The sequence below is a fragment of the Dromiciops gliroides genome, chromosome 2 (assembly GCF_019393635.1).
Source record: "Dromiciops gliroides isolate mDroGli1 chromosome 2, mDroGli1.pri, whole genome shotgun sequence".
NCBI classification, from domain to species: Eukaryota; Metazoa; Chordata; class Mammalia; order Microbiotheria; family Microbiotheriidae; genus Dromiciops; species Dromiciops gliroides.
In genome coordinates this window covers 67,913,513-67,985,601 of record NC_057862.1, presented here as the reverse complement: position 1 = coordinate 67,985,601, position 72,089 = coordinate 67,913,513, and the positions used below count along the sequence as shown (strand labels likewise).

Below are 72,089 nucleotides of genomic sequence, written 5' to 3'. Positions count from 1 at the left end.
CTATTCCTAGGACCAAATCAGAGGCTCCTATTAGTTTTCTATTATGTGTCTTGTCAGCTGGTAGATGGTACTCTATTAAATGTTTTTCTTGCCGTACAAGAGACTTTCTTTTCTGTAACTTTGAAAAAAGAAAGAAGCATTGTGAGAGACTTGTAGAGGTTTTAGTGGCTCCCCAAACACCCCTTCACTACTGAACTCGGTGGTGTCAGCTTTCTCCACAGCAGGTAATAGATTTCAATCAGGATATGGGGTGATGCATCACTTTGCTCCCTGATGGCAGTAGAAGTCTCCTGGATCACAAAATGACTCAGTACTTTCTCTGTGTTAAGCAGCCTTGTTCTTCCAGCTGTCCCTGCTTTAGCCAGTATTCTTTAATTTTTAAAGAAGGAAAATTCACAGGCTGTCAAATGACTGTTTATAGTATTGTGTTGTTCATGAAACCATTCCTCTTGCGAGGCAGAATTATTTTGGTTTGTATATTAAACACACATACATATATGCACATTTACATTGTCAAGACCTATAGCAGATATATAGAAAGGCTGGAAAGATGGTCCCCTTTCTTTCATTGGGCTGATTGATGTTAGATTGTACTGTTTGATTCTCATATGCCAGTTTAATAAGATTTAGATGTTTGTCAGTGATCCATTTCTCTGTAGCAAACATGCCTGAAATAAGGAGGTAAGAATTCAGTAACAAGTTTCAGAGATGCAGTAGATAGACTAATTCCCCTGGTTCCTCTGCCCAAATTCCTATATTGTTTGCCTCCCAGGGACCAGGAAGACAAGATGGATGGCACATCTATAACCACATTCCTCATGGAACACAGTCATGAAGTATGCACTGCCTGGAGAGTCTCTCTAGGGATGCTGTGGAGTGTCTCTGTGAACTTAGAATGAAGGACCCCAAGGACTTCTCTGACCATTCCAATTTACCTACCTCAGAGATTCCTTTCCACTTTCTCATGCTTACTCTATCATCACTTAGTTCTATAGACTTACATGGGACAATCTAAACAACACGAACAATTTACCACTGGAATGCCTATCTTTAGATAACCCCTAGACTGACTTGCCAAAGTGTTACTTCTTAAAGATTTTGCCTATCCCAAACTCCCTTACAAAACTATGGCTTTAAGGTCTAATACTTCTGCTCTCAGCCTAAAGCTGGGCAGTGTTGCAGTTAGAAGTGTAGGGAAACGAGGGCAGAATCTAAAGTTGATCGTTGCCATTTTGGATTAGTATCCCAGGTGTAAGGCCAAAGCACTTCTTTACTTTTAGTACCTGATGATCAGGATGTTTTGTTGACTGATTTGTGCCTTCCAGGCCTCCAAAAAGTTAAGGGTATTTTATTTGAAGTGCCTTTTCAGTAATAAGAATTCATGTGTAGTTGTTAATGAGATGTAATTCAAGAACTAGTCCATCTGCAAATGGCTGCCACTTAACAATCAAAATTCTTTTGATTTAATTTTAGGTGAACAAAATGAACCAATCCCTGCCCTGGGAATTAGATCTGCTGCCTTTCTCTTCTTCAAAGGTAAGTCTTACAAATGTTCTGAAATATTTTTTTCTTTTTTGGGGGGAGGGGTGAATAGAATAGGGGAAAGAGGATGTCTATTGCCTTTCTCTTAATAGAGAGGCTTCATGATGCAGTAGATAGAGTGCTCATCTTAGATCTGGGTTCAAGTCTGACACATACTAGCTGTGTGATCATAAACAAATCCCTTAACTTTTCATTGCTCCCTAGAAATTCTCAAACACAAAAAGTTATAGGAAATTGCTGTTCTCTATTGATTGGGAAAATTTCCTTAGTAGGGAGTTCCCCACATTGATAAATCTGGACACACAAAAAAGTGCTAGACACAAGGACTTTAGATTTATAGTACAAATAGCAAGACCTCTTCCAAAGCTTGTCAGTTATTTTAGAAAAAACTATTTCTGTTAAGTAGAATTATGAATATATATATACTCATATGTACACATACATACACATATATATGTACATATAAATTTAATGAATTATCAACAAAATTGCTTTAATTCTCTCCCTTTTTAAGACTTATTTTGGTGTTCTTCCTTGTAGTTTTGTAATGTTATTGTAATGTTTATCTCCCCAGGAGTCTTCTCTGTAACTAAAAAATCTAATCTGGCAACAATAAGCAATACATTGGTTATATTGGAAAAATGCATGTCTCATTCTGTCTGTCAGTGTTTTTTTTGGGGGGGGGCAATGATGGTGAAGTGACTTGCCCAGGGTCACACAGCTTATTAAGTGTCAAGTGTCTGAAGCTGGATTTGAACTCAGGTCCTCCTAAATTCAGGGCCAGTGCTTTATCCACTACACCACCTAGCTGCCCCTATCAATGGCTTTTAAAGAACCCTTATTCCACCCTACCTCCATTTCCACAACCTCTGGCACTCAGGAATGATCAATGATAAATATGTCTATCTTTAAATGGGGAAGTTTCACATATGTCCGTAGTTATTTATATTTTCTCTCCCTCATCAGAATATACATTCCTTGAGGGCAAGAGCTATATTTGCCTTTCTTTTCTCTCTAGTTCTTATCAAAATGCCTAACATATAGCAAATGCTTAATCACTCCTTATTAACTATCTTATTGACCTATGGTTCACAAACCATGTGAATATATCAGAGGGAGTGGATGATGAATGCAGGCAGCAGTGGTATTACCTTCCTACTTCTGTGGTGATAATGAATACATCCACTGAGCCCTTGAAAGATACAACCAGACTAGCTGTCCTCAGGTCCCAGGTTGGCTTGTTTCCTTTTGATGACCCAGAGGGGATGGTTCTGACATAATAACCAGGGATATGGAGGAAGCTATTTCCAGCTCTGAAGGGCAGAATGAGGGAATTTGTTCCCTACCTAGAAGAGAGGACTTTGGGACCTTGGAATTTGTGGCTGGCATTGATGTTTCTCATTCTGTTAGAATTGGTGCTAAGCAGCAGTGGTTGGGGACCCCATACTGATATATACCAGATAGTGCTGAATCAAGGGACTTCCACAGGCAACCACCAATGGCTCTTGCTTTTAAAGCTCAGGCCTCTACTATCATTCTTTAATATCTGGGAGCCAAGAAGAGAGGCAGCTGTCAGCATCAGCCTGATGCTGATGAGCACACAATCTCTGCCTTCCTTCAAATTACTGACAAAAAGATAAAGTAGTACAGGGTTAAGGGGTCAAGTACAAATCCCTGAATGACTCCACTAGAGACCTCCTGCTTGCTTAGACATTCAGAATCCATATAATTTTATTGTCATGCTACAAAGAGTAGCATGAGCTGTGTTATCAAACACTGTGCTAAAATCCAGGTCAGTTACTCTCCTTACCTAAAAGTTTGGTTTTCCAAAAAAATCAGATGAGGTTATTCTGGTACTCCCTGTTCTTTATGAAGCAATACTTGTTCTTTGTAATCATGGCTTTCTTTTCTTTAAAGACATGCCAACCACCTTTTTAATGATCCTTTCTAGAAATGTCCCAGCAATTGAAACCAAGTTCATTGGACTATAGTTTGCAGGTTGTATTCCCTTTCCTTTTTCTGATGAAATTTGCTTTCTCCCCCCCCCCAATGTTGTGGAACCTCTCTACTTTTCAATATTCTTCCAAAAATCAGTGCTAATGGCTCAGCCATCTCATCTATCAGTTCTTTCAGAAATTGCAGATGTATTTCATCTAAGACAAGTGATGAGCGCATCAAGGGCAACCACATACTCTCTTTGCTTTTCTTTGGTATTAACTTCTTGTTAGGTTTTTTTTTTTTTTTTGGTTCATTCATTTCTAGGGCAAAGGTCATTATCTATTGGCAGAGAAAACTGAAGCAAAATGAGAATTGAGCAAGTCTGAATTCTCTTTTTTGTCAGTTATCATTATCCTATCCACCCCAGAGAAAAGTCATATCCCTTTCTTGAGCCCTCTTTTCCTTCGAATATTGCTAAAAACTCTCATCAGATTTGGAGATGAAATAAAGCAAGTATGGATAACTAATTCAGTGGATGAGAGAGACAGGATCCTAAAAGATCAAGCTTGAGAGGCCAGAGCATTGGGCTAAATCTAATAAGATAAAACTTAGTAGAGATAGTTTGAAGTATTGCACCTGAGCACAGATAATTACACTTCACAAGAATCAGGTGAGGGAAGCATGGGTAAACAGTAGTGGTTCTGGAAAAAAAAGATCTTTTGGTTTTAGTGAGTTACTGGTGCAATTTGCTGACCAAAATGCTAATGTAATCTTGGGGCATATTAAGAAAGGCAAAGCTTTTCAGGAACAGAGATTTCCATGATGGTATCTCCAATTGTGTACTGTAATAGTCAGACTTCCTTTGGAGTATTGTGTTCAGTTCTGGGTCCCCCAATTTAAGGAGGACATTTATAAGCTGGGGAGTGTCAGAAGAGAGCAACCAGGATGATGAAGGGCCTTGAATCTATGTCATATGAAGACATAAAAATTGAGGATGCTTAGAAGATAAGACCAAAAAAGGACATGATAATTGGTTTCAAATATATCAATGGCTATCACATAGAAGAGATATTAGACTTGTTCTGTTTTACCCCAGAAGGCAAAGGATCAATAACTGGCTGAAAATTTCAAAAGGAAATTTAAGTTAAATGTCATGAAAAGCTTCTTCAAATTAGCTGTTCAGAAATGTAATGGGCTGCCTTAAGAGGCAGTGAGTTTTTCTTTCTTGGAGTCTTTAAATAGAGATGGGATGACTGTTAGGCATATTATGGTGGGGATTTTTTCCATGTATAGGTTGGATTACATGGCCTCTAATATCCTTTCTAATTCTCAGATTATATGATATGAATAGGATGAGCTCACCATTAAACTGAAGGATAATGGAAGAATAATTTAGAAAGGAAAATTCAATTGTTCGGTGTCTAAAATAGCCACAATCAAAACATAGATATAGAGTTAAAATGAAGATATGAGATAAAACATGTTATTTTTTAGCTAATCAAAAAAAGGGCAGGGAATGGTAATCATGACTTCCATCAAAGATACCAACAAAGACAAAGTACACTGTCATAGCATGAAAGGTCAAGAATCTCCAGAGAAATAAGTTTTAAGATGTAAGAAGAATCAGAAATAGATGTTATCATATATATATACTATAAAGCAGTGATTATAAAAAAATACTATGGGGCAGCTAGGTGGCACAGTGGATAAAGCACTGGCTCTGGATTCAGGAAGACCTGCGTTCAAATCTGGCTTAGACATTTAACACTTACTAGCTGTGTGACTCTGGGCAAGTCATTTAACCCTCATTGCCCCGCCAAAAAAAATTACTATCACATATTGTATAACAAATATAAAAGTAGATTAGCAGAATAAACTAAGGAAGACTGTGAAAGACGTGTTCATGGAAGCTTAGAATTCAAGCAATTCTTATAAATGATATATTTCAAGTAGATGGGAAGATGGAATACCACAACTTTCACAGTTTTCCCTTGTGGATGTACAAAAAATTAATTATTAATAACTATTCTAACCAGGAAAATTATATAATTGGATTTATGAAAAATTGAGTATGAAAAATGATAAGTTTAGAGAAATTATAATTGGGCTGTAAGTCCTACCGCAGTCACCATTCAAATGTAAAAATATTTTTGACTTGACTAGCCTAATTTGGGGGGGCTAATCTGACTGGAGGACTAATCTGGGGACTTTTGACTATTTGGCTATCTGACTATGTTTAATTTTAACATGGGCCGTTTATAAAGTTCCACCACACTGCTCCACTCCCAAATTGATAAGCACAGGATTAAGAAGCCTCTTAACTAAATAATCCAAGCAGAGTTTATTTATGAGATACTATTGAAAATTAAGAATACAGGAAAATAAAATGTACAATCTGACTGCTTTCCTGTGGTCTCTTTCCAAGGCCTCTCTTTCCCACCTGCTGCACCTCGCCTCAACTTCTTGAATACAAGGGCCTTAGCCGCCTCCAGCCTCAGGGCACATTACACTTTCCCTGGTTTGTATTAAGGCCTGTAACCTTGTCAGCCCTGTCTCTCCTTTTCCGAACCGAATTCTCCTCTGTCCTTGTCCGTGCTCCCCTCTAGTCTTTCTAGTCTGTCCTCCTCTAGTCAGCCCCCCCTCCTTAATCTTGTCTCTCTATCTAGTCTGTCCTCGATCCTTCTTTTTTTTCGTCTGAACCCCCAAGTCTTGTCTATCTAGCCTGTCCTCTAGTCCGTCTCCCCCCTCCTGTCTCACTCCCAGGTCTATATATACCTTTTCTTCTCTCCACTCAAATCTCAGGGCTTCCTTCGCCCCCACAGACCAAGCTAATCCGCCAGCCAGGCTGCAGCTGGTTGGGGGGGGGGGGTGCACTGCCACTTCACGTGTCTCAGCACAGGCTATCCGGGATCTTTCCAGATAGCTCCGCTCAGGTCGGAGGGAGCTGGGGGCTTTTTTTCCCCCAGCTGTCTGACCTGGTGTCTTGTATAGCCCATTGGGCTTTTTCTGCTCAGCTGAAGCTGAGGAGGAGAGGGAGAGACCCTGAGGGCCTAAGGCTTTGTAATCTCAGCCTAAAGGTAGGGTCCCCAAATCAAAATAAATTTCCACATGGACATGAGAAAAATCAGCCACAATATAGGATAAAAGAGATCATTAAAACAAAAGAGACCATCTAAGTTGCAAAAAATTAAAATATTTTCATATAATTGAAACTGACAGAGCAAAGATAAGAAAAGAGATATGAATTTGGAGAAAAATCTTTGCATTAAATAATGGCAATTATAAGCTCTAGGAAACTGTCACAAACATATAAGAAGCCATTTTCATCTGAGTGGTCAAAAGATGTGAAATATTTTCAAAAGAGGAAATTCAGTTTATTAATAACCACCTGAAAAACTTTTCACTTTCACTTACAATCAGACATGAGCTAAAGCAATGGTGGTGTCATTTCCACCTATCAAATTATGAAAGAGACTAACACATGGGAAAACATTGCAGGGTCTGTAGGAAGGTAAGCATTCTAATTCATTGTTAGCAGACCTGTGAGTTGGGTCAACTGTTTAGAAAACCAAAGGGAATTATCCAAGGAAAGTTATCAAACTGTTCATGTCATCTAACCTAGAGTCTACAACTGAGCCTACAACCTCAAGAGAGTATTTACAGCAAGTTAAGACCCATACCTACAAAAATATTCAGAGTAGTATTGCTTGTACTAACAAAAAGCAGAAAAAAAAGTGCATCCAGTGATTGGGGAATGGCTCAACAAATTACAGTATAGAAATTTAATGGAATATTTCTGAACCATAAAGAATGCCAAGTGTGAAGAATTCAGAGAAGCAAAGTGAAGCAAGTAGAGCCAAAAGAGCAATGTGATACAAGGACACAAACTATATAAACAATCAAGATGGAGAGGCAACACATCTCAAATCAATCTTAATAGTCAGCATTAGCATTATGCTATTAAAATTAAAGGATGGATTCTTATTTTTTAAACCATGATTAAAGCAACTGTTGGTAGGGGCAGCTAGGTGGCACAGTGGATAGAGCACTGGCCCTGGATTCAGGAGTACCTGAGTTCAAATCCGGTCTCAGATATTTGATACTAGCTGTGTGACCCTGGGCAAGTCACTTAACCCCAATTGCCTCACCAAAAAAAAAAAAAAAAAAAAGCAACTGTTGGTTTCCCTGTCACGAATCTCTTCCTACTACCCAGTCCACCCTCCACTCAGCTGTCAAAGAGATTTTCCTGAAGCTCACATCTGGGTATGTCATCTTCCCAACTCAGTAAATTCTAGTGTCTTCCTCTTACTTCCAGGATCAAATCTAAAATTCTCTGGCATTCAGTCTGCTTTCTATCCCGTATTTCCAATGTTTTGTACCTTAGACATTTTCCATTTGCCCCACCAGTGACATAGATCTCCTTGCTGTTCCTTGAACAAGATAATCCATCTTATGACTCCTATGCCTGGAATGTTCTCCCCGCCTCATATTTACCTGCTGTCTTCTCTGGTTTCATTCAAGTTTCAACTAAAATGCAATTCAAATTTCAACTTCTATAGGAAGCCATTTATAATCCTGCTCAATTCAAGTACCTTCCCTCTGTTGATTATTTCCAGTTTATCTTGTATATAGCTTATTTGTACATAATTGTTTGCATGTTGTCTATGCTTTAGATTGAGAACCTCTTGAGAGCGTGGATTGTCTTTTGCCTTTCTTTGTATCTCTTGTGGTAAGCACAGAACTTGGCACATAGTAGGCACTTCAAAATATTTGTTGACTATTTTCAGGGAATGTACTGTGAAAGTGATTCATTTGGATATTTATGGGGAAGTAACTGCTGTGTCAAAACAAAATATATGATAATAAATCTCAAGATTTAGTGTAAGTATAGAGATAACATATGAAAGCTCTCTTGTACAAGTAGTACATGTATAAATGATGTGTAGTTATTTTCATTGTTGGTGTGTATGCACACACATATAGCTAACAGTTACATAGAACTTTAAAATGTGAAAAATACTTTTCATATATCCTCATTTGAACCTCACAAGAGTCCTGCAAGGTACATACTATTATGATCCCCATTTACATATAAGGAAACTGAAGCTGAGAGGTTCAAGTGGCTTGCCCTGGGTCATAAAGGTGGTATTTGAGGAAGGATTTGAATTCATGTCTTCTTGACTCCAAGTACAGAACTCATTCCTCTATGCCTCTTAGCTGCTTCTTGGTCTGACCCAGTCAGTGAAAAATGAACTGGGCCCAGAATTGAATAGGAGAACAGTACATATTCCCTTTAGGAAATTATGTAATGTTTTAAAAAAATACTAAGATTTTCCTTGAACCAAAGGTCCATCTTTTTAACCCCAATATTTTTTCCCAGTGATGTTGTTTGATAGTGAGTCATATAATACCATAGTCTTCAGAGAATGAAAGTTTTGAGTCATTCAAAAGGGGATAGAGAGATTTTTGGTGAGTATGAGTAGGATACAGTCTATTACCAATAAAGAAATACTCATTACAAGTGGTGGTATTAACACCACAACATAATCAGAGAGACATAGAAATAGGAAAGCAGGTGAGCCACTCGTATAGTGAGAGTGAGGGATAACCTATAACTAGTATGCTTCACACAGTGGTCAAGAAATATGGAAGAAATTCCTTAACATATTGGCTAGACTCCTTTTCAATCAATTTACAGGAGAACATGGCTAATAGTTATACAAAATGAGAAACCTCAGGCAGATTGCAATCTATATCATTGCAAGGAGGTGCCATATTGGTGCAATCAAAGATTCAGTGAAGTATTAGCGAATACTAGTAGTAGTTGGTATAGTGATAAGCAGAGATGCCTTTCAAGTAGTTGAATATCACTAAATTCCATGTGAACAGAATGCCACAGATTATTTAAGGAGACAGTATGGTGTAATGGGAGGAGATTAGACTAAGGTTTTCAGTTCTAGATATCTTGTTCCCCCAGATCCCAACCAGGAAGTAGGATTGACCAAGAGCCTTACACAAAAGGGACTAGTGTGTGGATTGGCTGGCCTTGGACTGGGTAGAACATAATCCTCACTGGTAACATTTCCATTCATGAAGAACTAGAAACAAAAAAGTGCTATATTCAGAATAAAAGGCAATTATCTGAGTAGTCAGCACAAGGTATCAAGCAAAGAGGGGAAGGAGCTGAGTGGTGTGTCTGGAGACTAAACAAACAGCTTGACAATGTGACAGTGATGGGAGTAGGAATGACTAGGAACACATGGTCCAAGAAATGAAATGTTCACTCAAGCTTGAGTTTGTACAGAGAGTTCAAATACAATTTATCTCACTCAATGTGGTGAGCCTACCAGCATATTTCTGGTTTATAATAACCATCTCTAATGATCTACAAGAGCTATGGACAGCTTCTGGCCACTTCCTGAACTTCCTGGCATTTCCTTCATGGGAAACACCTCTTCCTTTGTAGGAATACATGGTGCCTCTACTGTTTACCAGGTCTGTGGCCTCAGTAGAGTTATTTAACCTCTCTGGGTTTTTGTGTCCTCATCTGTAAAATGAGAGTTAGAACCAATGACCTCTAAAGTTACTTCTAACTAAAATTATATGAATTTTTAAAACTCTATCCAACTTTTTCTCAGTCATTTTTTGGACGACAGACAGCATGATATAATGTAAAGACTTATGGCTTTGGTACTAGAAGACCTGTTTTTGAATTTTAATGCTGCCACTTACCATGTATGTGACTTTGGTGGGCAAATCATTTCTCTCTATGCTTTGGTGTATTAATCTGTAAAATGTGGAAGTTGACTAGATGGCTCTAATGGAACTTTCTGGCTCTGGATATTCTCAAATTATAAGCTTTTCTAGGTATGTTTCTCACTCAGTATTCTAGCCTTTGGGGCTGTAAAATGAATAGGGTGTGAAAATATTATCTCTGTTCTTGACCTGTTCACTTCAGAAAAAAGTGAGCTAGTAAGAGTAACCTTGAGTACCTACCTCTTTCGGGTATGTAATATGATCATGCTAGCCATGGTCTGTTTAGCATTAAAAAAAGGACTACACTAAGGTGTGAGTGACTCAGTATGTGACCCCTTCCAAGAGTATTAGCATTTTAAAAGGGACCACATGGAGAGAACAATTCTGTACTCAAAAGAAAAATGAATAACTAAAAGTGGAATTTTAGGTAATGTGGCTTTAGGTACTGTGTTATTTGCCCTGCCCCTTGCAAACATCCCCTTTTCAGATAAAAATTTTCAGGCACTGAGCAAATGAATGATGGAATATTATGATGAGCTGAATCCCATTTGATAAAATGAATGTGACTTTCCTCACTGTGTGTGTGTGTGTGTGTGTGTGTGTGTGTGTGTGTAGCAGCTTGTTTGATTTTTCCTTATATCTTTCTTTGTATTTCCACAAATAATCAGGTCAGGTATTCCAACTTATTAAAGTTAGACTGCTCCTTATCTCCCTTTGAGAGTTGGAGGTAAAATCACACTCATCTACATCTGGAGGACTTTAAAGGGCTTTTAAAATGTAGGGATTTGGGGGTAGGGCAAGGTCCAGTTCAATAGAAACATGTAAATCCATTCAAATGCCATATAAATTGAGAATATAATATTTAATAATTAAAAAAAGGATATAGACATACAAACATTCCCTCTAAGAGGAAATCATATACATGTCTTAAGGGCTTATTGGGTTTCCCTGACATGAGGTCTTTTGAGTGGGAGGGGCGATAGGGGGAGATAACCAGAGGGAGAGAAAGAGAGATGTAGTGGTGGCTGGATTACTGTTTTATCAGAAAAGAGAGAAATTTAAGAAACAAGAAAGTCTTGTATCAGTGTTCTCTAAAACCTTCCCACCATTTCTGATCTAGTTAAACCTCTACATTCTTATACAAGATGCTGTAGCCTGTTCTTTAACTCATCCTGAGGGTTGTTGACAAAGTAATATCTTGTGCAGTCCAAACTCTATGCCTTTTTTTATTTTTGAGGGATGCCATTGCTTTTTTTTCCTTTGCTTTTCTTTTTGTGAGGCAATTGGGGTTAAGTGACTTGCCCAGGGTCACACATCTAGTAAGTGTAAAGTGTCTGAGACTGGATTTGAACTCAGGTCCTCCTGAATCCAGGGCCAGTGTTCTATCCACTGTGCCACCTAGCTGCCCCTGATGCCATTGCTTTTTAAGGGGTAGATCAATTTTGAAAGAATACTTTTCTGCCCACTAATCACAAAAATATACCATTATAATCCATCTATTTGATCCATTACTGTCCCCTTTCTAAACACCCATTTTTCAGGCTTTTAGTCTAGAATGAATATTTTCAGTCTGGAATGCACTCTTGATAGCTAGAAAGTAATATGTTGTCTATCAGTAGTTGTGACATTAGAAGATTCCTAACAGCAGAGTTAGAATAGCTTAGGAATCATCTCAGTGACCCTCAATTAGTACTATAGTATGTAAGCAATTGATCAAAAGATATAAGTTGAGTGTTGACTCTATATTTTGTAACAAGCCAATTCTACCTTCAGGACCTGGGGATACAGAGCCATCCATTCCTTCTTCCAATAATGAGGGAGTGTCTCATTTTGAAATAATGGCAAATGGAATGTAAATGTTTACCATAGGAAAGAAACATGCTAGAAGGAAGAAAAAGAAAAAGGGAGAAAGGAAAGGGAAACAAAAAGAATGAATTGTTTTTTTTTCTTTTTACTTTAATATGAATGGCAACAAGAACAACATTAAATGCCACTGGACTAAAATTAATTGCAATGAGTAATCTTGTTTCTGGAGAAAAGTGTTAGAAACATGCCTCCTGCCTCTCAGTAGAAAGGAGTGACTTACAAGTGTGAAATGGGACATATGCTATCAGGCATGATTGCTTTGTCATTTGCTTTTTGCTTTTTTTCCCCTTTGTTTCATGGAAGTGTTTAATAGGTAGTATATTGGGAAATGATTCCCAATACATGGACATTACTAATGGGAGGAAAAGTTAGGTAGAATACCTAAAACATTTAGCCCGAGCATTCTTTTTCAGGCTCATGAAAATATCATTTTTTTGGAACATTAAAATTGTTCTCCATTGATTTTATTTCTTGCTTCCCTTCAAAGGCGTTTAGCCTGCAGTAAAAATTAAGTTTCAAGATCCAGAAATTACATGTCTCTCTCAATATACCAGGGCTTTCACTTTTTGGCTGTTTATATTCTATTGTTATAACTGTATACTTGACAGATTTTTCATTTCAGATTTTGGATGTATTTTGCAAAGGGAACAATTCTAGAAAGACAAAGTCTTTAGGAATCTTTTTGAAAAGAAAGAGAAGAGAGGCTCATTACCTTTCTGGTCTACCCTTCTCAATGCAATTTTTCGTCATTATGTTCCACTTAGGTCATTCTGCTCTGCCCCTTTCTACCACCCTCTATTATATTTTTCTATGATTCTTAATTTTTAATAGCCAGGTTGTCATTCATCATCTAATAGAGTTAAGGAGAGCATCAACCATCACACCACATCAATGGGGTTATGACCTGAGAGTTTATTAATGTCTTTCTCTCTGGTTGCTTCTGTCCATCTCTTACTGACTTGGTGAACTCTCCTTTTCCTGCTTTTCTCCATGTAGTAGGGGGAAAAATGATACTTGTGGGAACTAACCATGACCTGTAGTCTCTCTTTAAGGCTCAAATGGGACATACTATGTAGCTCACAGGTTACATAATGTGAGTACCACACTAAACACAGTGCCCAGCCCCTGCTCTCTTTTCAATTAATTTTCTTGGGGTCAAAAATAACAGAAACATACAAAAGAGGAAAAAAAAGAGTGAACAAACTAACTGATATTCTGAGTAGTGCAGCCTCTGAGGGCAGTAGGAGTTCAAGGAAATAAGAAAACAGTGGAAGTTGGAGTGGAATTGTAGGACTAAAAAGCATAAAGGGGGACACATTTTGAGTGTGGGGAAAAGCACTACTGAAGAAAAGCACAGGGTGAATATAGTAGCCAATGAAGATGATCAGCCTGATTAAAGGCAAAAGCAATAGGTTTGGGAGTAGTAGGAGATAGGGTAGATAAGCAAGGTGAAGCTTTATCTTAGGGGATGTTTTAACTTCAGCAGAGACACTGAAAGAATGAGAAAGTAATGATAACAATGGCTCACATTTATATAGAACTTAACAGTTCATATAATTATGGTCTCAAATATCCCCGAGGGATAGGAATTATAAGAATTATTATCCTTATTTTGCGGATTGGTAAACAGAATAAAAGGCTTAGTGGATAGAGCACAGGCATGGAGTAAGGAAGACTTGAGTTCAAATCCAGTCTTAGACACACTAGCAGTGTGACCTTGGGAAAAATATTTAACATCTGATTGCCTCAGTTTCCTCAACTGAAAATGTGGATTATAGCACACACCTCATAGGGTTGTGAAATAATGTGTGATAATATTTGTAAAGCACTTAGCATGGTGCCTGACACTTAATAGGTGCTATATATGTGTGTGTGTGTGTGTGTGTGTATGTATATATATATATGTGTGTATATATATATATATATATATATATATATTTCCTTTTTCCCTTTCTCTTCCTTTACCTTCTATTCTTTTCTCTAATCTCAGGCTAAAGGTATGCTAATTTGTCTACAGTCATAAAGACATTACTATTGGACACCAGATTTATGCTCAGATTCTTCTTGACTTTCAGTCCAGTATTTTTCCCTCACTATATCATACTAGGCCATGGTGAAAAGGGAAAGTTTCTTGAGCAGAGATTTGATGAAAGGTCACTTTAAGTGTCAGAAGACATGATGCTTTCTATGCTGTATAGTCCAACTATTCTTAGAGGGAAGAAACAATTACTTTGACCACCTTCCCAACCATTTTCACCACTGAATTTAATTAAAGAACTCCAGCTTATATGGATACCATTCATGCCACCTTTTTGGGCAGCTAGATGGCATAGTGTTTGGAGCATTGGGCTTGGAGTCAGGAAGACTCCTCTTCTTGAATTTACATCTGGCCATAGATACTTACTAGCTATGACCCTGGGTAAGTAATTTAATCCTGTTTGCCACAGTTCCTCATTTGTCAAATGAGCTGGAGAAGGAAATGGCAAACCACTTCAGTGTCTTTGCCATGGAAACCCCAAATGGGATCATGAAGAGTTGGACACAACATTACAACAAACAAAATCTCAGTTTTTGCATTTGGGTGAAGGAAGAGAAAAGAATAAGTATTTATATGGCACCTACTACATTCCGGACACTATGCTAATCTCTTTGCAGAAATTATCTGCAAAAGTAAAAGTTATTATTATCATCCCCATTTTATAATAACTGAGGCATAGAGAAATTAAGTGATTTGTCTAGGAGCATGTAGCTATCAAGTATCTGAAGCTGGATTTGAATTCTCTCTTCCTGACTCTGGTCCTAGGGCTCTGTCTGATGTACCACATGGCAAATTCTAAGGAAGAGATGATGATTTTCTTTTAATTCTTCTGACCTTGTGATTGATTAGATAATTAGAGTTGTGTCTAACTCCCTCTGTTTTGCAGTAGAGGTAACTAAAGTACAGGAATGTTAAGTGATTTGTCTTTGGTCACCAAGGCAGCTGACTCCACAACCAGTGCTACTTCCATTGTACTGCAATTTCATCAGGGTGGTAAACTCCCTGGGCTGTGGAAGCCCTCTCCACTAATGCAGTTCTGCAATTCAGCTGTTTTTTGCTTTAGGGAATTTTCTGAGCCACTAAGCAATTGAATGACTTGCCCATGGTCACAAAGACAGGATACATCAATAGTAAGGTCTTCCTAACTCCAAGGATAGGTTCTGTAGCTATTCTACTAAACTGTCTTAAAACCAGTTATTGTTATGATTTTTATTATGATATCATCATTCAATATTAATAAGAGGTTAAGCCCTGTAAGGTAATGTAAGGCTGAATGATTCTTTACTTTCTTACTATAGAACATATTCAGAGTTTACTAAAGAAATATGATCTAAACACATAGCAAAAAAATGTTTAATTAACATAGGAAGCTACCAAGTGTCCATCTTTATTTTCTTAGTGGCCATACCCTAGTTAAGTTGTTAGGTTGCTTCTGCTTGATGATCCTCTGGGTTCCTGTCAGAAGTGGGTATGTACTTCATGGTGTTGTCCTGGAATCTTTTTTCCATGCAGTTGAGGTCCTGGGTTCACTGTCTCCTTCATACAAGACTGTATCCTGGGGTTTCCCTCTCCCAAATGAATTGGTCTTAAAAAGTTGATATGAAAGCCTGTTTCATGCTGCTTTCTCCAGGGGATTAAATGACCAGTCACTCCTCTGTGAAGATTTACAAAGTGAAGTTTTGTACTGAAAAGAGTCCTACCCTCAGGGAAGGGAATAAAATATACTTACCAGGTCAGGATCTCTGAGCCAGTCTAACTCTTAAAGTTTCTTTGTCCTTGGCAATTCTGGGACTTCTAACAGTTCTGAAACTTGAAACTTAATGTACAGGAATGTCAACCTTTTTGTTGAACAAGTCAGAAACAAGTTTCCATCTCTCTCTCTTTTTCTGTTGAGTTCTGCAGACCTCGTTCAGTGCTGTCAATATTTGTGTTTCTGGTTACCCTTACACACGATCCTCTGTTCCTCATGATAAAATTTCAGATTTGGCAACCTTCCCTTCACATTCTCACTTTGAATGACTTGGTCTTTCAGCTGTTGCAACCCAAAGTAATGAAATTCTTCCATCCTTGGATTTGGCATATAGCAGTGTTAACAGCAATATGTAAATACTTTAGTCCCTAAAGTATTTATCAGCATTTCTTATCTACAGCAAAGAATGTGTATTTGCTTATGCATATTTACTATTTACTTGGTAGGGGAGCAGATCATACTGTGAATCTGTATATTAAAGAGCTTATCTGAGTGAATTTATTTAAGGCAGACAATAGCAGTGTAGTGACATCTAATATGAGCCTGCAAATAAATTACATGGGAGAATTAAAACTTGCTGGTGAAATTCAGTGGTGGGATGGGAGAGGAATGGACTTTAGAAATAATCTATTCTAATGCCCTCATTTTATACTTAAGCAAACTGAGGCTGAGAGCAGAAATGACTTGTCTAAGATGACTATGAGTTGGAAATAGAACAGTCTCTGATTGTCTCCTGATTGCCAGAATAGTTCAAAAAGTTATAACATATTTAAGCCATAGCATAGTACATATCATTTGCTTACTTGTGAATTGCATTATACCTGAAATTCTTCTCTCAATGCTCCCAATTCAGTGGATTTCCTAATAAACCAGTCAATCTCATCATGAAGAATTTTTGTGAAAACACACACAATATACATATGTAACTGAGCAATGTAGTCAACTGAGGATAAAAAACTTAGTCCCTGTCCTCTGTAAACCATGTAATCCAGTTAGGGAGATAGGATAAATATATAGGAACCAATGAAATGGTAAAAACAAAATGGTAGAGAATATTTTAATATAATAATAGAGACAGTTGATTGATGTGTAGTTCAAGCATGTTTGTGAGCAAATTATGCACCTCTGCTTGCCTCAGTTTCCCCATCTGGGAAATGGGAATAATAAAAGCACTTACCTCCCATGGTTGTTGTGATCAAGTGAGATAGTATATATAAAGTGTTTTGTGAACTTTAAAATTATCTTTAAATGCTAACTTTTTAATATGATAGACATTATCTTATATGAGTTACAATTTGAACTCATGTATTCCTTTCTTTAAGACTGTCACTCAGACTCTATCCTATATAGAGCTTAATATGTGTCAGGTACTACACTTAGGTTCTTTGCAATTATTGTCTAATTTGATCCTCACAACAACCCTGGGAGGTAGGTGCCACTATTATAATCTCCATTTTATAGGGAAGGAACTAAAACAACCAGATGTTAAGTGACTTGCATAGTCACACAGTTAATAAGTGTTAGGAGCTGGATTTGAACTCAGGTTTTCCTGATTCCAAGCCCAGTACTCTATCTACTGTGCCACCTAGATAATAGGCAAATAGTAGGCAATTAATAAATACATGCTGATCGACTTATTGATTGGTAACTTTTGTTGCTTTCTGTAAATCTCTCCCAGCTTTCTATTTTCTTCTTTATTCCCATTCAATTTTCCTTTTATGTGGTTATAGTTAGTATGCACTATGTTTTGGTTGTTTCCCTCTTCACCCCACTCCCCAAACACTTTGCATTATTTCTTTTTTTTTTTTTTTTGTAGGCAATGGGGGTTAAGTGACTTGCCCAGGGTCACACAGCTAGTAAGTGTCAAGTGTCTGAGGCCGGATTTGAACTCAGGTACTCCTGAATCCAGGGCCGGTGCTTTAACCACTGCACCATCTAGCTGCCCCGCATTATTTCTTAAAGGTCTTTCCAGATTCATTTACATTCCTCATACTTGTTTTTCTTATTTGCACTATAATATTCCATTATATTAGTTTACTACCATTTATTTAACCATTCCCAAGTAGCAGAACATTTAGATGTCTCCCATTTTTTCCTTTCAATTATAAATAAAGCAGCAATAAAATTTTTTGAACAGCTAGCTCTCCTTAAAAAATATCTGGGTATAATTCCAGCAATGAAATTATTGGGTCAAAGGTATTTTTATAACTTCTGCTGCTTAGTGCCAGATTGCTTTCTAAGAAGATTCTATTAGTTTGCAATTCCACCCAGTAATAAATGAATGTACCTGTTTCTCCACAACCCTGACAGCATTAATTTATATTGCTTTTAGCTACTTTTGCCAATTTGCTATATTTGAAGCACTACAACAAAGTCATTTTAATTTCCATGCCTTTGATTATCAGTGAGGTTGAGTATTTTTCAAGTGATTATTATCAATTTGTGCTTCCTCTTTTATAAATCATTTGTTCACGTTCTTTGATTTTTTTTTTCCACTGGGGACCAGGAGAAGTCTGAAAATTTTTGACAGCTTCTTATATATTTTAGATGCTTTTTTATTGGTCTTGTGATATCTTACCAGTAATATTTTCTATGTATTTCATTGTGCAGAAATATTTAATGTACTTTTTGTTGTGTTCTTAATAACTTATTCTCTTGGGCAGCTAGGTGGTGCAGTGAATAAAATGCTGGCTGTGGGTTCAGGAGGACCTGAGTTCAATTCTGGCCTCAGACACTTGACAATTACTAGCTGTGTGACCTTAGGCAAGTCACTTAAACCTCAGTGCCCCACACCAAAAAAACCCCAAAACCCCAAAACCAAAACCAAAACCAAAAACCAACCAACAACAAAAAAACCCAAAACAATAACTTATTCTCTTAATTCTTATAGAAAAAGTAATTTCCTCTTTATAATAGAAATTTCTTCCTCCTCCTCCTCCTCCTCCTCCTCCTCCCCTCCTCCTTCTCCTTCTCCTTCTCCTCCTCCTCCCTCTTCTCCTTCTCTCTCTTCTTCTTCTTCTCCTTCTCCTCCTCTTTTCCTCCTCCTCCTTCCTTTCTCCTTCCTTCTCCTTTTCCTCCTCCTCCTCCTCTATCACTATCATTCTTTTGCCTATTAAAACATTAAAAAATAACAAAAAACCCCTCTTGTAACAACAAAGCATAGTGAAACAAAAGAAATCCACAGTGACCACATCAAAAAATCTATATCTTTTCCTATACCTTGGACATAGAACTCTTTTGTGATTAAGTGAATCGAAAGCTTCATTATAGCTCTTCTGGAGACATGATTGTTTTTTGCTTTGATCAGAGTTTTAAATCTTTCACAGTTATTTTTCTTTACAATACTGGTTTTTGCTAGTTGAAAGACACTCCCAGTCCTTTTCTTTTTTCCTTTCCCTTTTCATTCTCTCTTAAGTATCAGGAAATATGTTTTCTTGATCCTATTCACTCTCTGTTACTGTATTCTTTCTTCCATCCTCTACCTGTTTCCCTGTTGAGTTTCCTGTTTTGAAAACAAACTCCCTTCTTTCGATCTCTTTCTTCAACACTCCTATATTTTAGATAAGAGTGACATTCATTTGATCATAGACCCATCCCCACCACTTTGTCCATGTTTGTAGATTTCTCATGCATCCCACTTATGGTAATTACTAAGTGCTTACCCACTTCTTCCCCCTTTCTCCATTATTGTATTACTTTATTCTCCCTTTTCCTTCTTTATCTAAAACCCTCAGAATAGAACCATTTCATTCCTATGACCTTTATTTTTCTTATTTTTGTCCATCAATACTCTTTGAAGATATTAAGCTTCTGAAGGGATACTTATTTCTTCTCCCCCCTTAGAATGGTAACACTATATCATCATATAGCCCCTTCCATTTGCTCAAATGAATTTATCTTTCTAGGTTTCTCTTGAGTCTTGTATTGATATTTGAAAGCTACTACTCAGATCTGGTCTTTCATCATGAATGCTTTAAAGGTCCATTTCCACACTGTAGGTTTGTACTCAGTGTTGAAGGGTAAATTATTCTTGATTATACAGCTATCTTTTTTGCTTTGGGGTGTGCTCTCTGTCTCTCTGTCTCTTTCTCTCCCCCCCCCCCCAGAAGCTGCCAGGTCTTGTGTGATCTTAGACTGTGGTTCCTTGGCACTTGAATTCTCTTTCTGGCTGCTGGTTATATTTTTTCTTTGACACAAAGCTTTGGATTTTGGTTACAACATTTGTGGAGTTTTCATTTATGAATTATTGGAATACACTGTGAAGACCTTTTTTTTGGGGGGGGACTGGAGGGGCAGAGAGGAAGGCTGTCAGGTAATTTAATTATTCTTTTTTTATTTACTCATTTAGTATTTTAATTTTTTATTTAGAATTTTCCCCAAATTACATGTAAAGAAAAAATAATTTTTTCCACATTGATTTTTTAAAAAACTTTGTGTTCTAAATTTTCTTCCTCCCTCCCTCCTCAACCCTCCCTAAGAAATCAAGCACTTCAATATAAGTCATAAATGTGTAGTCACGCAAAACATCTTTATAGTAGTCAGGTTGTGAAAGAAAATAGACAAAATAACTTTAGAAAGAGGAATTAACAAATAAAATTATACTTCAATCTGTATTCAGATAACATCAGTTCTTTCTCTGTTGATGGTTTGCATTTTTCATATATCCTTCTGATAGCATCCTGCTCATCATTTCTTTCACAGTTACTATTGCTAACTCTATTATCTTCCATTCACTTCCCTCCACTTGATATTTACTCTTTTTTCCATCTTCTTTTATCCTATCCCTCCTCAAAAGTGTTTCTCTTTTTATTTCCCCTTTCTCCAAACTGCCCTCCCTTTCTTCACCTCTCCCCACCTTGCCTTCTTCCCCTCCCACTTTCCCTCAGGGCAAAATATATTACTATACTCACTTGCATGTGTATGTTATTCCCTCTTTGAGCCAATTCTGATGAGAGTAAGGCTCACTCACTCTCCCGCTCCATCCCCATCTTCTCCTCCACTCCATAAGCTTTTTCTTGTTTCTTTTATGTGAGCTGCTTTACCACCTTCTACCTCCCCCTTTCTGTTTCTTCCAGTGCATTCCTCTGACCCCTTAACTTCATTTGAAGATGTCATCATGGGTCAGCTAGTTGACACAGTGGAAAAAGCACCAGCCCTGGACCCAGGAGGCCCCGAGTCCACATCTGGCCCCAGATATAAACCACCCCACCTTGCCTGCCCCACCAAAAACAAGGATAAACAAAAAATAAATGCTTTACAGATACCATCCCTACTTATTTAATTCACACCTGTGCCCTCTGTCTAAGTATATTCCTTTCAGCTGCCCTAATACTGAGAAAGTTCTTATGAGTTGGAAGTATTATCTTCCCATGTAGGAATGTAAACAGTTTAACCTTTTAATATCCCTCATGATTCCTTTTTCCTTTTTACCTTTTTATGTTTCTCTAGGATCTTGTATTTGAAAGTCAAATTTTCTATTCAGTTCAGGTCTTTTCATCATGAATGCCTGAAAGTCCTCTTTTTAATTGAAGTCCCATCCCTGCCCCCCTCCCCTCCCCCCCCCCATGATTATACACAGTTTTGCTGGATACGTAATCCCAATTCTTTTGTCCTCTGGAATATCATATTCCATGCCCTCCAGTTAGTTAATATAGAAGCTGCTAGATCCTGTGCTATCCTAACTATGGCTCCACAGTATTTGAATTCCTTCTTTCTGGCTGCCTGCAATATTTTCTTCTTGACCTGGGATCTCTAGCATTTGGCTATAATATTCCTGGAAATTTTCCTTTTTGGATCTCTTTCAGGAGGTGATTGGTGCATTCTTTCAATTTCCATTTTACCTTCTGCTTCTAGAATACCAGAGCAATTCCCCCCGACAATTTCTTGGAAGATAATGTCTAAGTTTTTATTTTGATAATGGTTTTCAGGTAGTCTAATGATTTTCAGACTAGCTCTCCTGGATCTATTTTCCAAGTCAGCTGTTTTTCCAAGGAGATATTTCATTTTGCCCTCTACTTTTTTATTCATTTGGATTTGCTTTAGTTTGTCTTGTTTTCTTATAAAGTCTTTAGCTTCTATTTGCTCTATCCTAATTCTTTTTTTTTAAACACTTTTTTTTTTAATGGGGCATAGAGGGTTAAGTGACTTGCTCAGGGTCACACAGCTAGTAAGTGTCGTGTCCAATTTTCTGAGACCAGATTTGAACTCAGGTGCTCCTGAATCCAGGGCCAGTGCTTTATCCACTGCGCCACCTAGCTGCCCCCTCTACCCTAATTCTTAAGTAATGATTTTCTTTAGAGAGTTTATGTAACTCCTTTTCCATTTGGCCTTTCAAGCTCTTGACTTTTTTCCATGGCCCTCCTGCAATGTTCTCATTTCTCTTTCCATTTTTCCCTCTACCTTTCTATATCTTCCATCTACCTCTCTTACTTTCTCTTCAAAGTCCTTCTTGAGTGCTTCCATGGCTTGAGACCAATTCATATTTTTCTTGGAAGATTTGGATGTAGGGGCTTTGACTTTGTTATTCTTTTCTTCTGAGGGTGTATTATGATCTACCTTGCCACCAAAGAAGCTTTCCATATTCTCCTGTTTTCTCTGCCTGCTCACCTTGACTGCCTATTTCTTGGCTTTTAACTCCTTCATGTATAGTGCTGCTTCCAGGATATACTGACCCAAGCTACAGTGGGTCCCAGGAGGTGCGATTAGGCACTTTCTCGGCCCGCCTGGCCTGTAAGTAACCATGACCTGCCTTCTCTTTAACCCAGAAACAGAAGTTTGATTTAAATCTGATTCTCTATGGTTGGAAGCTTGGCGTGCTTGTGCCCTTCCCCCACTGGGGCAGACTCGACTCTGCTTACTGGTTCAGAATATGGATGTTCTACCCTAGCTCCAGCAGAGATTGCAGCTATTTCCCCACTGCCAGCCACTGAACCCCCTCACTGGGCCGTGAGCCAAGTTTCAGAAGTAGCTGCTGAAGATTCTGAGGCTCTGAAGGAGTAGCCTGCCTCAGGCTGGATCTGCACCGCCTTCTGAGTTCCTCTCTCACCCTGAATAGCAGGTGATCCCAGTTGCTTAATTAAGCTGTCTTGGGCTTGAAAATAGTCTCACTCTGTTCTTTTGTGGGTTATGCTACTCCAGGAATTGTCTTGTGGCATTATTTTTGGAGTATGTAAATGGGTTTATCAGGAGCTCAAGAGAGTCACAGCCTTTCTTCTGTCATCTTGGCTCTGCCTAATTTAATTATTCTTAGATTATTTCTCACTGATCTATTTTCTGGGTCAGTTGTTTCTATGAAAGATACGTTACATTTTCTTCTATTTTAGTCTATTGATTTTTTTCTAATAGTTCTTGCTTTTTTATATAATACTGATTTCCATTTGGCCTCTTCTAATTTTCAGGGAATCCATTAATTGGATTAAGTGTATCAGTCTTGTTCTAAAGTTATTTATTCTCCTTCAAATTTTTCCCACTAGAGCTTTTAGTTCATTTTAAAAACCTCTTTCTTCATTTCTTCATTGTTATGGAGTGATTTGCTCTTTCTAGGTTAAATGTTTGAGCATCTCTAGATCAGTTATAATTCTTTATAATAGCCTATGTCATAGTGTATTTAGATAGATACATAGTTAGATAAAACATTTATTAAACATATACTAGCATGAGATACTGTGCTAAGTGCTGGTGATATAAATACAAGCAAATAAGATGTCACTTACCCTCAATGAGCTTATATTCTAATAGGGGAAGATATCCTTGCAGAAACAAATCTACTGGTGATGGAGTAGAGGAAGCCAGAGAATATATAGAGCCAGGAGTAAAGGTCTTTTAGCCTGTTCTTTTCATGAAATAGTGGTCCAGATAACAGTCACTAGACAGAACTGGAAAAGTCAGGAAGAAACACTTTGTTTTCCTGAATCATAGTGTGGTGCTGGATAAAGCCTTACTTCCTAAAATTTTTTGGTGGGGTAACACTGGTTGATTATTATTGATATAACCATGATCTTCTGTATCATCCCTATACATATTTTCTCTCTCTCTCTCTCTCTCTCTCTCTCTCTCTCTCTCTCTCTCTCTCTCTCTCTCTCTCTCTCTCTCCCTATATCTTTATCCAGTTCTACTTTTCTGAACTCCAGTTTCACATCATAAATCTTTTGGGAATCTCAATTTGGATCTTTGATAGACAACTCAAATTTATTATGTCCAAAATAGAATTCAGTGTCTTTTTTCTCTAAACCCTCCCATCTTCCCAAGTTTCCTATTACTACTGGGGGCACCACCATTCTCTGAGTCATTCAGGCTCATGATCTTCGTGTCATCTGTGACTTGCACTCATTCTATATATTCAATCTGTTGTCAAGTCTGGCTATTTCTATGTTAACAACATCTCTAATAGATATCTTCTTTTCTCCACATATTCAGCCACAATCCTTAGTTCAGGTCTTTGTTACATTATACCTGAATTACTGCAATAAGCTTCTTTATCTCTACCCACTGTGATACATCCTGAACTAGCTGCTAAAGAGTTTTCCTAAAGTACAAGTCTGATCATATCATCCTCTACTGTTTTTTTTTTTTTTTTTGGTGAGGCAATTGGGGTTAAGTGACTTGCCCAGGGTCACACAACTGGTAAGTGTTAAGTGTCTGAGGCTGGATTTGAACTCAGGTCCTTCTGAATACAGGCTGGTACTCTATCCACTGTGCCACCTAGCTGGCCCTCTACTATGTCTTATAGAGCTCCTTATGACTTATAAGATCAAATACAAATGCCCACACTACATGACCTATCCTTTTCCTACTTTCCACTTCTTAGATGTTACTTCCCTCCACATAGTCTATGATCCATAAACATTAGCCTGCTTGCTGTTCTTTGCACATAACACTCTATTTCCCAATTACTCTCCATCTACTCAGTCTTGTAGACAGTAACCTAGTTCACTGTATGTTGTCTCTCAGAATATTACCTCCTTGAGGGCAGAGATAGTATTTTTAGCTATCTTCACATACCAGTGCTTAACGCAGCTCCACTGGCACCCCAAGCACTTCATAAATGAGTATTGATCACTTTTTCTTCTACCTCTCAGGATTAGTTGGCCCTGGATTTTAGAGGTTGAGAATGTTGGATCTTCAGGGACCTCTATGACATCTTAGGACAGAGTGCTCTGTACCTTAGCCCTGCTGGTCCTGAGGTGTTTTGACTGATGTGTCTTGACTGATTGCTTCTACTCATAGGCTTTTCCACCATTCCTGCTGTGGGTTTCTGAATACTCTGAGGATTTTGCAAGGGAAACCTCTCTCTAATCAATTTTCGCAAGTACATTTGTTAAACAACAGCTTTTCCCACAGTTTTTTGTTTGTTTGTTTGTTTTTTGGTTATAGACTGCTCAACCATTAATATCTATTTGCTTGGATGTCATATTTTTTAACTTTTTTTTTTTTGGTGAGGCAATTGGGGTTAAGTGACTTGCTCAGGGTCACACAGCTAGTAAGTGTCAAGTATCTGAGGTCAGATTTGAACTCAGGTCCTCCTGAATCCAGGGCCAGTGCTCTATCCATTGTACCACCTAGCTGCCCAGATGTCTTATATTTTTAGCTTATTCTTTGAACATTTCAGGAATGCAGTATGATCCTTGGCCTGTTATCCTTTTTTATGCTGGTTGACCAGCTTCTTAGATAAAAAGTTATAAATTTAGAGTTCATAGGAATAGTAGTGATTATTTGATCTTTCCCTGTCATTTTACAGTTGAGAAAACTGGGGACTAATGTGGTCATTGAGGTAGAAAATGAAAGAGTAGGGACAGCTAGGTGGTGCAGTGGATAGAGCACTGGCCCTGGAGTCAGGAGTACCTGAGTTCAAAGCTGGCCTCAGACATTTAACATTTACTAGCTGTGTGACCCTGGGCAAGTCACTTAACCCCTATTGCCTCACCAAAAAAACCCCAAAAAACAAAAAAAAACCACAACCCCAAAAAACAAACCAAACCAAACCAAAACAAACAAAAAAGGACAATAGAAAATGAAAAAGCCATGATTTACGCCCAACTCCTTTGACTCCAAATCTAAAACTCATTTTACTATACCATAATGCCTTCCTCTAGCTTTCCTTGATGCCTTTTATTCCACATCATGTGCTCAAATCATTGTTGACAACACTTAGAGATCATGTTTGCCCACCATGTACCCTTGCATTGTCCTCCAGTTCATCTGCAATTTTGATTATTCTGAGCTCAGGATACTGGCTCCAGAAAATGTCAGGCAGTGACTTAGGATCATTGGAAATGCTAGTGAATTTCTTTTTTTTGGTGGTGGGGGGGGGCAATTAGAGTTAAGTGACCTGCCCAGGGTCACACAGCTAGTGTTAAGTGCCTGAGGCTGGATTTAAACTCAGGTCCTCTTGAATCCAGGGCCAGTGCTTTATCCACTGTGCCAGCTAGATGCCCCAAAGCTAGTGAATTTCATACACAGTATCCAGCTCAACCTTCCCCTTTTATTGGCCTCATCTCATTGTCTATCTGCGTCAATGAAAAAATTCAACAGGCTACCTTACAAATTCATGTCTTAATGTGGGCATAATGTATTTTTTTTTTTTTTGCAGGGCAATGAGGGTTAAGCGACTTGCCCAAAGTCACACAGCTAGTAAGTATCAAGTGTCAGGGCTGGGTTTGAACTCAGGTCCTTCTGAATCCAGGGCCAGTGTTTTATCCACTGTGCCACCTAGCTGCCCCCATAATGTATTCTTTTTTTTTTAGTGAGGCAATTGGGGTTAAGTGACTTGCCCAGGGTCCCACAGCTAGTAAGTGTTAAGTGTCTGAGGCCGGATTTGAACTCAGGTACTCCTGAATCCAGGGCCGGTGCTCTATCCACTGCGTCATCTAGCTGCCCCTAAACTTTTGTTGTTGTTGTTTTGAGGGGCAATGAGGGTTAAGTGACTTGCCCAGGGTCACACAGCTAGTGTCAAGTGTCTGAAGCTGGATTTCAACTCGGGTCCTCCTGAATCCAAGGCCAGTGCTCTATCCGCTGCGCCACCCAGCTGCCCCATAATGTATTCTTAATCTGTTTTGACTTTATCCGGGTAAATTGCTAAACAGATTTACTTGAAATAGCTGTTTTTCTGCTCTGTGCCAGCATTTATTAAGGACTCTGGAGGGATATTAATATATAGAAGCAACATCATTTTGAAGGAGAGGCTCTGAAATTAGGGTTTTCTCTCTTGGTGTATGGGATAGAACACTGGATCTATAATGAAGGAGACCCGTGTCTAAATTCAGGCTTAGGCACGTGTTAGTTGTGTGATCCTAGGCAAGCCAGTTATACAGTTCCTAGGGTTCTTTTAAGGATTGAATGAGTTAATATTTGTAAAGTACTTTGGAAACTTGAAGATCTATATAAATGCTATTGTTATTGATGATGATGATGATGATTGATGATGATGATCACAGCAAAATTTTTTATCTTCCTCACTACTGAGTCAGCTCTATGACTGAAGCTGTGTTATGCTATTGAAAACTATCCAGGCAAGCCTTTTGATTTCCTTTGCATTTAGCACAGTATCTGGCACATAGTAGGCACATGATTGTTGGTTAATTACTCTTTTTGTTTGAATAGAGGGTAATCAATGCATACTCATGTTATTCCAATCAAGATTTCATGAAGATGAGCAAACAGGCAACTGAATCAATAGTTATCCTTTCCTTCTTCAGCAATGTTTTTGGTTATCAAAATATTTGTGATTTTTTTCATTTCATTTATAATTTTTTACTTCTGTAGCCATCTTGAAATTTTTTCTGAGTGAACTTTAAATTGTCTCACCTCTTTTATGTCTTTCTTATCTTAGTATGTATTCTGGACCAGCTGCTTTTACTGACTTGAGCTGATTTTGTGCCATTTCCCCTTCGTCACATAGCACATCAGGCACTGATGTAGTAGTATCTCAGTGTGTGGGTTCTGCTATTGTTAGGATGAAAATAGATCCTTACAGAATACAGACAATTCTGTTCATGCCTATTCGTCTTCCTTTCAACTTCATTTATAAATGCTTTGGGGATGATCCCATCAGATTTTCTACAGGCTCTTTTTCTCCACTGCTTTTCACTCTTGGTAAAGGACTAATTTTCATAATCTTCCATCCTGAGATGTTTCCCATGACTACCATGTGTCTCTACTTGGGATGAGGTAGTTGTTGTGTTCTTCTGGTCCCTTCACTTTGGTGATTATTATTGAAACCAGTTAAACTTCTATGAAATGGTCATAATCAGGGTGCATGTCTTTAAATTTTTTCCCATTTTTTTAGAATCAATCACTTGTTCAAATAGGCTGTGGTTGAGCTTTTTGAAAATTTCTTTTATAGCAGAGGAAGTAAAAGGAAAAAAATAAACATTTATTAAAGGCCTAATATGTGTCAGGCACTGTGCTAAGTGCTGTGTCAATATAAACTCAGTTTATCCTCATAACAACCCTGTGAGGCAGATGCTATGAAGATTCTTATTTTATAGTTGAAGCAACTGAGGTAGACAGAAGTTAAGTGATTTGTTCAGGGTCCTGACTAAGCCTATATTGAACTCAGATCTTCCTGATATCAGGCCCTGGGCTCTGTGTATCCATGGTGAAACTGAGTTGCCCTTAGCTGCCTAGGTCCTGATATTAAAGACTTAATGATCAATAAACATAAACATTTCAGGATACCATGAATTGCGGTCACATGTTGTTTTTAAGTAATATTATAGCTGTATAACATGTCTTCTCAATCATTTTAATCCTTATGTCTAATCTCTTATTAAATTCTACCTTTGCTGATCAACTATGCTAGTAATACCGTTGCTTCTGAAATGAACTTGATATCAATAAGCAGTTGTTTTCTGTCATTTAATATTCATTAAATTCTATTCATTGTGATTATTATCCATAGCTTGCTATGTCCATTACCTTACAATCCCCTTTTAGAAGAAAATAGTCAAGATATATAAGACTGAGGTTTCTTAGTCTACACATCTTTGACCTCTTTCATTTCCTTAATTGGGAGTCAGTGAAACTCAGTGAAACTGGTTTAGCCCTAGACCCCATGACAGTTCATAATGCATTAATGCTAAGATTTAATTGTCCCACATATCAGGCATTGCCTCTTTTGCCCTCTCCTGACTTGCTTAGTGTAGTATAGTAAGGGTTAAGCTCCCTAGCTCCCTGCTCCTGCTTCCTTTTTTCCTCATTCCTTATTAGGCATTTCAGAGACTATCCTAATTCCAGTGGCCCACACCATCATATTCCCTTGCCCCACTGGTTACAGTGCAGTGCCCTATTGGTAACATGTCAATGTCAGCTCTTTGTCTTTTTTTTTTTTAATTTTAGAAATTGGCATTTATTATCCAAGTTCAAGAACGTGTAGGGGAGATGGGGAGGAGCACATTCAGAACAGTCAAAGAGGAGCCCTATGAGGAACGGGGTTGGGGAGGAGCCAGGAGTCAGGATCCTGGAGCCCGGACCCTCCCTCCTTGCCTGCTCCGGCTGGGGTTGATCCTGATGTCTGAGCCTTGGTCCAGGGCATACAACGAAGCACACGATCGGACGAAGGTCAGGGCAGAGTTTTAGGGGAACGTCAGGGGGAGGCCATTCACTCATCCAAGCAAAGCGCTGGGGCTGGGACCCTCCGGGGATCAGCCAGGCGGCTTCCCTTTATGGAGTCGAAGCATCCCAGCCCAATACCCCCGTCACAGTCATTCCTGGAGTCCGTCTTTTTGCTGAAGAATCATTCATCGTCTTTCTAACTTCTTGTACTTTGCTTCTAGTTTCTTTGAATATGCATCCAACTCGTAGGCTGCCTTCTCAAGAGCTGCTACTTGCTCCTCAATTAAAGTGATTTGATCCAGATAAGGCTGAAGTGCTGCTTATTTCTGGTTTAAGTCCTTTAGGTTTCTACTTATGTTTACTGCAGTATCTTTTCTTTCTAGGTACTTCAAGCTAGTCAGTTGGTTCATATTTTCCAAAAGTTTATAGTCTTCACTGGTAGCCATCAGCTTGCCTGTCAGGTACGTGGCCATTTTGGAGAACAGGTCCTGGCACAGCCCCGTGATGTCCGCCTCGGCCCCTCCACCATTGCATGGTCTAGGCTGGGAAGGGAGGGATGGGGGTGGGAAGAGGGGAGGGAAGAGGAAGAAGGGGACAGAGAGGGGAAGGGAGAGGAGGGGAGGGGGAGAAGAGGGGAAGGAGGAGATGGGGGAAAGGAGAGAGGAGGAAAAGGGTATCAGCTCTTTGTTTTAAAATTATGTAGTAGAGGGGCAGCTAGATGGCGCAGTGGATAAAGCACTGGCCCTGGATTCAGGAGGACCTGGTTCAAATCCGGCCTCGGACACTTGACACTTACTAGCTGTGTTACCCTGGGCAAGTCACTTAACCCTCAATGCCCCTCGAAAAAGAAAAAGAGAAAGAAAAAAACAACACCACTATATAGTTAATCTCTGAGTAGCTCTGGCTCAGTGCCTTTATTCACATGATTGAGATTACAAGTGACAAAAGAGAACATTAAGCGAGCTCTAGGGTGGAAGGCCTCAAGGAGGAAGTAAGAGTTGAGCTGGGAAGTATCTATTTTTTTTATCAGGGAATGAATTAGACCTGGGATGAATAGAATCCAATCTTTTTTTTTCTGTTTAGAATTTTCCAAATTATATGTAAAAAACAAATTTTGACGTCAATTCTTTAAAACTTTTTGTTCCAACTTCTCTTCCTCCCTCCCTTCCCACCCCCCACTCCCAAGAATTTAAGCAATCCAATAGAAGTTATACATGAGTAATCATGGAAAACATCTCCACACTAGCTGGGTTGTGAGAGAAAAAAGATAAAAACAAAACTTCAGATTAAGGAATTGTCAAAAAAATTATGCTTCAATCTGTTTTCAGATATTATAAGTTCTTTCTCTGTAGATGGATTGCAATTTTCATAAATCCTTCAGAGTTACATTGGATCATTGCATTGCTGACAATAACAACATGCTTCTTACAGCAGATGATCTTACATTATTGCTATTGCTCAGGGATAAGTTTCACTGACAAAGCCTGTCTGGGGACTGTGTCAGCTCGATAATGGGGTTGGCCTCTACTTGCAGCCCAGTATGGGCCCCTCTAATCTGTCTTTGGCTGGAAAATAATCTCAGCTTGTCTTTTTTGTGGGTTTTGCTGCTCCAGGGGTTGTTTTATTGATATTTAGGGGGTAATTGTGTCAAGAACTCTGTGTGTTTAATGTCTTTCCTTCACCATCTTGGCTCCACCCCTGGAAGTCAGAGTCCAATCTTAATATAGGTAATACTGCACAATAATCTCTCTTTTTTTTTTTTTTTTGCGGGACAATGGGGGTTAAGTGACTTGGCCAGGATCGCACAGCTAGTAAGTGTCAAGTGTCTGAGGCCGGATTTGAACTCAGGTACTCCTGAATCCAGGGCCAGTGCTTTATCCACTATACCACCTAGCTGCCCCCACAATACTCTTACTATAACACAATAATTTAAGAAAACAGGCTCAGGGAGATTACATATGACTTGACCAGAGTCACAAAGGTAGTAAATAGGACAGATAGAATTTAAATCTAGGTCCTCTGACCCCAAGGTCAGTTTTCTTTCATTTCATTTCATTTTGTTTCTTCTTTTCCTTGGTCTTTTCTTTCCCCTCCTTTCCCCTTCCCTTCTCCTTTTTCTCACCTTCCCTTTCCTCTGTCCCTTCTTCTGTTTTCCATTTCTCCCTCCCTCTCCTCCTTCCTTCTTTCCTCTTTTCTTTTTAAAATAAACAACCATTTTAATTCTCTTCCTTCCAGTTTCCTTCTCTTCTATAAAAAATAAAGAAAAAATATGCATGGTAAAGCAAAACAAATTCACCCTGTTTTGACCATATCCAAAATTTGTTTATTGTTTTGCATGTTGAGTCCATCACCTCTGTATTTCCTGACAAAGTGTGCAGCATGTTTCATCAGTCCACTTTTCCTTGTACTTGGTCACACAATTCTAATATTTTTTATAATTTTCTATTCAGCCTCATTGTATTTCTACCCCTCACCAACAACATTCATTCCAAAGGTTCCTTCCAATTCCAAATCTATTATCTTGTGATCCAAGAATATTTGGATTCATAGTCAGTTTTCCTATCTGTAAGACCCAGTTCAATTTGGGTCTCATCTAATCTCCTAATTTTAGAGAAGAAAATTGAAGACCAAAGAAGTCAAATAACTTTTTGAGTTCACCCATTTTGTTAGTAACAGATTCAAGAATGGAGCCCAGATCTTTGGATTCCATAGCCTATAGTTACAGCATCTTTGCTGCCAATGGGGGCAACAGAGACTGTTGGATATTCAAGTTCTTAGAGAATTTTGAAACATTAGTCTCTAAAACTTTATCTTTTGGTCATAAATGGAGATCAGTTTAATGGACTGTAATTTAGAGCAAATAAAAAGAGAATGATTTTGATTGATTGTAAGCTCCTTAAGGGCAGAAATTGTGTTGGTTTTTATCTCTGAATTTCCAGTGCTTAGAATAATGTCCTGGATTAATGGGCACTCAAAAAATACTTACTGAATTCAAAGTTATTTTCATTCAATTCCTTGTGTAACTTAAGCCATGTGGCACTGAAAAGTAGCACAATAATGAAGGAATATATGTTTGAAACTTGGTTTCTTCATCTATAAAATATGGATAATGATCCTTGTGGTACCTGCCTCACAGTGTTGTTTTAAGATTTAGATGAGATAATTTCATATTTGTAAATGCTCTGTGCTATGTAAATAAGAGCCAGTTGTGATGATTATGGTTTTTGGGGTCTTTCACATCTTCCTTGAGAAAAAATCACATACATTCTTTTGGAATAATCAAGTTCGTTAGGAAAGAATATTTCCCAGTCTTGTAGGGCTAAACATATGACTTTTCTCATGGCTAATGTGAAAGTACTAAGGTGCTTCAGATAATTGGGTATCGTTAAAATGAAACTTCTGCAGAGGCAAGGAGGTCACAGGATGTTAGGGGTTCTGAATTTCATAAACTAGTGCTAGGATACTTAGTCATCTCCATTTTTGGCCATGAGACACAATATCTTATCTTGGACATTTAGAGTCAGGGGAAAGACTTCTCTTCAAATCCCTTTCTGACACTTCTTAGGTGAATTATCCTTAGCTGGTTACTTCAGTCAGTCAGTCAGCCAGTCAGTAAACATTTTTAAAGTTCCTAGTTTGCGTCAGCCACTGTGCTAAACAGTGGGGTTACACAGAAAGATAAAAAGTCAGTCAATTCCTGCTCTCAAGGAGTTCACAATTTAATGGATGAGGCAACATGGAAACAACTATGTTGTGATGTTTAAAATCTAATGTGTGATCGTCTTATCTGCCCCCCCACCCAGGGTATGTGTGTGTGAGAACTAAGTTTACTGATAAATTAGGCAACAATTTAGGCTTTTAAGCATTTATTAAGATATATTAGGGGTGAGGGGAGAGGGGAGAGGAGAGAAGAGAGAGCCAACTTTACCTAGCTAGCCATACTTCCAAAGAGAATACGTGAAGTTCTGAAAGTTAGGAGATCTGTCTACTCTGCCTGCTCCTGCCACCACACACCTGTTCCTGAATGTAATATTAAGTTTTAGAGAATGTTTCAATTTTTGTTTTTATTATATGTTTCATGTGTAACAACTGGACAGTAATTGTAAAATCTCTAAAAAGATTCTGAATTTCCTTAGACATGTTTTTGAGAAGTCTCATTGTTTGATTTGGTCATTGACAAAGCTATTTAAAGCTGTGTTAAGATCAATTTTGTAGGAAACTTTCCATCTGATTACCAGTATCTGAAACACCCGAAAGACTTTAAAATCACACGTGGAACTTTACAACTGAGGCTTGTTATTTGATTATCAGCATCCACACCTGAAAGACTTCCATTCTGCAACTACAGCCAGAGGACATCCTAAGAATAATCTGAGAAAAGACTTCCAAAGAATTAAATGGACATTTTCCTGTTTTCCTTTTCCCCATTGCATACACTGTTTATAATGTCCACTTACTAAAGGGGAGTGCCTCCTTTAGTTTTTCTCTGTTTGTAATGTCCACCTGCTAAAGGGGAGTGCCCCTTTTAGCCTCTGTTAATGTGTTCAATTTCTTTTCTCCCTTTTCATTCGCTTTACTTTGCTAGTCATAAGTATCGGTAATATTATTGCTTTGTGTAAGGAAACTATGTTTCTTCATGAAGCACAGGTGAGAGTGTGAGAATCAGGGTGCTACCCCCTGCTGAGAAAGACATTGTGTGAACTAGGGCAACGCCCCCCTGAAAAGAAAGCATGTGACTGACATCTTCTCTTTCGTTCCAGTGGAAGCTTCCTTCGAGGTCAGAAGAGGGGCAGTCCCCACACACAGCTCCAAACTAATTGGCTTATTCATTGATTGACATGACTTACAGGAGGTCTATGAATAGACATAACTTCCAGATGTCAGGAAGCTTCCAGACACTAGTCACATGCTTTCTTTTCAGGTGGGTGTCACCCTGGTTCTCACGATGTCTTTCTCAGCAGGGTGTGGCACCCTTATTCTCACACTGTACAGACAAGATATGTTCAGGATAAATAAGAAATAAATCATCAGAGGGAGGACATTGGAATTAAGAGAGATTGGGGAAGGTTGCTTGAAGAAGGTGGGATTTTGGATGGGACTTGAAATTAGCCAGAGAAGCTGAGGGGTAGAGATGAAAAAGAACACTTCAAACATGGGGGACACCCTGTGAAAAAGCTGAGTTGGGAGATTTTATCTTGTTTGAGTAATATGAAGGAAGCAAGTGTTACTGGATTGAAGAGTGGGGAGTGGGTCGAAGGTATAAGACTGGAAAAATAGAAGGGTATAGGTTTTGAAGAACATTGAATGCCAAACAAGGACATTTATGTTTTACCCTGTAAATGATAGTGAGCTACTGGAGTTTAATGAATAAGACTGTGACACAGACATATACTTAGGAAGATCCTTTAGACGTCTGAGTGGAGGATGGATTGGAGTAGTGAGAGACTTGGTGCAGGGAGAAAAATTGGCAGGCTGTTGAAATAGTCCAAGTGTGTGGTGATGAGGGCCTGTGCCAGAATGGTGACTATTTCAGAGGAGAGAGATATTGTGAAGGTAGAATGAATAGGACTTGGCAACATATTGGATGTGGAAGGGGGCAAATGTGTGTGAGAGAGAGAAGAGTCAAGGATGATGCCTGGGTTTTGAATCTTTCAGAGCCTCAGTTTCCTTATCTGTCAAATGGGGAGATTAATAGCTCCAGTACCTGAAATCAGCTGATGTGAGGATCAAATAAGATAGCAAATATAAAGTGCTTTGTATACCTCAAAGTGTTATATAAATTCTAGCCATTATTAATGTACATAAAGCAAGTTCTAAATCTTTGGGTTCTACAAAAAAGTCAACTATCTGTAAATAAAAATATGAGTAGACTTTTTCCACAAAGCTATCCAAACAGACCTTGTGGCCATATAGCGCCCCCCCCCCATCCCTTTGAAGTGCTTTGTGTCTTTGGTAGGCAGCATGGTGATTGCCACTACAGTGTTTCTGGGACAGTGAGAGCCTTTTAAAAATACAGAATTACTTTCTTTTCAGGAAACATTGTAAATTGGAACCTGGCAGAGAGAAGCCAAATAAAGTCAGCCGTTCTCCCAGATGTAGACCACTAACCAGGATCAGTCTCTAGCTTACAAGCACGGGCACAAAGACAGCAGCAGGAAACCCATCTTTCTGGCTCAGGGATATAGGGAGAGGTGAGGGTACAGATGTTAAAAATGGATATTTGGCTTTAGGGACTGAGTTTCTATTTGGCCAGGCTGTGATTGAAACCTGGGAAGGTAAAGGCCCCTAACAAGGAAGGCTTTGAACCATCACCTGGCAATGGAGCCAGCTGTTTGAGGAGCCCAATTTAAGAACAGTTAGTTAATTACCACCCATAGAAAGAGAAGGCCTTATAATGGAAACAGTGAGATCTTTTCTATCTGGTGGTGTGAATGAATTGCTGTTAGGTAAGTGGGAGGCTGTCTCCCAGAGCCAGAGTTATAGGAGGGCCCCCTCCCCCTCCTTATTTCTGCACAGGGGAAAGCATCATAAAGGCCTCCTCTGCAGGCCTAATTCTGTGTTGTGTATTTTGACAAAGATGCTTTTTCATCACTAGGAAAATAAAAATGTCGTAAAATCAGAAGGTAGTGAAGTGTAAATAGAATCTAAATGAGCCTCGACACAGTTAATCCAAGGGTCAGACTTGAAATGGGCTGTCTTCCCTCATCATCTCCAGCTGCTTAGGTATCTGGACATTTCTGGGAGTCCTATACCTTGACAGTTAGCTGAAATGGCTCAGTTGTCAGGGTCCATACTCGGGGGTGGGGTGGGGGGGAGAGGATGTGTGTTCAGTGTCAGACAGGGAAGCACTCACTCATTCCCTGTTATGGGACTTTTTTATTTGTTTTGTTTCTAAAGAGTGGCTTCTTGTACATTTTATGGAGAGAATCTGAGCACAGGCTTTGCCTTCATTAATCACAGGGATGGCAATCAGAAGGCAATTATGGTCTCACAAGGAGAGATATAAGATTTCAAGGCCCCAAATGAATCATAATAGAGGATGGAATTAATGATAGACGCTCAAGCCTTGTACTTGGAGGTCGTGGCCTGGCTCCTTGCCCAAGCAGGCAATGACTCAAGCAGCCCTTGGGCTTTGAATTAGAATATCAAGGGTATATTTCATCTTCCAACTTCAGGGCTAGCTTGCCTTGGGTCTTCTAAAGTACAGGACCCTCAACCAAAGGGCTGCCATGTCATCTAAATTTTCCATGAATGTGTTAGCCCAGGGGACAGGGATGGGTTACAATTCTGTATTTTGCATGGGACCATCTAGTAGAGAAATGATCACCAAGTTTGTATATTGCAACCAAAATACCTGGATCAAAAAATGGCTCACCTATGCTTTTAATATCATCTTAAGGTAAATAATTTAGGCTCTTAGTACCCAAATTATGATCTTTGAAGCCAGGGCCTGTTTTACATTGTGTTTATATCTCTAGCACCTAGGACAAGGCCTTGCCCTTAATAAATGTTTATTGATGGATTAAACTAGATAACTGCAACAGTCTGATAAGCAGGCCTCCTGTATCCCTTAACCACTTTATCTGGTATGTGGATTTCAGACTGGTCTTCATATCACTTCCACAACCCCATGCCCCTATTCAAAGAGCTTCTTTTGCTGCCTACTGCCTATTGTAGGTAAAATAATCTGGTAGCCAGGTGGCACAATGCATACTGTTTTGGTTTTAGAGTTAGAAAGGCCTGAGTTACAATCCTACTTCAGACAACTACTAGCTGTGTGGCCCTGGGAAAATTATGTAACCTCTCTTAGCTTGTTTCCTCATTTGTAGGACTTATATATGTCATTTGTGTGAAAATTTCGTCTTCTAGACAATTGTAAACTCTTTGGGAAGAGGAACCATCTCTTCTACCTATCTTGTACCCTCTATAATTCTGATCATATAATGAGCACTCAGCACATATTTGTTAATTGTTTACTGACAACTTTCATCAATTGTGAAAAAATCAATCACTGGGATTTCCCCTTAAAATCCCCCTAATGATTTAATAGAAACATGATTGATATTGTATCAAAAGGAAATGATCCTAATAATTTTAAGGAATTTCCTCCTGAAGCTACAAACTTCACAGTCATAGATTAAAATGAATAATGCAGTTTCAAAAATCCAGCAATCTTGTGCATCTACTATATAACTCCTAGGCAGGGCTTACTTTAGCATTAATTCAGAAAACTTAATTTCATTTCCCAGTGAAAGCATTTTTAACCACCAGGGGGAGCTCCTGAATGACAGTAGGGATAGGTAGCTTCTCTGGGTTACTATGGTGGCAGGCAGTTTGCCAATTACACAAACCCACTTGAAACCCATGAGCCCAGAACTTTCATTTGCCTCTTGTCCTTGCTTATTTCCTGTCCCTCTGAGGTTTTCCTTAAGGAAACTGTGAAATCAACAAATTGTCTACATCTTTCAGACTAAAAATAACCATTTCCTTCCAGTCCAGGGACTTCCTGAGCTTGTGATTTCTTTACCCAAAGGGACAGAAAACAGATGTAGGGATATCTGCGGTATTTGGTCCTTGATGTTTTATGAGGTTTATGATAATTTAATACTGGTTAGTTCTACTTTGCTTCTCCTCTCCAGCCTCAGGTTTAGATCAGCTGAACCAAATATTTATTTCTGGGGTAGGAAGGGGGCGGGGAAGAGAACTCTCTCTAATACTTTTTCTCTTCTCTTATTTCTATATCTAAGCTTTAAGTAAAATATAAACAGCTGAGGGTTTTTGTTGGCCCATCAGTTTTATTTAATAGCTTCTTGAACATTTGGGAAAAGAATAAAGCTTCTAAAACTTCTTCATTCCTCTGTCCAAACGTCCACAAGCCTGACTATTAATGCCTTGAGTTTTCCTATAGGAAAATTCACTCTAAAAATCCTGATTAGCAACTGTATTGCACCTTACAGTCTTGAAGAATTGCTTGAGGGAACAAAGTGGATTATCAGAGTTACATAGCCAGTATATGTCAGATACAGAGACAATGAATATGCTTAATCTTGATTCCAAAGCCAACTCTATTTACAATCTAACCTCACACATATTAGCAATGTGACTCTGGGCAAGTCACTTGCTAATTGTCTGCTTCAGTTTTCTCATCTATAAAATGGGGATAATAACAACAAGTACCTCTACCTCCCAAAGTTGTGAGGTTCAAATGAGTTAATATTTGCATATTCTTTTGCAAATCTTAAAAATCTACATAAATGCCATTATTGTCATTACTATTATTATGACAATAAATGTTTATTTAAGTGCTTATTATGTTCTAGAGACACTGTGCTATGTTCTGGGGACATAAAAGGAGGAAAAAAGATAATCTTTGCCCTCAAGGACCTTACAATCCAACTGGGGAGATAACATGTAAACAAGTATATACTAAGCAAGCTATATACAGGATAAATAGGAAGTAATTAACAGAGGGAAGGCACTAGAAATAAGAGGGGTTAGGAAAGTTTTCCTGTAAAATATGGGGTTTTAATTGGGACCTAAAGGAAGCAAAGGAAATAAGAAGTCAGAGTTGAGGAGGGAGAACATTCCAGGCATGGGAGACAAAACGCCCTGAGAAAAGAGATGTAGCATCTTTTTCCTGCAACAATCAGGTGGTCAGTATCCTTGGATTAAATAGTGCCTGTCAGGGAGTAAGATATAGGAAGATTTTAAGGGCAGAAAGGGGCTGGGTTGTAAAGGCTTTGAATGATAAACAGAGCATTTTATATTTGACCCTGGAGGTGATAGGGAGTCACTCGAGATTTTTTTTTTTTTAGTTTCAAAAAGCTTTTATTGGTGACTCCCCCAAAGGCAAAAAAATCAAAAAACTATCCACTGCAGAGACAACATTTTGTAATAAAGAATTAGTATCTTTATCCCCTGCTTTCATCTTCTTATGAACACTGAAGAGCTGTTTTCCATGTCCAGATCCATGACTTGTTTTAAAAAGGCACCTATAATTGTGGCCCTCCACCATTCTATATGCCAGTAGTAGGCATTGTGCTGCCTCAACCACAGACTGTAACAGAATTAGAAAGCTCTTTTGCCCAATCTAACAAAATATTTAAGGTTGTATTCTGCTTCCTTGTTACCTGCTAGAAAAATAAGAATCTCCAAGTTTTTCCTAACCGTGGTTAGAACACTCAACATTTGAAAAAACACACCCCTATCTGAAACACCTGAATTATTACAAGTTGTTGATCATAAATGTAGGGAGGTGAAGCTCAAAACTAGACGTGTTAAACTGTATCCATCCTTGAGTGGATAATTAGAAAAAGGGATGATTTGTCTATTAGGCTGGTTAAAGAGGTCCTTCGTACTCCTGCAGTGAGTGCTCCTAAGAAGCCCCTTTCCCAAATGCCAACAGTGCTAGGTGGCTGATGATAGAGATTGCAATGAATCTCACAAGTATTGTAGGCCCAAACAGTGCCATCCCAGAGATAGCCAGCAGAGCGCCCAAGAGAGTTCAATGACCCAAGTGATATGCTGGTAAAGGCACGAGTAGAGGAATCACGGGTGACTTTTAGTGCCATTTTAATTTAACAAGCCATTAGTAGACCATCCCAAAGACTCCTGACTTTCATCACCGAAAGATATTTAAATCAATTACTGTAGGAAGACATGATTGGCAGGCTGATATCTTCTGGTAGAGATCTTCAAGGGAGTCCCAGCTAGACCCCAGCATGGTCTTGCTGGAGTAGCCTATGGCTGAGGGGTGTACCGTAGGTATTTCTTGCCTGAAGGGAGCTCTTTGGTGAAGACGCCTTTAGTAAAGAGTTTTTTGGCCTCCTCTTCAGAGAGAGTTGGAATAACCATGACACTATCTCCACATTTCCAGTCGACAGGAGTAGCAACCTTCTTGTATGCTGTCAACTGAAGGGAATCAACCACTCTGAGGATCTCATCAAAGTTCCTGCCAGTTGTTGCTGGGTAGAGGATAGAAAGCTTCAACTTCTTATCTGGGCCGAAAATAAATACCACACGAGCTGTCAAAGGCATGCCCTGCCCATCTCGTTCATCTGGGTCTAATATGCCCAACTTGACGGCGAGGTCTCGGTTGTGATCATCAATGATGGGGAAAGGCAGCTTCTCTGTGGGCTCATCTCCATTGTATGCATTAATATCCTTACTCCAGGCAAGATGGTCTTGGACAGAGTCAATGGAAAGGGCAATCATCTTAACATTCCGCTTGGCGAATTCCGGGGCCAGCTTGGCAGCACGGCCCAGCTCTGTTGTGCACACTGGGGTAAAGTCCCGAGGGTGGGAGAAGAGAATGCCCCATGAGTCTCCGAGGAAATCGTGGAAGCGGATGCGACCCCCACTCGAGATTTTTTGGAGGTGAGAGGAGACATGTTAGACCTGTGCTTTAGGAAACTCACTTTGGTGGTGGGAGAATGATTTGGAGTGGGGAGAGACTTGTGTCAGGAAGACCCACCAGAAGGCTATTGCAATCATCTAGGTGTGAGGTGATAAGGACCTGCACAAGCATGGTTTCAGTGTCAGAGGAGAGAAGGGAGTATATTCAAGAGATGTTGCAAAAATGAAATTGACATGTCTTGGCAACAGATTGGATTTAGGGGGTGGGAATGAGGAGTCCAGGCTGACTCCTAGGTTTAGAGCCTGAGGAACTAGGAGGATACTATGATGATGATGACGACTTATTACTACTATTATTACTACTACTACTTCTACTTAATACCACTATTCTTACTACTACTATTACCACCACTACCACTACTTCTACTTCCTACTAATATCATTACTTCTACTTAAACTACTATTACTATTACTACTACTTCATGACTTTTCTTTCATAGAATTTGTATCCTTCATTTATTTTTTCTCATTGAATTTTGGACCGATAAACTCGTTCTCTCTGCCCCCTCCTCCTCCAATATATCACCTCTGTAAACTTTCAAAGCAAAACTTTTATGTTTTTTTACCTTTCTGTTTTATGATTTTGCCCTTTGCCTGATTCTAGTTTATACTGGAGGATGGGGAAGAGAATAGGATAACAAATATTATACAGTTTAGTGTTTCTCTGTATTTTTTCCCCTTTCATTCAGGTTTATTACCAATTTCCAGTTTCTAGGGATATAGGGACTGCTGTACTTGTCAGAGGATGAGGAGCTGAGGAAACTTTTCCTTTTTCATGGTCTTTTTTGTTGATACAAAACCATCTTACCATTCTTCTTGCTAAACATTTAAAGTAGCAGGATTTTCACTGTGGAGAACAAATTAAGTATCTGTAATACAAAAAGATCATTCAAGATTGGTTGCCTTTAGAAGAGAAGTTATGACTGTGTTGACAAATTATCCCTGTTAGGCCAACTGTGGGGAAAAACAAACAACCCTGAAATTTTGATTTGATTTATTCATTCATTCCTTCATAGTTTTTTTTTTAATCACCTACCAGCTAGAATGGTGCTTTGAAGCTAACAATGTAATTTCATAAGATAAATGTAAATTATTGCATTTGGACTTAAAAAAATAGTTGTAAAAATACAAGAAAAGGAGATGTGGTTAAAAAGTGGTTCACATTATAGGAAAATTATTTGGAGTTTCATAGGACTGAAAGCTCAACATAAAATATCAGTATGGTTTCATTTTTTAAAAACCCAATAAAATAGATAAACCATTGCTTAATTTGATGAAAAAAGGAAAGAAGATAGGGGGGCAGCTAGGTGGCGCAGTGGATAGAGCACTGGCCCTGGATTCAGGAGGACCTGAGTTCAAATCCAGCCTCAGACACTTGACACTTACTAGCTGTGTGACCCTAGGGAAGTCACTTTACCCTCATTGCCCTGCAAAAAAAAAAAACAAAAAACAAAAAAAGGAAAGAAGAAAACCAAATTAAGATGAAAATGGGTGAATTTACCACCATTGAAAAGATTAAAACAATTATTAGGAGCAATTTGCCCAATTACATGCCAATAAATTTCACAATCTAAATTAAATGGATGAATATTTATAAAAATATAAATTGCTCAGATTAACAAAAGAAGAAATAGAATACTTAAATAACTAATCTTAGAAAATGAAACTGAACAAGGCATCAATGAACTCCCTAAAAAAAATCCTGAGGGCCAGACGGCTTCTACCAAATATTTTTTTTTTGGCGAGGCAATTGGGGTTAAGTAAGGGCAGTAAAAAGCAAAACACTTTTGAGGAGGGATAGGGTGAAAGAAGATAGAAAATAGAGGAAATATCAAGGGGAGGGAATAGGATGAAGGATAATACAGTTAGCAATAGTAACTGTGAAAGAAATAGATGAGCAGGATGCTATCAGAAGCATATATGAAAAATGCAAACCATCAACAGAGCAAGAACTTATGGTATTTGAATACAGATTGAAGTGCAATTTTAATTTTTAGTTCCTCTTTCTAAAGTTACTTTGTCTATTTTCTTTCACAACTTGTGTAATGTGAAGATGCTTGGCATAATTGCACATGTATGACTTATATTGAATTGCTTGATTCCATAGGGAGGGTTAAAGAGGGAGTGAAGATGAAAATTTAGAACACAAAGTTTAAAAGAAAATAAATGTGAAGAAACAATGAGTAGGTGGATTTCAGAGAAACCTGGGAGGACTTACATGACTTGATGCTGAGTGAGATAAGCAGAACCAGGAGAACCTTGTACACAGTATCAACAACATTGTGTGATGATCAACTGTGATAGACTTGATTCTTCTCAGCAATACAATGGTCCAAGATAGTTCCAAAAGACTCATGATGGAAAATGCTCTCCAAATCCAGCAAAAAAAGAACTGTGGTATCTAGATGCAGATTACACCAGATTATTTTTACTTTTTTTCTTTTCCTTATATGAAGTTTTCCCCTTTTGCTCTCATTCTTCTTTCACAGTATGACTAATGTAGAAATATGTTTAATGTGATTGTACATATATAACATATATCAGATTGCTTACTGTCTTGAGGAAGGGGGAGGGAGGGAGAAAGATTTGAAACCAGAAATCTTATAGAAACAAATGTTGAAAACTATCTCTATATGTAACAAGAAAATAATAAGATACTATATTAAATAGAAAAATAAATAAATAGCAATTAATACTAAAACATTAAGGTTTAAGAGCTGAAGGAGATATTTATTTTTCCTATTGCCATCAATCCATAATAAATGCATATTTTGTTTTTTTGTTTTGTGTTTTGTTATGGTTTTTTTTTTTTTGGCAGGGCAATTGGAATTAAGTGACTTGCCCAGGGTCACACAGCTAGTAAGTGTTAAGTGTCTGAGGCTGGATTTGAACTCAGGTCCTCCTGACTTCAGGGCTGGTGCTCTATCCACTGCACTACCTAGCTGCCCCATAATAAATGCATTTTTTGTTTCGTTTTGTTTTTTGGGATTTTTTTTTTTGTGGGGCAATGGGGGTTAAATTATAAAGTGTTAATTATCAAAACAATATGGTACTGGCTAAGAAATGTTGGTGGATCAATGAAATATATTATGTATACAAGACTCAGTAGTAAATTATTGTAGTAATCCAGTATTTGATAAACACAAAGATCCTAGCTTTTGGAACAAAACTTCATTATTTGACAAAAATTGCTGGGAAAATTGGCAAACAGTATAGCAGAAATTAGGTGTAGATTAACATCTCACACCATATACTAAAATCAGGTCAAAATGGATACACTATTTACATGTAAAGGGTAATGCCATAAACAAATTAGGAGAGAATGGAATAGTTTACTGTCATATCTATGGATAAGAGAAAAATCTAGGATCAACCAAAATATAGAGAGCATTACAAAATGTAAAATGGATAATTTTGATTAGATAAAATTTTAAATCATAAAAGTATTTTATTATTTTCCAGTTACATGTAAATATCATTTTCAAAATTTTTTTCATAAGATTTTTAGTTCCACATTTTTCTCTCTCCCTAATTTCCCTCCCCACGACAGAAATCAACCTGATATAAGTAATATATGTACAGGCACATTAAATATTTTTCTGCGTTAGTCATGTTATGAAAGAAGAATCATAACAAAAGGGGAAAACCTGAAAAAACAAACAAACAACAAAAACAAAAGTAGAAACAGTATGGTTCAATCTGCATTCACAATCCACAGTTCCTTTTTTCTGGATGTGGAGAACATTTTCCTTCATGAGTTCATTGGAATTATCTTGGGTCACTGCACTGATGAGAAGAGCTAAATCTATCAGTCGATCATCACACAATGTTTCTATTACTGTGTACAATGTTCTCCTGGTTCTGCTCACTTCACTGAGCATCAATCCACTTAAGTCTTTCCAGATTTTTCTGAAATCTGTCTGCTCTTTATTTCTTACAGCACAATAGTATTCCATTACATTAATATACCACAACTTGTTTGGCCATTCCCCAATGGATGGGCATTCCCTTGATTTCCAATTCTTTGCCACCACAGAGAGAACTGCTATGAATATTTTTGCACATGTGGGTCTTTTCCCTTTTTTTTATGATCTCTTTGAGATACAGACTTAGTAATGCTATTGGGTATTCATGGTCCCATAGCCCTTTGGGCATACTTCCAAATTGCTCTCCAGAATGGTTGGATCAGTTCACAACTCCGCCAAAAATACATTAGTTTTCCAATTTTCCCACAGCTTCTCCAACATTTATTATTTCCCTTTTTTATCATATAAGTCAATCTGATAGGTGTGAGGTGGTACCTCAGAGTTGTTTTAATTTGCATTTCTCTAAACAATAGTGATTTAGATCATTTTTTCATATGGCCATAGATAGCTTTGATTTCTTCATCTGAAAACTGCTTGTTCATTATCCTTTGACCATTTCTCAATTGTGGAATGGCTTTCATTCTTATAAATTTAGTTTCCTATATATTTTAGAAATGAAGCTTTTATTAGAAACACTGATTCTAAAAATAGTTTTCCAGCTTTATGCTTCCCTTCTAATATTGGCTCCATTGCTTCTGTTTGTACAACGCCTTTTTAATTTAAAGCAATCAAAATAATCCATTTTGCATTTTATAATATTCTATATCTCTTGTTTGGTTGATTAGATAAAATTAAAAAGTTTTTGCACAAACAAAACCAAATGTGACCAAAATTAGAAGGAAGTAAGAAAATTGGGGAAACATTTTTATAGCAAATATTTCTGATAAAGGCCCAATTCCTCAGTTTCTAGAGAATTGAGTTAAATTTTTAAGAATACATGTTATTCCTCAATTGATAGTCAAAGAATACGAAAAGGCTGTTTTCAGACAAATAAATCAAAGCTATCTATTTTCATATGACAAATGCTCTAAATTACTATTGATTAGAGAAATGAAAATTAAAACAACTTTTAGGTACTACCTCATACCCATCAGATTAGCTAATGTGATAAAAAAGGAAAAGGATAAATGTTGGAGGGGATGTGGGAAAACTGGGACACTGATGCATTGTTGGTGGAGTTGTGAACTGATCCAACCATTCTAGAGAGCAATTTGGAATTATGCCCAAAGGGTATAAAACTTTGCATACCTTTTGATCCAGCAATACAACTTCTAGGTCTGTATCCCAAAGAGATACGTAGAAGAAATTATTTGTAAAAAATATATTTATAGTCACTCTTTTTGTGGTGGCAAAGAATTGGAAATTGAGGAGATGCCCAACAATTGAGAAATGACTGACCAAGTTGTGGTATATGATTATAATCGAATATTATTCTGCTATAAGGATCATTTCAGAAAAACCTCAAAAGACTTATATGAACTGATACAAAGTCAAGTCAATAGAACATTGTAAATAGCACCAGAAATATTGTACAATGAAGAATTGTGAATAACTTAGCTATTCTCTGCAATACAATGATCCAAGACAATCCCAAAGGACTCATGATAAAGCATGCCATACACCTCCAGAGAAAGAACTGATGTTGTCTCTATACAGACTGAAGCATACTACTACTAGAGTACTTTATCCAGTTCTGGTCATCATAGAAACATTTTTGCCAATCTAGGATGTATCCAGATGGTGAGGGATGAAGTGACCACATACCATGTCAAGTGAGAATTGTCTATTTCTCATATTTTTAAAAAAATATTTATTTTAATTTTTCTCAATTACATGTAAAGATATTTTTTGAGTTCCAAATTTTTCTCCCACCCTCCCATCTCTCCCCACTTCCAAAGCCAGTAAGCAATTTGATATAGGTTATACCTTATGTTAAACATATTTGTGAGCATTGTTTAAAGAATTATACTGCTCTGTATTTCTATTTGTATTCTCTTTGTATTTCTCTGTATTTTCCCCTAGAGAAGAAAATATTTATTAACCTTGAGAAGAAAATACTTTTTCAAGTTGAAGTGGGGAAAGATTGTGGTTAAATTAACTGTCTGAAAGGTTATAATGTAGGAGCAAGATTAATCTTATTTAGTTGGATTTCAGAGGACAGAACCTGGATCAAGACATGGACATTACAGGGGGGCAGGGGGGGATAATTAATATGACATATGTATGAACTTTCTAGCACTTAAAGCCATCCAAAAATTTAGTAGACTTACCTATGAGTTAATCACTTGTGGTCTTCAAATGGAAGTTGGGTGATCATTCACTGGGATATTATCATTAGAATTGATGCCCTGAATAGGGGGTGATCTAGATGCCTCCCATGGTCCCTTCCAGTTCCACAATTCTATTAGTCTGTAACCCAAATTACATATAAACCAAGATCCAAGAAATAATGAGTTGGCTAGGTTTTTATTTTAAACATTTGTGTTATGGTACATCCTTCATGCAGCCCCAACAACTTTGTTTTTCTTTAATGATTTCATTAGTAAGTATTCCACTTCATGGGATTTTCCATTCTTCTAAGCACACTATAGTCAGAAATATTAATATAATGTCATGATTTCTCTGTAAAAATGAAATAATCCTTGTATTAGTGTGTTCATCCATGCTTAGACACAAAAGAAAAGGAATCTGTCAGTATGTCATCTTCACTACAAATTTTTTTTTTCATTTCGGTTATTTAAGACATCCTATCTACAAAACAACCATAGCAATTGCTTTCTGCAAGGGTTTGTAACCCTTATCAGGGTTATCAATCTAGATTTCAAATGGAAAGAAGAAAAAATATTATTCTCATTATCCAGCTAATACCTCAAAACTAACCGCTCAACAAGAGGTTGATGGTGATGATGTAAAATTTGACTTCCTGTAAAAAGTTTATCTATAGTGTGGTCTTAAATACATTTGTGTTGATAGTGAGACCTATCACTGTAGATGTTAATGTAGATGTGGTATTTAGACTTGGTTGGCTTAAACAACTCTCCAAATTTATATGAGCAGGTTTTATATTTTAATATATTACCTTTCTTAAACACTGTATTTTGTATTCAAATATCTATCTTATTTTTGTACTTCCTGGTTGCCACTATTCTGATGAGCTTTAGTATAATAGGCAGGGAGAAAGGAGCTTTATAGTACCACCACAGAAAAGTGTAGCACAGGATATCAAACATAATGCAAGAAATATCTGGAGAAAGTGTACTAGCAACTTCTGTCAACATATTGGGAGATATTGTAGAGGAAAATCAATGGCTGTCTCTTCATTCTCTATAAAATGTCTATAGATTTCTACTGAGTGTTTTATAGGTTTTTCCCTGGAGTGATTTTATGGAATAATTTTGATAAATTAACATAAATGAGAAATGGTGCTAAAGAACAAACAGGCATTACTAATCTGAGGGGATAGCTTATAATTTATTTCATGGTAATAGAAGGGGGAAAAATAAATTTGTTCTACTTTCTTTCTTTTCCCTACCTAGCAGCTCAGACTTCTGATGAAATAAACATATATTCTTAGTCACTTCTCCTCTTCTTCCTGCTCCCCTCCTGATCCACTTCCTTCCTCTTTTAAAAAATAAAATATAGATTTCAGTAATACTAAAAACAAATGAAAAACCCCATTGCTGTTGCTGTTATTTCCCAGTAATGTCCTCCAGTCCCCAATCAAGCCTTTCTTTATGAAAAAGAAAGTCCATTCAAGTGAAACAAAATGACACAATGACCATATCTGACAATGTGTTCCTCATACAACCACCATTCTGTTCAAAGGAGGGAGATCTATAACATTATTCCTTTAGAGTCATGATTTGTGACTCATCAGTGCTGATGCCTTTCAATATTGCATTATTGTGTAAATGCATTGGACTATAAAGTAGGATAATTGAATTATAGTTTTAGATCTGAAATGATTTCAGATATTGTCTGGGCTACCTGCCTCATTTTATAGATGAACAAATGGAGATTCTGGGAGATTAAAAGACTTGCATAAAGTTACATAGCTAGTTTTCCTAGTTCTCTTCATTTTACTCTAAATCATTCATTACCATTCCCATTCTGATTGCTATAAGGCAAAGTTTCAGTTATTTTAATTTGCATTTCTCTATTTTATTAGTGCTTTTGAATATTCTTTCTAATGGCTATTGGTAGTTTGCATTTCATTTTCCTTTTTTTTTTTTTGAAAATTGCCTCTTTGTATCTTTTGTTAACTTACCTGTTAGAGTATAAGTCTTCTTGCATATTTGTGTTTTACATTGATCCTCTACACATAGGAAGATGTGTATGTATGTATATTTTCATATATCAGACCTCCATAAAGACTAGATTTAATATTTCTGCTTTATAACATTTGTTTATTAGTTCTTTTCTTCCTGCACTTGCACATGATTAATTTTGTAATCTAAACATATGTATTTACCTTAGATTTGACATTTGATAATCACCAAAGATTTATCATATCTAATTTTCTAATATTTTTTCAAATTCTTTATTTATAATTTATTTTTCTGCTATATTTGTGCATGTCAAAAGTCCTCACCAATTATTGTTTTTCTTTATTTTCCCTGTAGTTTGATTAGTATTTCCTTTATGAACTTAGATGAGATGTCATCAAGTAATATTTATTTATAATTAACATTGCTTTATTGTTTATTGCACCTCATAGCGTGGTTTAATTTTCCTGCTCATTTCTCTTAATCATGTCTAGTTTTTACTGTTGTTTTGCCCAGTGTTATGAATGTCACCCGAGCTTCTTTGGAATCAGCTGTACAAAAGCTGAGCCCTAAGTCAAGAAGAGCTGTATCCAAATCCAGGCCCAGACACTTGGTAGCTATGTTTCCTCACCTGAAAAATGAATAGACTTCCTACCTGCCTAAGTTGTTGTGTAGATCAAATGAGATAATATTTGTAAAGCATTTAGTATAATTCCAGGCACATAGTACTATCTAAATGTTACCTATTATTATTATTATTAGATTCTATTTCAAATTTTCTCTTTAACTGGTGTGACATTTATGCCTTAAGAATGTTACTTGTAAACAAGAAATGATCTGCTTTTTGCTTCCTATTCCCTTCCACCCTTCCCCATTTTATGAGAAGAGGCATCCAATCAATTCCCATTCACAACTCTGATTGTTTGGTCTTCCCTCTATCATATCCTATTACAATGTTTATTCTTCACACCTCTTCCCCCAAGAGAAGTAGAATGTCAGGTTAAAGGGGTAAGGGAATGTAGTTAATGCTAATTATCAGTAGTTTGGACAATCTAAATCTAGTCTTGTTTACCTTCTTTTCTCACCTCACTTCTAGCTCACCATTTCTCTCTTCCCCCCTTTCATAATGACTCCTTTTTAATGAAAGTGCACTTTGTATGTAGCTATCTCCTCTCTAATTGTATCTCAACTCCTAAATATCTATCTTGTCCATTTTACCTCATTATTTTAGCTCATTTTCTTACCCAAACTCCCGTAATTTTTCTAAGAGAAAAGTGAAGTTCATTATTTCTCCATTCCAACCCCACGTCCATTGTTGTATGTTCTTCTCTTATGACACCAAAATTACTAAACATAATGTTTTGCTCTCGCTTTAATCCATGTTCAATATTTTTTCTACCCCTCCCCTTCTCTCTAAACCTTCTTTCTTGACTCTCTTCCTTCTCAACTTCTCCCTGAATTTCTCATTCTTTATTCCCTCAGTGATGATTAGACATGGTGAGTTTCTAAAGGGACAAACTATTGTCCCTTTTCTGGGATGTGAACCTGTGGTAATCATTTATTCTTACTTAAGACAACATAAATATTTAACGTCTAGTTTTCTTTTGTAATTTACATGGACATATCAACAACTTTACTCAACTCTCACCCTCACAAGAATTCTTGGAAAACTTGAATTCTATAAAAGAATAACTTCATTTTTCCTCTTATAAAATTGATTTACACTTTGTATGGCACTTCTTTCTTTGGTACATTTTCCTTTTGTTCTATCATTTCTATTCTTTTCTTTCAATTCTTGTATTTGCTTTATAATCCTCTCTGCTACTTGGGACTCCATTATTGTAATATTTCTCTTCTTGGAAACTTGAAACTTTTCTTTAACAAGGAATTTCCCCAGATTGGCAGTTTTATTTTTTAGTTTGTCATGTGTGAGGATTCTTTCAGTTGGTAATGTGTGAATCTTGTCTATTTTCAGTTTTCCCTCTGTTTCAATTGTTCTGAAATGATTTTTCCACACTATGATTTCTTAGAGTGACCTGTACAACTTTTTTGTTTTATTATCATTTTTTCAGGAACAGAGTGATTTAAAATTATTTCTCAACCTTCTGTTTTATAAGTTGTTTCTGTCAGTTAATATTTTACTTATTGTTTTATTTTTTTAATATTTTAACTTTTCTGGGGTATTTGTTCTTGTACCAGAAGAGTTTTGAGTTTTATTTTGTTCATTTTATTTTTCAGGATGTCCACTATTTGAGTAAGGTTTTTCAGCTTCTTCTCCAGCTGTTTATTTCACTACCAAGTTTTTCCTCAAAGTCTCTTATTCGGCTCTTGGTTTCCATTTCTTTTAATAGGCTTCTAATCACTTTCATTGAATGAAAAAATGAATAAGTATTTATCAACTTCCTATTATATGCTATTTGGCTGAAGATAAAAGAATTAAAAAAACCAAACTGCCCCTGCATTTAGGAAGCTTGCATCTTTTTTTTTTCATATAAGGTATTTTATTTTTCCGTTACATGTAAAGATAGTTCTCAACTTTCGTTTATACAAGCTTTACAATTTCAGATTTTTCTCCCTCCCTCCCCTCCCTCCCCTCCCTCCCCCCTCCCCTAGACAGCAGGCAATCTGATATAGGTTATATCTATATATCTATATACATATACATATATATATATACACACACACACATATATATATATATACACATAATAACATTAATCCTATTTCTGCATTAATCCTGTTACAAGAGAAAAAATCAGAGCAGTGATGCAAAACCTCAAAAAAAAAAAACAAAAACACAACAGCACCCAAAACAAAAGAAATGGTATGGTTCAATCAGCATCTATACTCCACAGTTCTTTTTTTTTTTTTTCCTTGGATTTGGAGATCCTCTTCTATCATGAGTTCCCTGGAACTTTTCTGTACCATTGCATTGGTGAGAAGAATATAGTCCATCATAGTAGGTCAACACTCAATGTTGATGATACTGTGTGCCATGTTCTTCTAGTTCTGCTCATCTCACTCATCATCAGCCCACGCAAGATCCTCCAGGTTTCTCTGAACTCCTCCTGCTCATCATTTCTTACAGTACAATAGTATTCCATTGTGTTCATATACCACAACTTGTCCAGCCATTCCCCAATTGATGGGCACCCCATCAACTTCCAATTCCTTGCCACCACGTAAAGAGCAGCTATAAATATTTTTGTACATGTGGGTCCCTTTCCCCCTTCCATGATTTCTTTGGGAAAAAGACCTAAAAGTGGAATTGCTGGGTCAAAGGGTATGGACAGCGTTATCGCCCTTTGGGCATAATTCCAAATTGCTCTCCAGAATGGTTGGATCAGCTCACAGCTCCACCAACAATGCATTACTGTTCCAATTTTCCCAAAGCTTCTCCAACATTTATTATCTTCCTTTTTTGTCATTTTAGCCAATCTGATAGGTGTCAGGTGGTACCTCAGAGTTGTTTTAATTTGCATCTCTCTAATCATTAGAGATTTAGAGCATTTTTTCATATGGGAAAATAGATAGCTTTGGTTTCTTCATCAGAAAACTGCCTGTTCATATCCTTTGACCATTTCTCAATTGGGGAATGACTTAGATTCTTATAAATTTGATTTAATTCCCTATATATTTTAGAGATGAGGCCTTTATCAGAAGTACTGGCCTCAAAATTGTTTCCCAGATTTCTGCCTCCCTTCTAATTTTGGATGCATTGCTTCTGTTTGTACAAAAATTTTTTAATTTAATATAATCAAAATCATCCATTTTGCATTTTATAATATACTCTATCTCTTGTTTGGTCATAAACTGTTTTCCTTTTCCAAAGATCTGATAGGTACACTATTCCTTTCTCTCCTAATTTACCTATGGTATTACCTCTTATGTCTAAATCGTGTATCCATTTTGACCTTATTTTAGTATAAGGTGTAAGATGTTGGTCTATGCCTAATTTCTGCCATACTATCTTCCAGTTTTCCCAGCAGTTTTTGTCAAATACTGAGTTCCTATCCCAGAAGCTGGAGTCTTTGGGTTTATCAAACACTACATTACTAGTGTCATTTACTACTGCATTTCCTGAGCCTAGCCTATTCCATTGATCTACCACTCTATTTTTTAGCCAGTACCAGATAGTTTTGATGACTGCCACTTTATAGTAAAGCTCCAGGTTTGGTACCGCTAACCCACCTTCCTGTGAATTTTTTTTCATTATTTCCCTGGATATTCTTGATTTTTTGTTTTTCCAGATGAATTTTGTTATTATTTTTTCTAGCTGTATAAAATAATTTTTAGGTAGTCTGATTGGTATGGCACTGAATAAGTAAATTAATTTAGGCAGTATTGTCATTTTTACTATATTAGCTCTGCCTATCCATGAGCAATTGATATCTTTCCAATTATTTAGATCTGATTTGATTTGTGTGAAGAGTGTTTGGTAGTTGTGTTCATAGAGTTCCTGGGTTTGTCTTGGCAAGTAGACTCCCAAGTATTTTATATTATCTACCGTTACTTTAAATGGAATTTCTCTTTCTATCTCTTGCTGCTGGACTTTGTTGGTCATGTATAGAAATGCTGATGATTTATGTGGATTTATTTTATATCCTGCTACTTTGCTAAAGTTGTTAATTGTTTCAAGTAATTTTTGAGTTGATTCTCTAGGATTCTTTAAGTATACCATCATATCATCTGCAAAGAGTGATAGTTTTGTTTCCTCCTTGCCTATTCTAATTCCTTTAATTCCTTTCTCTTCTCTGATTGCTAAAGCTAACATTTCTAGGACAATATTAAATAATAGGGGTGATAATGGACATCCCTGTTTCACCCCTGATCTTATTGGGAAGGCCTCTAATTTATCTCCATTGCATATAATACTTGCTGATGGCTTTAGGTAGATACTGTTTATTATTCTAAGGAAAGCTCCCCCTATTCCTAAACTCTCTAGTGTTTTTATTAGGAATGGGTGTTGTACTTTGTCAAAAGCTTTCTCTGCATCTATTGAGATAATCATATGATTTTGGTTGGTTTTCTTATTGATGTGGTTGATTATGTTAATAGTTTTTCTAATGTTGAACCAGCCCTGCATTCCTGGTATATATCCCACCTGGTCATAGTGTATTATCCTGGTGATCACTTGCTGTAATCTCCTTGCTAATATCTTATTTAAGATTTTAGCATCAATATTCATTAGGGAAATTGGTCTATAATTTTCTTTCTCTGTTTTTGCTTTGCCTGGTTTTGGTATCACCACCATATTTGTGTCATAAAACGAATTTGGTAGAACTCCTTCTTCACCTATTTTCCCAAATAATTTGTATAATATTGGAATTAATTGTTCTTTAAATGTTTGGTAAAATTCACCCGTAAACCCATCTGGCCCTGGGGATTTTTTCTTAGGGAGTTCATTAATGGCTTGTTCAATTTCTTTTTCTAATATGGGTTTATTTAAGGATTTTATTTCTTCTTCTGTTAACCTGGGCAGTTTGTATTTTTGTAAATATTCATCCATTTCATTTAAATTGTCAAATTTATTGGCATACAGTTGGGCAAAATAATTCCCAATTATTGATTTAATTTCCACTTCATTGGTGGTAACATCACCCTTTTCATTTTTGATACTGGTAATTTGATTTTCTTCTTTCTTTTTTAAATCAACTGTGAGATTTAAAATTGGATATTAGATCATAAATCTCCCCTACTTAACCCTTCCCTTAATTCATCTCCCAGACTAGTAAATGGAAGAAGCTTCTGGTTTTCTAGATAGAGCCTTTATTGTATATAAGGTGTTGTTGATTAGAAGGATAGGAAAACAGAAATACAGTACAAATCGTCTTAAATCTAGGCTGTCTATATTCCTTATAAAAACTCACCAAACCGATTTAGGCCACCTTTGGAGTGAGTCAGACCGTCTGTGCCGCGCCGCCCGGAGTCCCGCCAAGCCGGCAAAAAAGGCTACTCCCGTTCTCTCCACCCCGGAAGTCAAAAAAACCCGGCAGGCAGTCTGACATGCGCAGCAGGCGCACTGTACCTGGCAGGCAGTCTGACATGCGCAGCAGGCGGACTGTACCCGGCAGGCAGTCTGACATGCGCAGCAGGCAGACTGTTCATCTCCTCCCCAAAAGGGTGGTCCTTGAAAAACTGGCGTCTTTCACTTATCCTAACCGACTGTTAAAAACTTTCATATTTTACCACATTTCCCCCCTTTGCTTCCTCAAGAAACGGAATGTTTCCTTGATGGAACAGTAAAAAGAATATAATAACTTTTGCTGACTAATAATATGCGAACAACAATACAGAAAAGGAAGAGAGGAAAGTTTTGTCCAGAGGGGCGATTTTTTTTTTTTTCCTCATGAACCGACGCTTTGACATTAGTCTTGCAAAGGGAGAGCCTCTGCAGAGAGTACATGTTACAGATAGTATATAACAGAAAGGAGATAGTAAAAGCTAATAAAGCAAAACAGTTCATATAAAGTCTCTGAGTTCTCTTGTCTTCTTGAAGTGGTAAGATGTCATCAGGAGGAAACTGGATTCTGGTCTGGAAAACTGGATTCTGGACTCTGGTCTGGAAAGCTGGATTATCTTCTTTAACTGTTTGAATTGCTGTATTTTTAAAACCTTAGCATAGCATTGTCAATGATCAAATTAATAAATTCCATTACATTCCCTCCTTTATATGGTTAGACTTGTAATAGAGGGTTGAGGTAGTTATGCAATGTGTAACACTTTTTACCACCATGTGTCTGGATCAAAGCCAAATTTAGTATGTGTTCATGACACCTGAAAATGTTATGGAAAGGTTATCATACCATATCTCATGGTTCTGAGACAGCCAGTGATTGTGCTAGGCCACAGGTGAATTCAACTGAGTGAGATAAAAAGATAAATAAGTTCAGTTAAATTAGGTTAAATTAGGAGGGAGAGAGGATGAATACTGGACTGTGCCTAGTAATTGTGCTCTACATAGTCACCATCATAAGCAAACCATGGACTTACGTATACCTGTCTCTCCTTTTGTTGCACATATATTCTCTCCAGGGCCTGCGTCAGAGTTCACAGCAAGTTAGTCTCTGAAATGATAAGTTTCCATATTTCTGAAATCTCATTAATTTCACCAAAGACAATATGATGGTAAAAATGTGTGCTATGCTGCATAACTGAGAATATATTAGTGATATATACAATAATTCCAAACCATACCCAGAGTATAATGACATATAAATAATAAACGAATGTAAATAGCTGATTATATTAGACATTGTTACATAATCTTCTTTTAGACATTATTACATAATCTTCTTTTAGCAAGTAGACCACATCATCTTATACATGAATTCTCTGGTATAACAGTAGCAGATACTTAAAGTGGTGATTAATTCATCAAAAAGAAATAAGACTTCAATTAGCAAGATTCAATATTCAATGTTTTCAGTGAGGTATCAAGCAATTTCTGGTACTTTTTAGTTAAACAGAACAACATACAAGAGAAAGGAGAAAAATAAATAAATAAAACAAAACTCATTAGAACTCATGGTTCTCTCAAAAAGAAAGAGTAAATAAAAAAAAAAGAAGAATTCTGGTAGCTTCTGAGGCCCGATAGCCTCACCCACAGCATATACTTAAAATGTCTTTGAATAATCACTTAGTTTACAAAATTTAGTTTTAAAGAAAAGCAAAAGAAACAAAAGTAAAAAAAAAAACCAAAGCAAAACCAAAAATAAAAAATAAAAAGCAAAAGATTCGCTAAGCACCCTTTTGTGCTCTTAAAGAACTTAAAGGTGCAGTCAATTCCAGGTCTTTTCAGTGCCTTTCAAAAGTCAAAACAAAAACAAAAAAACCCAAAAATTAATAAAATAAAAAAAAAAATAGTTGAGGTAGGCCAGAAAACTAGGCCATGTACTTCAGTGCTTTTGCCTGTAGAAGGAAATGCTTGTTAAATTATAAGGTATTTAAGCTGCTAGAGTTTGGGGTATGCCACATTGTTTTAACTGGTTCCCCAATTCTCTGCATGCCAAAGTGGCAGGGGTTTCTGAATTGTCATTGATCTTTCTAATGCTGTCATAATGTTCTTTATGGTAGAAAATGTGGAGTTCTGTAGCATCAGTTTTGTCTGTGCCACTGATTTTCAATAAAGGCTGATTTAATTGATGAACCACAACATTCAGCTGATGCTGCTTAGCAAATGCTACAATTGTATCATTTCCTCCCCACTTTCCAAATTTCTTTAATTCATCAACATATTCTTCAAAAGGGGAGTCATTTACTATAAAAGACTCAAACTCTTGTCTATGATTAATCATATAAGAAGCAGCTTCTTGTCTGTGTCTGAGATGATTTCTACAGTGACCTTCTAGCTGGTCTGCTAAAGCCCTAAAAAGGCAATTTCCGTCTCCTGATACTTTACGAAGACTGAGTCCCAAAGCATTTAACTGATCAGTGGGATTCTTAAATGGGAACTTCCTGTTTCCTCTGAACTTTCTTTGCTCTTTAACAGTTGCTATCGTTAGGGTTTTTACCTCTTTAGCGTCTACCTCAGGTCTATCTGAAATCTCTTCACCTATGAATGGTGCAGGCTTTATATGAGAGCAATGAATCCATGAGTCTTTTTCACCAATTTTAATGGCGGTAGGAGTTGTCAATAATACCTGAAAAGGTCCTTCCCAGGCAGGTTGAGTTCCACTGGTTCTCTGAAAATTCTTTACATATATTTTATCTCCTGGGTTGAAGTTATGCAATGAAAAGTCTAATGGTCCTGCCTGGACCACAGCTCCTGCCTCATGGAGTTCACGTAGCCTGGTCTGTAATTCCTGTATATAGGAAGCAACAGAAGTATCACCTCCCACCAGTGATGTATAAACTGGGGAAAAAGTTTTAGCTTGGATAGGAGGGTGACCAAAAAGCATTTCATAAGGAGATATATGAAGTTCTCCTCTTGGTCTACTTCGTAGATAGAATAATGCCAATGGTAGAACATCAGGCCATTTCAAATGGGTTTCAGTACATAATTTGCCAATCATACTCTTAAGCTCTTTATTCATACGTTCGACTTGGCCTGAACTTTGTGGATGGTAGGGCGTGTGGAATTTTGGAGTCACTCCCAAGAAAGAGTAGATTTGGGATAAAATCGAATCAGTGAAATGTGTGCCTTTGTCAGAATCGATGCGGGCTGGTGGGCCAAAACGAGGTACTATCTCTTTAAGAAGAATTTTGGCAACAAAGGCAGCTGTGGCTCGGGGGCTGGGAAAGGCCTCCACCCACCGAGTGAGCTGATCAACTATAACAAGGCAAAATTTATAATGTCCTGCTTTTGGCATAGTAATATAATCAATTTGTAAGTGCTCAAAAGGTGTATATGCTAGAGGACGCCCTCCATAAGCTTTGACCTTAAAAGCATACTGATTATAAGACTGACATGTGGAGCAGCCCGAGCAGATTCGAGATGCTGTATTAGTCACACCTGGTGCTATCCAGGTTCTCTTAATAGAGTCTACAATGCCTTGTGTACCAAAATGGCCTTTTCTGTGAACAGAGAGGCATACCTGGTGGTAGAATTTCCGGGGAAGAAATGGCTTACCTTCCGGAGACACCCAGATGCCATTGATCTGTTTCGCCTTAAATTTCTTTTTCCACTTTTCTACTTCAGAATCGTCATAGGTTAGGTTGGAAGGAATATCCTCAGAAGGTGAAAGGTTAAATACATGTTCAGGAGCTTCTAATGCAGCAAGCTTGGCTGCAGAATCGGCTCGTGCATTTCCCTTTGAAACAGGATCACTATTCCCTGTGTGGGCAGGGCAATGTACAACGGCTAGGGAAGAAGGCAGTTTTAGGGCATCTAAGAGGTCCTTGATAAGGTCCCCATTGGCAATAGCCTTGCCCGAGGATGTTAGAAAGCCTCGTTGACGCCAAATCATACCAATAAAGTGGCATATGCCAAAGCCATATTTCGAGTCAGTAAAAATGGTGGCACTCTTATCTTTAGCTATATTACAGGCCTGTGTAAGAGCCACAAGTTCAGCAGCCTGTGCACTAAAATGGGAAGGCAGAGAAGCTGCCCAGAGGGTGTCATAATCAGAAACTACAGCAGCTCCAGTAAAACGGGTTCCCTCTCTCATAAATGAGGAACCATCTGTATAGAGGACAAGATCAGGATTTTCTAAAGGTGTATCAAAAAGATCATCACGGGGTTTTTCAGCCATATCAACTAAAGAAGCACAGTCATGCAACGGTTCCCCCGAGAATGGTAAGTTAGGGAGTAGTGTTGCTGGATTAAGAACTGTGCAGCGTTTTAAAGTGATATTCTCATTACCTAACAGGGTTATTTCATACTTAGCCAGCCTTTGATCTGAAAAGGCTTGTGTCCTGTGACGTAGTAAGAGAGCCTCCACTTCGTGAGGGCATTGCACAGTTAGAGGGTTACCTAGGACCAAATCAGAGGCTTTTTCTACCAAAAGCGCTGTGGCCGCCACTGCTCTAAGGCAAGGTGGCGCTCCAGCCGCTACAGGGTCCAGCTGAATTGAATAGTAGGCTATAGGACGTTGGTTAGGCCCCAGTGACTGAGTCAGGACTCCAGAAGCCACCCCCCTTTGTTCATGCACAAAGAGAGTGAAAGGCTTACTATAATCTGGCAGTCCTAGGGCAGGTGCTGATAACAAGGCCCGTTTTAATTCTTTTATGGCTGAGAGATGCTGGGGATCCAACTGTAAACTGTCTGGAACAGAACTTTTTGTAAGAGCTATGAGGGGTTTAGTAATTTCACCAAAAGAGGGTATCCATTGTCTACAGTACCCAGCTGCTCCCAGAATGGCTCTCAACTGCCTCTTAGTAGTGGGGGCAGAGAGTTGTTGAATGGCCTGGACTCTCTTAGAAGAGACAGAGCGAGTTCCAGCAGCCAAAATAAATCCTAAATATTCTACCTGGGGCAAACACCATTGTACCTTTGTCTTGGAAACCTTGTGTCCTCTCTTGTGCAGCTCCAGCAGTAAGTGACGGCTATCTTCCTGACAAATTTCAGCATTAGGAGAGGCCAAAAGTAAGTCATCTACATATTGTACTAGTGTGGAGCCCTTAAAGGTAATAGAGGCCAGATCCTGCTGTAAAATTTGGGAAAATAATGTGGGACTGTCTACAAATCCCTGTGGGAGTCTAGTCCAGGTCCACTGTCTATTTTTCCAGGTAAAAGCAAATAAATATTGGAAGTCCTCATGTACTGGTATGGAGAAAAAGGCAGAGCAAAGGTCTACCACTGTGAAACATGTAGATTCATAGGGAATTGAGGAAATTATCATAGCCGGATTTGCGACTATAGAATGTCTAGGAATAACATAATTATTAATCGCTCTAAGATCTTGCACAAAGCGATAAACAGGTTTACCATCTGGCCCAGGCTTGGGTTTTTTAACTGGCAAAATGGGAGTATTGCATGGAGAGTGATGACATGGAATAATAATACCCTGGCTTTTCAAAGCCTCAATTATAGGGGTGATCCCTTCTATTGCTTCCCTAGACAATGGATACTGTGGAATGGAGGGGGGTGGTCCCCCCTTAACTTTAAAGGTAACAGGCATGGCAGACTTAAGGAGCCCCACCTCATTAGGGGATGAGGCCCATAAAGACTCAGGAATGTCAGAGGGGATTTTGGATACCTCCCCTGCTGTTCCTTGAGCTTCTGTAAGTAAAATTGGTAATAAATGAACAGTATCCTCTGGCAATTGTAAGGAGACAGCCCCATCTGGAGCACAAGATATGGTTGCTCTAAGCTTGCAAAGGAGATCACGACCTAATAAATTTACAGGGGCATCAGGCATGAGTAAAAATGAATGTTCCACTGTTAAGGGCCCCATAGATACCATGCGAGGATTCAATTTTGCCACTCTCTGGCTCTTTCCTGAGACTCCCACTACATTCAAAAATCCTACAGGTCTACACCCAGCATCTGGTTTGCTTACTAATACTGATTTAGAGGCTCCTGTGTCTAGCAGACAATCATAATAAGTCTCCCCCACTTTTAAGGTGACATGTGGTTCATTACTCTGGGGAGGTGAATGGACTGGCACAAGTGCATTCAAAAAATCTGGATCTGGGAATATATGGCTTTCATTATCTATGTTCCATTCCTCCCCAAGACACCATCATTCCTGTGTCCTCTTCTGAGGGGGGTCTTGGTTACCATTATTCTGGTACTGCCTTTCTGTATTCCTCCAAAAAGATCTATTTCTATTTTGATTTCGCCTGTAATTAGAATTAGAATTTCTTCTCCAAGTCCTACATTCTCTCAATTCATGCCCCTCCTTACGACAGTAACAACACACCTTAGTGTCCTTGTTCCGGTGTCCACATGGCTGACTAGGAATCGCTGGTGCCAGAATGCTCTGTTTAGGGTGATCTGGATCTTCCTCACGTGAGTCAAAGACATAATTTGCAAGTTCCTTAATTCTATCTACTGAGAGATTTCTCCAGTCTGGACATTGTTTCAGAAAGTATCTGCGTATTTCTGGCAGTGAATTATAAACAAATGTGTTGAGAATGATACAGGAATCTCTTAAATCTACTGGATCCAATCTGGTGTACTGTCTAGCGGCCTCACAAAGTCTATCATAAAATCTGTTTGGTCTTTCATTAGCCTCCTGAGGTAGGCTTAAAAATTTCTGCCAGTTTTCCGGTTTTCTAGAGCAAGATTCCATTCCCTTCAGAAGTGTTTCTCTAGCATCTTTTAATCTTTGGAAATCCCTATCATCATTATAATTCCACTCTGGATCCTTTAGAGGCCATTCCACATCGGCCTTACCTTTCGCAACAAGGGCATTTCCTGCTGAGATAATATCTGTAATCTCAGTTGGGGACAGTAAAGTTTCCAAAAGGCAAGTAACATCAGCCCAACTGGGTTGATATGCATTAAATATAGTCCTTAACTGTGAAATTACAGTGTTTGGATTTTTCTCAAAACTAGGGATGATTGATTTCCATGCGCTCAAGTCACTTGGTCTAAAGGGGCTATATTTTCTGACTTGAATTGGCACTCCCTTCTTACTATGTTCTATAGCTTCCTGCAGAGGGAGTAGTTTCTGCTGATCTGATTCTGAACTTGGATCATCTCTAGTAGAAACAGCCATTTTGAGGTCTCTCTCCATATGTGAGAGTTTCCCCCACATCATAACAATGATAATAACAAAAACAATGATAATAACAAAAACAAAAAAAAAACAACAAAAAAAATAAAATCCTTAGTCGTATGAACTATGGATGTGGTATTAAAAGGTATTTCAATTGCAGGCATAAAATTTCTACTTATATTAAACGTATTTTCCCAAAGATTCTCACGTATACTATTATACAAAAAACTTTTTGCTGCCTGAATGAGGAAAAAACCAATAATGTTATGAAGGACCATTGAATAAACTATTCCTCTAAGTCGGGATGTTATGCTGTCCCAATACATTCCGATGAGAAAAATCAAAGGGATGGTAGAATATTCGAGCATCTTGCCCTTTAAACTGGGCTGGCTTTTCTGTTTAAAGCAAGACTTTTAGAGGCTTAAAGTCTTTAAGGGAGATTAGACAAAGGGAAAGTCCGCGGGGGGGGGGGGGGGGGGGGGGTATTTGGAAAATCCACCGAATTAGCCGGCTTATGGCCAAACTAGGGAGGGTGGGAGGGTCCTTAAGGTCCCTTCGGGGTCGCCAAACTGTGAGATTTAAAATTGGATATTAGATCATAAATCTCCCCTACTTAACCCTTCCCTTAATTCATCTCCCAGACTAGTAAATGGAAGAAGCTTCTGGTTTTCTAGATAGAGCCTTTATTGTATATAAGGTGTTGTTGATTAGAAGGATAGGAAAACAGAAATACAGTACAAATCGTCTTAAATCTAGGCTGTCTATATTCCTTATAAAAACTCACCAAACCGATTTAGGCCACCTTTGGAGTGAGTCAGACCGTCTGTGCCGCGCCGCCCGGAGTCCCGCCAAGCCGGCAAAAAAGGCTACTCCCGTTCTCTCCACCCCGGAAGTCAAAAAAACCCGGCAGGCAGTCTGACATGCGCAGCAGGCGCACTGTACCTGGCAGGCAGTCTGACATGCGCAGCAGGCGGACTGTACCCGGCAGGCAGTCTGACATGCGCAGCAGGCAGACTGTTCATCTCCTCCCCAAAAGGGTGGTCCTTGAAAAACTGGCGTCTTTCACTTATCCTAACCGACTGTTAAAAACTTTCATATTTTACCACACAAATTAACCAATATTTTATCTATTTTATTGGTTTTTTCATAAAACCAGCTCTTAGTTTTATTGATTAATTCTATAGTTTTTTTGCTTTCAATCTTATTAATTTCTCCTTTAATTTTCAGGATCTCTAGTTTAATATCTAATTGGGGATTTCTAATTTGTTCTTTTTCTAGCTTTTTAAGTTGCATGCCCAATTCATTAATCTCCTCTTTCTCTTTTTTATTCATGTAAGCATTTAGAGCTATAAATTTTCCCCTAAGCACTGCTTTGGCTGCATGCCATAGATTTTGGTATGTTGTCTCATTATTGTCATTCTCTTGGATAAAGTTATTGATTGTTTCTATGATTTCTTGTTTGGCCCATTCATTTTTTAGAATGAAATTATTTAGTTTCCAATTGATTTTCATTCTACTTTTCCCTGGCTCTTTCTTACATGTAATTTTTATTGCATCATGATCTGAGAAGGATGCATTTACTATTTCTGCCTTTCTACATTTGACTATGATGTTTCTGTGCCCTAATACATGGTAAATCTTTGAAAATGTGCCATGTACTGCTGAGAAAAAGGTATATTCCTTTCTATCCCCATTCAATTTTCTCCAGACATCTATCATGTCTAACTTTTCTAGTAATCTATTCACCTCATTCACTTCTTTCTTATTTATTTTTTGGCTAGATTTATCTAATTCTGAGAGGGGGAGATTCAGATCCCCCACTAGTATAATATTACTGTCTAATTCCTCTTGTAACTCATTTAACTTCTCTAAGAACTTGGATGCTATACCACTTGGTGCATACATATTTAATATTGATATTACTTCATTATCTATAGTACCTTTAAGTAAGATGTAATTTCCTTCCTTATCTCTTTTAATGAGATCTATTTTTGCCTGCACTTTGTCTGAGATAAGGATTGCTAGCCCTGCCTTTTTTACTTTAGCTGAGGCATAATATATTCTGCTCCAGCCTATTACCTTTATCTCTCTGCTTCAAATGTATTTCTTGTAAACAGCATATTGTAGGATTCTGGTTTTTAATCCACTCTGCAATTCACTTCCGTTTTATAGCAGAGTTCATACCATTCATTCACAGTTATTATTACTGACTGTCTATTCCCCTCCATTCTATTTACCCCCTTTGTACTTTTCCCCCCTTCTTTCACCCTATTCCTCCTCACCGACGTTTTACTTCTTACCCCTGCCTCCCCCGATCTGCCCTCCCTTTTTATCACCCCCCTCTCTTTTCTTTACCCTTTTCTCCCTTGCTTTTGTCCTCCCTTCTATCAGTCCCCCCCTTTCCCTTCCCCTTTTGCTTCCCTAAAGAATGAGTTAAGTTTCTTTATCCCAATGAACATATATGTTATTCCCTCTTTGAGTCAAATCTAATGAGAATAGGGTTGAAACAATGTTCCCCCCTCCTTTCTTTCCCTCTATTGTAATAGGTTTTTTTTCCACCTCTTCATATGATATAATTCATCCCATTCCACCTCCCCTTTCCTCTCCTTCCCACAGACTCCCTTTTTAACCCCTTAATTCTTTTGTATCATCACATCAAAGACAATTTATATTTATACCCTCTATGTAAAGTCCTTCTCTCTGCCCAAATACATTTACAGTTCTTAAGAGTTATAAGTATTATTTTCTTGTGTAGGGATATAAACAGTTTAGCCTAATAGGTTATCCTTTTTTTCCCCCCTCTGTTTATCTTTTTAAACTTCTCTTGAGTCTTGTATGTTGAGATTGAATTTTCTATTCAGTTCTGGTCTTTTCACCAGGAAAGATTGAAAGTCCCCAATGTCATTAAATGTCCATCTTTTCCCCTGAAAGAAAATGCACATTTTTGCTGGGTAATAGATTCTTGGCTGCAATCCAAGCTCCTTTGCCTTCCGGAATATCATATTCCAAGCCTGGCGGTCCTTTAATGTTGAAGCTGCCAGGTCCTGAGCAATCCTGACTGTGGCTCCATGATATTTAAATTGCTTCTTTCTGGCTGCTTGGAGTATTTTCTCCTTCACCTGATAATTCTGGAATTTGGCTACAATATTCCTTGGAGTTTTCCTTTTGGGGTCTCTTTCAGGAGATGATCGGTAGATTCTTTCAATGATGATTTTATCCTCTGATTCTATGATATCAGGGCAGTTCTCCTTAATAATTTCCTGGAATATGGTATCTAGATTCTTTTTCTGGTCATGACTTTCAGGCAGTCCAATGATTCTCAAATTGTCTCTCCTGGATCTGTTTTCCAGATCAGTTGTCTTTCCAATGAGGCATTTCACTTTTTCTTTGATTTTTTCATTCTTTTGATTCTGCTTGACTGATTCCTGGTGTCTCATGGATTCCTTATCTTCCAACTGTCCCACTTTAATTTTTAAGGCATTGTTTTCTTCAGTGAGATTATGCACCTTTTTTTCCATTTGGCCAAATGAATTTTTTAAGGCTTTGTTTTCTTCAGTGAAATTATGTGCTTCCTTTTCCAAGCTGCTGATTCTTTTTTCATAGTTTTCTTGTTTTGATTTCATTTCTCTCCCCATTTTTTCTTCTACCTCTCTCAATTGATTTTTAAAATCCTTTTTGAGCTGTTCCAGGAAGCCTTTTTGTTCTTGAGACCAATTCACTTTCCCTTGTGAGGCTTCAGATGTAGGCAATTTAAGGCTATTGTCCTCATCTGAGTTTGTGTTGGCTTCTTCCCTATTGATACAGAAGCTCTCAATGGAGAGGGCTCTTTTTTGCTTCTTACTCATTATTGTAGCTTATTTATTTATTTTTTAAGTTGAGGTCTGCTCTGGGGGCACCAGGGTCCCTGTTTTGGGCTTCTTGTGCAGGGGTATAGGTGCTGTGTGACCGGGTTTTTACTCTGAGTCCTTTATGGTGTGTGGAGATCCCCCGCCCTGCACTTCCTGTCTGATTGTGCTCGGCCAGCCAGGCGCCGGACCCTGGCATCTGATCCCGCCTGACCTGTTCGTGGCCCTCTCGCCTGGCCGGTGCAGGTCGGTTTTTCCACTGTCCTTCTTGGCCACCAGATTTTTGAACCAGGTTCCAGGGGCCTCAGTTGTTTGGCTGTGGCCCGCAGCTCCTGCTGACTTGCCCCGACCCCCTCGGCGCTGGGTTGCTGCCCTGCGCTGGGCCTCCCTTTTGCCCGAGTCAGACCGACCTTTTCCTGAAGTCTTCTAAATTATCTCTGGTTGGAGGACTGTGTCTCTCTGTCTCTTTGCAGGTTCTGTAGTTTCAGAATCCGTCCAGAGGCTTGATTTAATGTTTGTTTTGAGGGAACAGAAGGAGAGCTCAGGCAGCTTGCTGTTTCCTCTCTGCCCTCTTGGTTCCGCCCCGGAAGCTTGCATCTTAATGGGAGAAACCACACATGGTAAAGTGGGGGCCTTGGAGTGGCAGTTATAAAGATATTGAGTTGGGCCTTAGGAGAATAAAGTAACATATACATTCCCTTCTCACCTCTTTTTCTTAGAATTCCTATCTTCCTTCAAATCTCAGCTTTTAATGCTAATTCATGAGTCATTGCCTCATTTCCCTAGATGTTAGTGCATTCTGTGTCATAATTACTTTGTATTTTTACTTCATATATATTTCATATTAACATATACAGTATTTCCAAGGTCCCTGTGTCACTCTTTTCAACGTCCAGTAGCATGTGAAGTCAAAGAGGATAATAAATGTTCCTTTTTGTCTTTTTTTTCCCAGTGCCTAGCACAGCAGCTAGCAAATAGGGTCTTTTAAATTAATTCTTATTGAAAGAGTGAATTGTTAAAAACAGATATTCATTTCATATGACATCTTCTTTTTAAGGTAGTAATATTTATTATTCAAAATATTATTCTTTGTGAGGGACTGAAAGAGACAATGAAAATCATATTTCTTTTCTGTTTCAAATACCATATGTCTTAATAATGCAAACATTTTATTTAAGAAATTTACATTGATGTTTATTAGAGATATTAGTCTATAGTTTTCTTCCTCTGGTTTGTGTCTCCCTGGTTTAGATTTTAAGACCTTATTTGTGCATAAAAAAAGATGAAAAGGCTACCCTCTTTTTATAATTATAAATAGCTTATATTTGTAAAAATATGAACTACTTATAGTTTAAATATTGTAATTATTTGTTCTTTGAATGATAGAATTCACTTATAAATTCATCTAGTTCTTTGGGAGATCAATTTCTGACTTATCCAATTTATTTTTTCTGATATTGAGTTTTTGTATAATTTTTTTCTTCATTTGTTAATCTGGGTATTTTATTTTTATAAGTATTCATCTATTTCTTCCTAATTATAACTTTTATTAGCATATAATTGGGCAAAATAGTTTTTTATTATTTCCTTTATTCTTCATTTGTGTTTTCCTTTTTTCACTTTTTATGTGAATGGTTTGGTTCTCCTCTCTTTTAAATAAATCAGGTTAGCTACTAATTTATTTTATCAGTTTTTAAAAACTCCTTTATTAATTTTCAATTTAATGCTTATTTTGCTTTCAATTTCATTAATTTCTCCTTTCATTTTTAGAATTCCTACTTTGTCATTTAGTTGAGAATCTTAGACCTTTTCAAATTTTTTTGACCAATTTGATGATTTATCCTTTTTTTGTTGATGAAAGCGTTTAGAGATATGCATTATCTTCTAATAAATGCTTTTACTATATTCCCTAGATTTTAGGTATGTTATCTAATTATAATTTTCTTTAATTAAATGTTCTATCATTTCTATTTTTTGACTAATAAATTCTTCAGAATTGTATTGTTTAGGGGCAGTGAGGTGGTGCAGTGGATAGAGCACCGGCCCTGGATTCAGGAGGACCTGAGTTCAAATGCAACCTCAGACACTTAACAATTACTAGCTGTGTGACCCTAGGCAAGTTACTTAACCCCAATTGCCTCACACAAAAAAAGCATTGTGTTGTTTAGTCCCCAAGTATTTCTAAATTCATTTTAAATGCTCTTCATTGAATATAATTTTATTATACCAAGATTGGTAAATGATATGTTCAGTATCTGAGTTTTTACATTTTTGGTGATATCTTTATGCCCTAATAAATACTCAGGTTTTGTAAACTTATCCTATACTTCAGAAGTATGTAAATTCCATTGTATTCCTATTCAGTAATCAACAGAGCTCTACTACTTTATATTTTTTCTTAAATTCTATTTGGGTACTTAACTTCATTATTTTTTTTTACTTTGATTTTTTTTGTCTTGAAAGTTACATTATCTGTATCTCTCTATCTCTATCTCTCTCATTACCTGTCTATCTATCTATCCATCTCTCTCTCTCTATGTCTCTGTCTATCTTTCTATATGATAGTGATTTACCTGTCATTTATTTTTTCTTAGTTTCTTTCTTTTCTTTTCTTTTTTTTTTCAGGGCAATGAGAGTTAAGTGACTTGACCAGGGTCACACAGCCTGTAAGTGTCAAGGGTGTGAGGCCAGATTTGAACTCAGGTACTCCTGAATCCAGGGCTGGTGATTTATCCACTATGCCACCTAGCTTCCCCCATTTCTTTAAATATAATGTAATTTCCTTGTTCATCACTTTTAATTTTATTGCTACTTACCTCACCAGTATCTGAAATCATGATTAGTTTAGCTGAAGCCTAATAGACTTATTTCCAGTTCTTCACTTTAGCTCTATGTGAATCTTTGCATTTCATATGTTTCTTGAATAGAGAATGCTACTTTTTAATCTATTGTGCTATTACTTCCCATTTCATGGGTGAATCAATTCCAATGCCATTCACAATTATGATTGTTAATCATGTATATACTTTCATCTTGTCCTCTACCTTTTCACTACTCCCTCCTCCATCTTTAAAAATAAGAAGTTAGTAGACAAGATAATGTTTTCTCATTTAATCTGAGAAATAAAACAGTCTGTTTACATTCTATTGAATTTCCCTTCTTTTCCTTAACTCTGATCCCAGCTTTCCATTCTTTCTTATTTCATTTGAATCATCTTCTCTTGTCTTTCCCTCCAAAATTCAAATTAGTTTGTTTATAAATATTCCATTATCTACCTGCCTTCTTAGACTCTTCCATAACCCTCCCTTGTTTATATTCCCTCCTATTTCCCATTGAACTATACCCTCAAACTAGCAAGCTTATCCGGCTTATGGAGAATCAAATTCTCCATAAAACTCTGGTGGTCCTTTTTACTTGTAGTTTAGATAGGGCAGTCTACAGGTTAATCTTTTAATTTATTTCTAGAATGATGAATTTCTAAGCCCCACTAGAGTGTTTGAAGGTGGTGGGCTGAATTATGGCTCCTCAGCATCCTATCATGTTGCCATCTTCCCTCAATCTCTCATCACCTCCTATTTAGTGAGTAATAGAAAGAGGTGGAGCAACAAAATGGCATGGAAGGTATCTGGTCCCCTGAGACTGAGATTAATGCTGGAATATATAATTATAACCTGAGCAAGTTCTTCTTTCCATGCTGTGCAGCAAAACCTGAGAGCTTTGTGATGATAATTAAATTGTGTCACTTCAATATAAAAAGCAAATGGAGACAGCAAGTAAACAATATCATGGTAATGTAATTGGGTAGGCAAAACAACAGTTATCTTATATTCATCAGTGATTTTAAGAGCCTAGCTCAGTAGCAGGTGCTTAATTTGCTATTATGAAATTTTAGCTAAACTCCCTGGAAGTCCTAGCAGACTGCTAGGCAAATTGTGTGATCCCTTCTTGGTAGATTCATTCTTGTTAACAAACATTTATTGACTGTCTACTATGTTTTAAATGTTCTTCAGTGGCAGGGATACAAAGATGAATAAGACATGGTCCCTGGCACCAATTATATTCTACTTAGCATTCCTCAAATGCTCTGTAGGCAGCTTGAGGATATCTTGAGCCAGGAAGGAAGTAAAGTTTTAAGAAGAAATCATTTGTCCTGCTTTAACCTTATGTATTCCCTCCTAAAAATATTAACCAATCTGGTGATATCTTTTGACTACTAATAATTTGACACTGATCAAAAATTATTTTGAATCTAATCAAAGAAGGACTGTGTGACAAAGGAGAAATGATGGAATGTGATTATGCCATCTTTAATTTTAGCAATAACCAGGGAGGGGAACACTGGACATCCTTGTCAGAGAATCAGATAATTTCACATTTGGGAGGAACTAAAGAAACCATCTAGTCTATCCCATATTTTAAAAATATCCTTACTTCAACACACCAGAGGAGAAATCCAGCTTTTGCTTGCAGACCTCTGTTGAGGAGGAACGTATAATATCTCCAGATCACCCACTGAATTTTTGGATGGCTTTAATTGTTAGAAATTTTCCTTAAATCAAACCAAAAATTTTCTTTTTGTATCTTTTACCCTTTGTTCTTGATTCTGCATGCTGAGACCAAGTGCAACACATATAAACAATTTTCAACATGAAATTCCTTTAATTAAGGGAAACAAATTACAATGACCCCATCCTTCAAGTATTTCACTTTTTAAATATTTTCATTCCTTCAATTAATCTTCATATGGCATTGACTTAATTCCCTTCACCATTCTGCTTGTCTATGTTGAGATAATCTTCAGCTCATCAGTCTTTCCTAATGTATGGTGCACAAGATGTTTTTGACCATGGCAAAGTAAAGTGGGACCATTATCTCATTGTCTCTGGAAATTTTGCTGCTTGTAATATGTCTCAATACATTTTTTGGATACAGTGTCATATTATTGACTCATCTTAAGCTAAAAGTGAGCAAAAACTGAACTGAATCTTATAGGTTCCCAGTAAAAGGCTGAGATTACTTTATGACTGTAGGGGCCAAATTTTAATTGGGGAGTGTTAGCTAGGTGGCTTGCCACAATATTGGGGCAAGGAAGGAGACCAACAGCCTCCCTCAAAAACAGAACAGGGGAGCAGCTAGGTGGCATGGTGGATAAAGCACTGGCCTTGGATTCAGGAGGACCTGAGTTCAAATCCGGCCTCAGACACTTGTCACTTTCTAGCTGTGTGACCCTGGGTAAGTCACTTAACCCCAGTTGCCACACCAAAAACCAAAAACCAAAAAACAGAACAGGGTTTATTAACAAGAACAAACTTAAAAACACAAGCAAGATCAGTAGAATTAAGGGAAAGGAAAAAATGGGGGAAGGGAAATGACACAACCTGAATAACATCACCATCCAGGGATTAGCTGAGAACAAAGGGCTGCATCCTGTCACTTTCCAGCTTCAAGATAGAATGGTGAAACTCCTCCCTTCTCCTTCCCAGCGGACCCCAGCCTAACCACACACAGCCCCAAGTCAATTGGCTGGCAGCCCTGACTGACAGTCACATGACTGCCCTCAATGGACTTCCAGTCATTATAATTTTGCCAGGCCCATGTAGGCATCTGTGAATGGTGATGACGTGAGGTGCAAGTGCCATGGTGACAACTACAACCAGTGGGTGGAACACAGTGCCATTGTGGAGGTGTGGCGCCTGAGCCCCAGGCCAGTGCATGTGCCAGGGTTTTTTTTTTTTTACATTCTAGACAAAAGATGGTGTCATAAAAACCTCAAATAACAATTCTTTACATGACAATCCATTTCTTATTATAGAAAGGTTTTATTTTTATCCTTAATATTTCTTTCCTTCTCCTTCAACTCCTCAAAATCCTCAATTCCTCCTCATCATTTTCTGACTGCTATCTATCAATGCCTCCTCATTTTGTATTTGTGAATCTGATTTCTAGAAACAAAGTGTAAGATTTCATATTTACTCCCATTCAATTGCATTGTTTTAGAGTCAGTACAGTTTTCTAGCCAACTAGATTTTTTTGATTTCTAATTCTGTCATCCAATGTGTTTAACTATACCTCCTGACTCATGTCTTATGCAAATTTGATAATAATGTCACTTATACCTTTACCTAAGTCATTGACAAGTGTCCAAAAGCAT

At 37.7% G+C, this 72,089-nt stretch overlaps 1 protein-coding gene and 1 pseudogene across 1 annotated transcript; both read right to left on the bottom strand.

Annotated features, from left to right (window-relative positions):
- Positions 1-29,626: 29,626 nt before the first annotated feature.
- LOC122738292 lies at positions 29,627-40,164 on the bottom strand (annotated as a pseudogene).
- A 2-nt stretch (positions 40,165-40,166) lies between these two features.
- Positions 40,167-49,015, bottom strand: LOC122738291 (peroxiredoxin-6-like). The gene is made up of 2 exons (XM_043980343.1): positions 48,990-49,015; positions 40,167-40,800 (listed from the first exon to the last, which is right to left on the bottom strand). The coding sequence occupies exons 1-2, from the start codon at positions 49,013-49,015 to the stop codon at positions 40,182-40,184; spliced, it is 645 nt and encodes a 214-aa protein (XP_043836278.1). The 3' UTR covers positions 40,167-40,181.
- Between the last annotated feature and the right edge of the window lie 23,074 nt (positions 49,016-72,089).

Excerpts from the sequence above, each read along its gene's own strand:
- LOC122738291 (XM_043980343.1), bottom strand. The coding sequence starts at position 49,015 with ATGCAAGAAGACTTATACTCTAACAG. Across the intron at positions 40,801-48,989 it reads GAAGACTTATACTCTAACAG|TGGGGGTCGCATCCGCTTCC; the intron begins GTAAGTTAACAA and ends AAAAATCTCGAG.